This window comes from Cupressus sempervirens, chromosome 10, assembly GCF_028749045.1.
Source record: "Cupressus sempervirens isolate cs-2001-9-10 chromosome 10, ASM2874904v1, whole genome shotgun sequence".
Taxonomy (NCBI): Eukaryota; Viridiplantae; Streptophyta; class Pinopsida; order Cupressales; family Cupressaceae; genus Cupressus; species Cupressus sempervirens.
In genome coordinates, this window is record NC_143127.1 from 965596119 (window position 1) to 965668207 (window position 72089).

General features: G+C 35.8%; 1 protein-coding gene across 1 annotated transcript; it reads right to left on the reverse strand.

Moving 5' to 3' along the window:
- Positions 1 to 3399: 3399 nt before the first annotated feature.
- LOC149537182 (polypyrimidine tract-binding protein homolog 1-like) lies at positions 3400 to 45250 on the reverse strand. Its single transcript, XM_089807328.1, has 10 exons — positions 44904 to 45250; positions 19838 to 20047; positions 18160 to 18222; positions 17976 to 18049; positions 17723 to 17818; positions 8955 to 9006; positions 8766 to 8870; positions 8582 to 8663; positions 4354 to 4466; positions 3400 to 4170 (listed from the first exon to the last, which is right to left on the reverse strand). The coding sequence occupies exons 1-10, from the start codon at positions 45087 to 45089 to the stop codon at positions 3694 to 3696; spliced, it is 1458 nt and encodes a 485-aa protein (XP_089663454.1). The 5' UTR covers positions 45090 to 45250; the 3' UTR covers positions 3400 to 3693.
- Between the last annotated feature and the right edge of the window lie 26839 nt (positions 45251 to 72089).

A 72089-nucleotide genomic window follows, 5' to 3' on the forward strand; every position in this document is an offset into this window, starting at 1 on the left:
TGCCCCTTGTCAATCATATACCAATTTTCAATTCTTATCAATAATTTTTTAACATATTTATTAGTTTCTGCCAAGGCAAGAATACTTATGCATTCATGTCAATGCAAATATGACATTAACACTAAACAATAAAATCAAAGAATTTAAAAGATTATATGAAATTTCTAATGTTTATATCTTTTTCTAATTTTTCATTATTTTATAAATCACATTTTCCATCCATTCTATTGGTTAATACTATTTTTGGTGAAGGAGAAAATTAATTTTCTTTAACAAAAAATACAAATATTTTCTAACAACTTTATTTTGTATTAATGAATGTATTAATTACAACCTTATCTTTTCTACATTTGTGACAAGTTGATAAAAAAAAAAATTCAATCATTTTGTCTTCCACCTCACACATGTCTAATCAATATTAATTATCATGATCTATTAAATATTTTTAATTTTTAATTTTAAATATATTTATTATTAGTTTTACATTGATGTTTATTTTTGACTATTTGATATAACTTGTTCTTAAAACTTCATGTAATGCATAAGTTCAAATTTTATATGTGTGTGTGTGTGTGTGTGCGTGTGTTTTTCTTAATATAATTTCAATATGTTATATCTTTGTATTCAAATTTCTAATTTTTTTTTAAAAATTATTATTTTAATAAAAGTAGTTAAATTATTACTATTATTTTACTTTTATTAAAATAAATTAAACAATATTATTTTTTAATTATATTTTATTATAGTGTTTGCAATATGTATAATTGATAAATGTTACAATTTATAAATCATATCATTTATTATTATTAATATTTTTTATTTAAACAATTTATCATTTAGTTTAAATACATTTAAAACGTAAATATATATTTTAATATTAAATTAATAATTATATTTAATATCAAAAAACATACTAAAGAAATAACCACAAAAAAAAAAAAAAAAAAAAAAAATTCAATTCTAAAAATATATAAATTATTATTATGTTTTTATAAACTATGTATTAAAATTAAATAGTTATATTTTATTTCTTATTTATTACATAATATTTGTTCATCAACATCAAATTTATATATATTACATCAATTTATTATTTACAAATGTACATATTAAATTATATAGATATTATTTCATAATTAAAAATTACTTAATTTTATGAAAAGTTTGGAAATACAAAACATTAAATAGTAAACCTTCTCTAATTGTGTAAAATTAAACAATTAGTTTTACTTATAAAATATTTTTATATTTCAATACATTTCATTTTTTCTTATAGAAATGTGAGTTTTAATATAAAAATTAAAATTCTTAGTTTCATTAATTAAAATATAATATATTTTAATTTTTTATTATAACCATGATTTTATTTTGACTATCAACTTATGTTGTTATCACTCTATCTTACTATTTTATTTCTCTTCCTCTTCCTCCTCTATATTATCTATCCTTTTTTTCCCTCTACATATATGTTTATGTTGTTATTGTTGTATATTGGTATTTATCTCTATCTATATCTCTATCCTAATTTTTGTCTAATGCTAATGATTAAAAATAGTGTGAGTTCCATTTGATAATCAAGATAAGAATAATAAATAGTTGGGGGAGTTATTCCAACTACGTATGGTTCTCTAGTAGCATGCATGGTATGCTTAAACATATCATGTGATACTCCAAATGCTTTATCACTTCTTCAAGTTCTATAATTCAAATATTGGTATAGATATCTTTCCTCATTGCACATAATTTAAGTTGTCAATGTAGAAGGTGCAAATTTGTCTAAAACATATGTATTGATCATAGTATGATATTAAGTACCTAGTGCTATATTGGGGACTTTGGCCTCTTACTCTTGGGCTTAAATGCCCAAAGATATAATAATATAGCACGAGAACTTAACAACAAAATATGAGCTATCCTATCAAATCACAAGCGCATTTGTAGGACGAGAATTTAACAACAAAATATGAGCAATTCTATCAAATCACAAGTACATTTCTAAGCAAAAATTGATACATTCACAATGTTGATTTAGATTCTCACTCATCTACACCTTTACAACCATTATGCGTTAGGCAAGAACTATGACGCATTGTGTCTCTTGTTTAATAAGAGAATTGAATATGTTAAAATTTAAAAACAATCATAAGGCCCTTTACATCCATAAAGTATGGAGCTTAAATTTAACTTTTCAAGAATAACTCTCCTAGAAAATTCAAGGGACCTCCCACTTTATACTAATCCTTAAAAATCTCTGACATACCCGCTGAATTTTTATACAACGCCCTAAGAAGACCACACCCTAAGAAGCTTAATTTGGAATTACGTTCCACTCCATACGCAAAATTCGATCTTCCGTTTATTACCCGCCACTTTTACACACAACACGATTATGTCATTGTACAATTGCAATCCCCGATAAAATTGAATGTCTCTTTTGTACCCTTCACTTCTAATCACAACTATGAAGACGTTATAAAAGACATTACCTTGAGAGAAATGGCTATTCTTTATATAAAATTTTACAACTTCCAGAAACTATTACAACTTTTAAAAAGTAAACTAAAATTTTCTTTATATAAGATTTTGCAACTTTTGAAAAGTAAACTCTAAACTAAAATTTTCTTTATATAAGATTCTACAACTTTTGAAAAGTAAAGTAACTGTTCCCCACACAACACGATTATGTCATTGTACAATTGCAATCCCCGATAAAATTGAATGTCTCTTTTGTATCCTTCACTTCTAATCACAACTATGAAGACGTTATAAAAGACATTACCTTGAGAGAAATGGCTATTCTTTATATAAAATTTTACAACTTCCAGAAACTATTACAACTTTTAAAAAGTAAACTAAAATTTTCTTTATATAAGGATTTTGCAACTTTTGAAAAGTAAACTCTAAACTAAAATTTTCTTTATATAAGATTCTACAACTTTTGAAAAGTAAAGTAAGTGTTTCCCCTTGGTATGGGAACAGTATTCGTGGCTGCATACACGCTTCTTTGACAAGTTGAGTACTTTCATACACCCATTGTATTTAAACTAGCCACCTGAACGTTGAAGCGCTAAATGAATTGTTTCTTATAAATGAGCGCCAAGTTTCTCTCCTCTGTTTCGTATGCATAGATTTCTCTCCTCTATCAATTATTCTACCCAAATAAAATTCTGATTCACATTCGGTGTCAAAATTTTACTGATCTTGAACACACCGCTCACCACCCTTATGTTTAACAATTTTGAAACGTATAAACTGGAGCAGTGAACCAACATTTTTAGTACATTGTGCCATAAAATACTTCAAATTCTTGAAATTTTCTAGATCTTCTCTACATTGTACCATTCAAATCGAAGTTTTTTACGTTTTGTCGGCAATTTTTTTTGTGAATTTAAAACACAATGGTCACAAAAACACACAAAGCTTTTCTTGATTATTTTATCTTTTTTTAAGTATACAAGTACACCCACAAGTGCGGACTTCTTGTATAACAGTTGCTCCCAGAATGAAAACATATGATGAATGAAATTAAAATATAAGATCCAAAAGGCGCCATGCCTAACGGATCATAAAAATCAAACAAGAAGTTTGCAATATAACCACAGAAAGAATAAGGAACATAAGGCATGGTGAACTTGCATTAAAAGAACTGCAACATAGTTGCTGAGTTCGATGTATGGATTTTCCAACTCAAAGTTACATGTAATATCCGGGAGCACCACCATTTTGTGGAGGAGCCCCTCCAGACATTGGCATGTGCATTGGTTGACTGCTATATTGAGGCATCGAAGTAGGACCAGGGTGAGGACTGTGGCTAGATGGTTGAAAAGGACTTATCCCTATACTATTTCCTCCAATCCCTGGAGGAGTTGGCATAGCAGGGCTCCGAACAGGACCTTGTCCTGCGTAAGATGGAGATGATAAAGCATTAGGTCCTGGCATTTGAGAAGATACCTGTGGTTGATTGTACTCCCCCCATCCCTGCAAATGTTGAGGCCCGGCAATGCCTCCCTGCTGTCCACCACCAAATCCATTTGATGAGTAAATTGGAGCAGATGGAGGAACTTGCCATCCACCAACATTGGTTGGGCTGGGAGCTGCTAAAGGAGATGGTTGGCTTTGTAATATGCCAGGTGCTGGGGCAGTATAATCTCTGCTGCGATCATTATTGCCCTGCATAAGATGTGTATTTTGTAAGAAAAAGCCTTCCAAAATATTTTTGACCTTGAGAAAGCATATACATTTTACCAATGCAATTATAGAATAATCGAGTGTTAGAGAAATGTAACCTTCCCCACAAAAATTAGAAGTCCGGCAAAATACTTCCTTCTGAAACTAACCATAAAACATGACTACCTTTACGTTTAAGTCAGTGTGACGAGAATAAGACAGGTGGAGTTTGCAATAACCTCCATCATATATGCAATGTCCTTCTAGCGCTTCCTTAGCAACCACAGCAGTACCAACATCTGGAAGGGGAAGATCATATTAGACTACACAATAATATGTGCTGCAGCCAGACAGTAAAACTCATGAAAGCAAACTGCTTGAAAGAGAATGGGTATTATTATTACTGAAAGCCTAAAAGTGACTACCATCTCCTTAGAACATAAACCAGAACCAAATCCAATAATTTAGAGTCTAGACTGCAATCAATAAAGTTTTCAACAGTAGAACATTTACAACAAAGAAATTCTCCTCTGAACGAATGCGAAAAACAAACCTTAGACATGAGCATGATTGAATGTAACAGGCATTTGATGGTAGTGATTGTGCTTTATCTAACAAATATTATAGTATTAGTTGATTATCATTTTGTATTGTTCACTCTTAGTATTAGGTTATGCATACTGAAGATTTTCATTCATTTTGAGTATCAAGGTAAGTTCTTGGCCACAAACAGCATGGTGCTAAGTTGCTAACCTTCAAATCAGCTTCCTTTTCTTTAAGCTGCCCCTAAAGTGACCCAAATCAGTACATGAATGTCAGTCGAAAGTAGCTGACTATGACACTGCTCACATTTAATTAGTGAAGAATGACCAAGTTTTATCTTCTAACACTTCCTATCTCTTGAAATAATGAATCTCAATCAAGAACAAGGTATTATAAAGCAGAAAGGTAGATGGTTCTGAGATGGACCAGACCTTGGTGTAAAACAAAACTGAAGCAGATTCCTGCATAAACAAAGAAAAACAGAGTTTGGTTAGGACTGTGACAACAATGTCAGAGGCAGCAGGGTGGTCATTACAAAACTTCTGGCAGTTTTGCGGGTAAAAACGGGTAGAAAGGGTAAGATTATACCAGTATACAACAGCACTGTGCTCACATAAGGTTTGAACAGGTCCTCAAATATGCTCCCACATAACACTCTTTCATCACCAAACAACACATCCACATATCTTGGTTAAAGAAGACAATGCTTAAAGAGAATACTTAAAAGGCCATAGAAATGAATAATCACCCTACTAAACTTGATCACAAGGATGGTTGGAATTTGAGTCTCTCTTGGCAACCCATTTAACCAACCTCCAAAACCACTCATTCCCCCAACTTCATGCCCTCTCTTTGCCTTCTGTTCGAGTCTTCCTTTCTCCTTCTCTCCTTGTTTTCTACACATTTATACCCCTTATCCCCTCAACCCATATTCTCTCTTATTGACCATACATTGCTTCTCCTTACTGAGTCTCCCCTTCCTTTTCATTGTTTACCTTGCATTGCAGCCCCACAATTCAAATCCTTACGAGTCCTCTCATACCACCTCTTCTCTTCGCCAAGCTCTTCTTGTCCCCTTGTAACTTGATACCTCGTCGTTATTTCTTCCCATTCAATCTTGTGTATGTTTTGCATATTGTTTGTTTTGGCATGTACATTTCTAGGTATGTATGTATGTAGGCATGCACACGTGTGTTTGTATGTATATGTATAGTGTGTGTGTGTTTCTTGTTTTCTTTTATGCATAATACTCCTCGTATATAGATTTAAGTTGGTGTATATAGATTTATGTTTCTGCATTATTTCTTACTTGCATGTGCAGACAGGCATGGATATGCTACTATTTCCTAGTCGTGTTGTGTTCACCAACATGTATATACATGTGTGCATACACACACACACACACAGACAAACACGTGTGCATACATATCACACACACACACACACACACATCATATGTACATGGTGTGTTTGTTTGTTTATTTATCCTTTTTTTGTTTTTATGGACATTATCGTATGTATATTTAAGTTGATCATATATAGATTTATGTTTTTATGCTTTTTCTTATTCACATGTGCATATATGGTTATGTACCTGCCAACTATCTATCCATGTTGTGTGCATCAAAATGTATATACATGGGCATATATATATATATATATATATATATATATATATATATATGGTAATTTGTCCTTTTCCCATTCTTTCTTTGTATTCGACATATGTTTATACAAGTTATTGTATGTTTATGTAGGGGGTTGCTTGTATCCACAGGCCTCCTATTTTTAATTAATACTGTTTGTGTTAACTGCCTTACAACATTACCTTCTCCACCCATCTCATTAGAGACAGTATTTTTTTTTCACTTCCACCAGGGCAGCTCCATACCAAAAATCCTCGTGTCCCCGGGACAAAATATTTCTGAGTCTCGAGGGTTTACTTTCCTCACAATACTACCACCTCTGCCACATCTGCTGGGGATGCTGCTAGGTTGCTTGAATTATCGCATATGACAATACATATTGACTACAAACTTTGACTTCATGAAAACCAGTTTGTGTTTCATGGGGTGCTAAAGATATTAAGAGTTCCAATTTTCAAGCATCACTTTTCAGCTATACTTTAATTAGTTTTGGTTGATACTTGCTTTAATAAAAATTAAGATTGTTTTATTTAATATTCTTAGAATGCTGTATTTAGAATTCTCGCTGATTTTAGATGTTGACAATATTTGTTTAGTTCACCACTTATTGTTGAGCTTATTATTTTTTAAAGTCTATGTGACTAGTTTAGCATTTTTTTTGTTGTGCAATCTGCTATTGTAATTAGTTATATTTGGGGCGAAAAATCTATAATAACTGTCCTATCCACCATCTGTAATAATTCAATCAAGAAAGTCCAAAATGGTATATAAAAGTATTTACTTTTGATTTTCTGCTGGTAATTGATTTCATGCCGCAAGAAATAGCTAGGTGAATTGACTGAAAACTGTATGCATTTTTCTACTGCTGTGACCAAGTTGCTAATTGTGAATCAGAAATTCAAATAAATTTATTTGTAATTTTGTAGCAGAAAGGGGTGCAAATAAATAAACCAAGATGGTTGCATAAAATATTTTTTTTAAATACTGTTGGTGAATTAGTATCCAAATGTTTATATTTATTATGGATCATGAAGCCTAAATGTGTCTGCAATTTGATTAGCTAGCCATTATTCAAATATATGTAATAATTGTGGATCACAGAGCTTAAATCGATGTGCAATTTGATCAGCAATTCTCCTTGTGGCTGCAATTAAATAGGCATTAAGCTTATGCTCCTTCAAATTCAAGGCAAAGCAACATTCAAATGCCTTCCTGTGGAAGGACACAATTTGTTAAAGCTATTGGCCAATAGAGAAAATTTCTTGTTAAGTTAAACAAATTGTATCCAAAACATTTTCGTTGGGAAGATACCTATCATGAAAACAAAATATCCAATTACATCAACCATTTGTTTTCATGCCAAAAATTGGATCACAACTGTATCAAAACCTCACACTTACTAGAGCTCCTCTACCTTCTTCTGATCATTCCACCACAAAGTATCCATCTTCATGTGTTAATGTAGGGCAAATTTTAGTTTCCAAGTATTTTACCAACTTAACAGGTTAAGAGACCAACCTGGGACCACAAAAGAGAATGATCAAAATGTGATTGGAAGAGGATGAGTTCAGATCAAATCTTCCTTGGTGTCGGGAATATTAGATTTCACATTTCAAGGGGATCACTCAAAGATTTAGACTGCTTATATGGGCACATTATATATTGTCCCTTTGTAAGGGGTAGGCATTATGAATAGTATTGAACTCAAGTTTCCCAGGTCAGTGCCAAGGACTTGCCACCATAATTCACCTCTTTGATTCTATCATTAAACACATTTTGTGATATGAATTGAAAAACTAGGACTTAAACTTTCAGACAGTCCAGAGTCTAGAGTGGCCCAAAACATTTGGCAAGCCAATTTTCAAGCTTATCCAATGCCTATAACAATTATCTTTCACCTCATTTTGTACGTTAAAAGGAATGTACAAAAACTGTCAGTGATTTGGCTCTTGGTTGAGGGAGGTATGTTTTCGTTGTCTTCATAACCTTGAAAGAGTTCACTTCCAATTATCCTTAAAATCTCACACATTGAAGATGGGGCGGGTACATTAAAGCATCTAAGGCTTCAATTTTAAGCTTAGTCACAGAGTTGGCCAAACATTCTGTATGAAGTTCAAAATTTGATGATGTCTTGTAAAATCTTCCAAGCAAAAACATTTCAAAACAGACTATGAATTAATAAAACCTGAAAAAAAAGATAAAAGTATAAACTTTAAAGGCATTACCTGGATATTGAATTAAAGCTTGAAATCCTCCATTCTTCTCAAATATAGCAATCTTCTGAACAGTGCCAAATGACGAAAACACCTAGCAACTCAAAACAGGAATACAAATCATTCCCTGCAGTAGATCCTGAAACTTGATAGTTCAATCTCCAATTGCAACTGATTAAAATGAATAGCTGACTACCGTGTTTAAAACATCAACTGTCACTGCATATTGCATATTTTCGATGGACGCGAGAAGAACATTACTCTCAAGCTCCTTTCTCTTTCCATCAGGTCCTATGGTAAACTGGAATGTTGATAATCCTGTCAGTTAAAAGAACACAAACAGAAGTAATACCTAGAACATTCAAACAAATATGACTACACAGACCTGTCCATCTATTGCAGAAGGGTTCACAGGAAGGCTTGGATTAGTGTAGTCCCTGCAGTAAAACAAACGCCAGAAGCAGGGAATATTGAAGTTAGACATAGGATTAATAGTTACCTTTTGTAACAACTCTGAATATGTATCAATAGTCTAAAATAGGAATGAAATCCAAAAATCTTTGCAGAATTGAAAGCTCAGAAAAATCTATAAGATCGATTTGCAATAATGAACCGAAAATTCATATGTTACAATTTGCATCCTTACATTTCTCAAACTAAAATATATTTCATTTAATAACAAGAAAACCTGTTGATACAAAGGACAGGGTACTAATCCAAAAATGTATGATGTAGCTAGGAAAACACAAGTTTAGATATATAGTATCTATTAAATTAATAATCTTACATGGAAGCACAGGATTAAAAAAATTCCCTGATTTTCCTGGTAGCAGATGGGAATTAGAGTAGGCTCTTAGTATTTTTAATCCATTCAATGTTTCAGTACTGCTGATAGCAACACTTTTGTGTGTTTTGTAGCTATCTTCAAAAGAATCAGAAAGTGACTTCATTTCATCTGCTTCATTACTGCAGTCCTCTTTGTAAACTTGCCTTCTAAATGTGGTACCCAGCAATTCAAGACTGGCAACTGCTCTTCTAAGAAAATAGATTTAATGTTGACCTTGGAGAAAAGTTCAGACACTTCTCAATTTCTTCGCAATCTAATCTGTGCTCAGCACCAATCATCCACTGCAACTCGCTAATGGACAATTGTTTTTCATACACTCACAGATATAGGACCAAATTTTAATGGAAGTTCATTGAATAGTAGAACCTTGGGTTCACTATTGTTGGACCATATGGATTGATTTCTCTGAACATGCCATTCTCTGTATTGGTGAGGGGTCTTTTGTTTTTGTCAATCATTGTCAACCTACATGAGAAATCTTGGATTTATTTGAATGGTTCAAAGGTTTAGTCCATAGAGAATATTTTGACAGGAGTTGGAAGGTTGACTTCCTCAACGTTTAGAACCAGCCACCAGATATAAGCTGTCCGATATCTCCATAAAAATATAAAAATTAAGGGAATATGTTAAGATTTTGACCAGCCTGTAGACATCGATGAGATCCTTCTGGAAACTTCTAACCTGTTAACCATGGCCAACCAGGTAGGATTCAACGCACTCATATTAATCTGGTATTCAATACATGGATACATGTACATTTGTATCCACATGGGATGGAAGGTATAAGGAAAATCTGTATATATGCTCATCAAATTAGCATTTATGTAACAAATCTCTCCAGTTACGGTGGAAGACTTCTGATCTCTTCTCAAATAGCATTCATAGTGATTGCATGGTTCTGATATATTAAGTGCAATTATTAAATGCTTTCAAATAGATGCACAAAAAAGATGTGCAGGAGTAACTTAAATTGGGGTGATTAAACATCACATAGCAAGTTGAAAATTTTAACATAATTGATTAATAAAGTCTTCTTGAGAAGTCTTTCTCCAAATTCAAGTTTAAAGGTTCTATCTGTTCTTGGTTTTACAAGTACCCTCTATTACGAGGTAATTGGTAAATACTTGCTTGTTAATAACAGAGACCGAAAGGTCAATTTATACAAAAGAATGAGACGATGTTTCCTTAGGAAACGATCGTAAAGAATAGAAACATTCTATTCCAGAGAAAGCAAAAAACGAAAGCAAACTAAAGCTAAAGATATTTACAAGATAACCATTAACTAATAATAGACGTCTTATCTATTATTGTAATACCCTCCCTTAATGGTTAATCTATCTAACACACCAAGCTGTCCTCTAAATCTGACAAACTTATCAGGACCAAGAAGCTTGGTGAGAATGTCTGCAGTCTGATCTGTGGTAGGAACATACTGCAGATCTATAGTCTCGTCTTCAACCAGCTGTCGTATGTAATGACAATGAACATCCACATGCTTGGTTCGTTCATGGAAGATTGGATTCCGTGCTAACTTGATAATGCCTTCGTTATCAACAAACAGAGTAGTCGGTCCTACTGGTGACATCTGCATATATCCCCAAGCATCCGACGAAGCCAGACAGCTTCACATCCTGCCTTAACAGTCCCTCTGTATTCAGCCTCTGTAGAAGAGAGAGAAACTGCCTGCTACTTCTTGCTGGTCCATGTGACTGCACCGGATCCCAAACTGAACACATATCCAGATGTTGACTTTTTATCATCAACAGAGCCTGCCCAATCTGATTCTGTGAACCCACTGAGTTTAGGATTAGAACTCCGAGAATACAGAAGTCCATAATCAGAAGTGCCCTTCACATAACGAAGCACACGCTTTGCTGCCATCCAATGATCAGCCTTAGGAGCTGTCATAAAGCGTGAAATATAGCTGACTGCGAAGCTGATATCAGGCCTAGTAGCAGATAGGTAGATGAGGCTACCTACTAGTTGCCTATACGTAGTATCATCAACGGAAGGAGAATCAGACTTGGCTGATAACTTGAGACCTTTCTCCATAGGTGTAGATGCAGGTTTGCAATCCTGCATTCGGAATTTGTCTAACAAGGCCCTGGCATATTTGGACTGAGAGATGAATATACCAGAAGACTGTTGCCAAACTTCAACACCTAAACAATAATGCATGAGCCCAAGGTCAGTCATATCAAAAAACTGGCATAAGTTATGTTTGATTCCCTCAATCAAAGATGCCGAACTGCCAGTGATGATCAGATCATCCACATAGATAACTAGAAGGATGATGTCACTGTTAGTAGTCTTGATGTACAGATTTGAGTCTGAAGAACTCCTCTTGAAGCCTTGATCACTGAGGTACGTATCAATCTTGATGTACCATGCCCGAGGGGCCTGCTTCAAACCATAGAGAGCTTTTACCAATCTGAGAACCTGATGGTCTTTACCAGCAACCTTGAAACCAGGAGGTTGCGTCATGTAGACCTCTTCATGGAGATCACCATTCAGGAAAGCACTCTTTACATCCATCTGATGGACCTTCCAGCCAAACTGTGCTGTCATGGCTAGGACTAATCTGATGGTGCTCATCTTTGCAGTAGGAGCAAAGGTCTCCTCATAATCAATGCCCTAACGCTGAGAAAAGCCCTTTGCCACTAAACGAGCTTTGTACTTATCCAAAGTACCATCTGATTTGTATTTGATTTTGTAGACCCATTTGTAGCTAATGGGTTTCTTCCCTGGGGGAAGATCAGAAAGGACCCAAGTGTTGTTCTTCAGCAGGCTCTGGTGTTCAGATTGCATGGCCTGTTCCCACTCTGGAATTCCTTTAGCCTCGGAATATGTTTGAGGTTCAAACATGCAGTAGAAGCAAAGGTCTCCTCATAATCAATGCCCTGACGCTGAGAAAAGCCCTTTGCCACTAAACGAACTTTGTACTTATCCAAAGTACCATCTGACTTGTATTTGATTTTGTAGACCCATTTGTAGCTAATGGGTTTCTTCCCTGGGGGAAGATCAGAAAGGACCCAAGTGTTGTTCTTCAACAGGCTCTGGTGTTCAAATTGCATGGCCTGTTCCCACTCTGGAATTCCTTTAGCCTCGGAATATGTTTGAGGTTCAAACATACTATGAATGTTGGCCATAAGAGCAAAATTAACAGAATCTGTAGTTTTGCTCTTTTTCCGAGCAGTTCTCCCATCATTGAGCTCATCATCATGAAGATCAGCAAGTGTCTTAGCCCACCACTTAGGCCGGAGAGGAGAATGACCAACAGTAGTACTAGGAAATGCTTGATCAACAGGATCCTGATCAAAAGAATCTGGATCAAACTCAGGTGAAGCATCTTCAAAACGAGGTGATCCTGCAGGAGAAGCCGGAGGTGTCTGTACAAGTATCACTGGCAAGACTGGAGCTGGAGGAGCTACTGGAGCCCTCCCATCAGGTGGACCTAATGGAAGCTGAACTCCCAAATCATGAACCTGCATAGGCTGGTTTGCTGGATCAGGAACAGGAGAAACAGGCATGAATGGTCCTCGCTGCTCATCAAAGACTACATCGCAGTTGTATATGAGACGAGATGTCTCAACATCAATAAGGCGGTAGACTTTGTGAAGAGTGCTATATCCAGCAAGCATCAGTTTCTGACTTTTGGCATCCAACTTGGTGCGTGAAGCATCAGGGATCCAAACAAAAGCAAGAGAGCCAAAAACCTTCAGGTGACTGATTCTGGGCTTGCGACCTGACCAGGCCTCTTCCGGAGTTTTACCTTTGACTGCCACTGTGGGTGACCGGTTCAACAAATAAATTGCAGTGTTAATTGCTTCTGCCCAAAAACGCTTCGGAACATGTCTGTGTTCGAGCATGGAACGAGCCATCTCGGTGATTGTCCTGTTCCGACGTTCAACTACACTGTTCTGTTGTGGCGTGTGGGGTGTGGTGAACTGGCGTTGGATGCCATGTGTATCCAAGAAGCTGGAGAAAACATTTGAACAAAATTCCCCCCCATTGTCTGATCTAAGAGTAATAATAGATTTCCCAGACTCTTTTTCAACTAAGGGTTTAAACTTCTGAAATACAGTAAATGCATCGGATTTCTTTTTAAGGAAATACACCCACATTTTTCTACTGAAATCATCTACAAACAACAGAAAATACCTGTACCCAAGAATAGAAGGAGTGGCCATAGGGCCGTAGATATCAGCATGAACAAGCTGAAGGACTTGAGAAGCTCGCCAGGAATCGACACTGGGGAAAGGTGTGCGATGTTGCCTCCCAGCCTGACATGCGTCACAAACTCCAAGGTGTTGGGTTTGAATCTCTGGCAAACCAAGAACAAGCTCATCCCGAGCAAGTTGTGAGAGATAATGCATATTTAAGTGCCCATATCGCTAATGCCAAAGTGTGCTGATGGAAGATCGCCGAGCAGCCATAGCTAAGTCCTGAGAATCACCAGAATCAGTAAGTCTGAAAAGACCATGATCCTCAAGACCAACTGCAACAGTAGACTTAGTCGCTCGATCAGTGATGGTGCACTAATGTGAACTGAAGGTGACTGCCAAGTGTGGAGAATGTCGCAGCAACTGACTGACCGAGAGTAGATTTAGTTTCATCCCTGGAACGAAGTAAACATCAAGGAATATGAGCTTCCTCCCAACAGACTGAATTTGAATGTTGCCTTTACCAACAACCATGTACTCTTCTCCACCACCAAAGATAATAGAATCTAAATAAGGCTGGTAGTCAGTAAACCAGTCTCTACGGTGAGTGAAATGTCGAGAGGCACCCGAATCAATGTACCAAGCAGATGATTGCACATGATCTGCGGGTCTTTTAGCCATGAAGGCGTAAAAGGCGTAAAAGGCAAGTTCCGCCTACTCAGTGTGCTCTGCACTGTTCGCTTTGGGTTGCGAACCCGATTGCTTAGACTGGGCAGCTAAGCATTTCCGACATGCAACCTTCATGTGACCATACTTGTGGCAATAGTTGCATTGAATGTTCTTCTTTTTGGTACCATCGGATGCTGGAGCAGAAGACTTCTACTGAGATGGTTGCTGAAACTTGCCCTTATCCTTCTGAAAGGATTTCGCAGCAAAGGCTTTCTCAGTGGAGGTGGAACTGGAGCTGCTACCGAACTGTTGTTTCCACCAATCTTGCTGAAGTAGCAAGGTGCAGAGATCAGTGAACTTTAGATCAACACCAATAGATGTGATGTTGAGAGTCTCGATAAAATGCTCATAGGAATTTGGTAAACTCCGAAGAGTGATTACCACAATATCCTCTTCCTCCATCTTGTGACCGATGGCAAGTAACTGATCACGGATTTCCTGAATCCGATTCAGGTGTGCCTGGAGCGAGGTGCGCTCATCCATGACAATAGAAAACAGAGTGTTTTTCAGAAAGAAGGCTCTGCTCTTGTCGGAAGTCTCATGAAGACCTTTGAGATGTGTCCAGATTTCGGCCGCTGTCTTGCCGGATGGAATCTGAGAAAGCTAGTCATCAGCTACGGAGAGTTTGAGAAGCATTATTGCCTCTCGATTGTTCAGATCCCATGTATCTTGATCAGGACCCGAAGAAGTCGGACGCTGCTTAACACCCAGAACAAGTTGATCGGTGTTTCGATATTCGAAGATTACGATGATGCGTTGCTTCCAGGGTCCATAATTGCGACCATTGAATTTGGAATTATGCTCGAGCAGAATATTTGTCAGAGATGCCATGGCACGTTTTTCAATGAAAACTGTGAAAATCTGTGAAGGCACGTTCTTCGAGGCAAAAATACGAAAGACCCAAAAGAATCAGAGAATGACCCAGAAGAGAGCTCGAAAAACCCAGAAGGAATCTACTGTCGTTTTTTGAATCCGCTGGCTCAAAAATCGAGGCACCCAGAAAAAACGGACGACAACCCAATTGAGGTCTCGAAAAACCCACCAAGAATTTGCAAACAAAGTATTTTTTCGACCCCAAAAATTAGGGTTTCGAAAAAAAAGGCCCTAGCTGAAAAAAGCTTGAAAAAACTTCAAATTTCTTGATAAAAAATGGTCAAATCTGCTTCCCAGAGCACGATGATAGACTGAGACGGCTACGAGCATGAAGATTTGATACAGAAACATGCAGATTTTCACCCCAAAAACGCGAGTCTACTAGTCGCGCGGTTGTCAGAAATGATCTCAAAAAAAAAGGTCTTAGATAAAGATCTGAACCAAAACTGTCGATTCTGCATCTTTGGTAGGAAGTACAAACCCCTGCAACTACAACATGAGCCTCCAAATCGCGCGGGTGCAGGCTGAAGACACGAAAATGGAGTGTAAAAAAAAAATGCGATGTTAGGCAAAAGAAATCGCGATTTTCAGATACCAGCTGAGAATGGTACAAAACGACCACGATTTTCATGCAATTTGTAGACCCGAGTTCAGAATTTCTCTACACAGAAAAACCTAGGCGGGTTTTTGGAGAAAATAGCTGAAATAATTTTGGAAAAATTTAAACAAATAATTTCAAGAAGAAATTATAAATTTTAACAAAAAAATTTAAGCATTTAGCTCTGATACCATATTACGAGGTAATTGGTAAATACTTGCTTGTTAATAACAGAGACCGAAAGGTCAATTTCTACAAAAGAATGAGACGATGTTTCCTTAGGAAACGATCGTAAAGAATAGAAACATTCTATTCCAGAGAAAGCAAAAAACGAAAGCAAACTAAAGCTAAAGATATTTACAAAATAACCATTAACTAATAATAGACGTTTATCTATTATTGTAATACCCTCAGTACCTAACAAATTCTTGCCTTTTGTGGATCTTCTGCTATTAATATTGCAATTGTTTCTGATATATTTTAGTATTGGATGCTGTGGTTTATCTTGTACGCATATCCCCATGTAGATGTATCAAATATCAGAGCTTGGACCTATGTAAGATGGTTAATAAAATTATTATAGACTCGAATAAAGAACCTTTCACAAATATATTTGAAAATTATTTCCTGCCACCTTGTTGTACAAGATAAATTCCAATTCAAGGCTAGGATTTAACTCAAACTCAGGCATCATTATTACTGAGAAAATTGATAGGCTATATCCTACTGCAAGGTTGCACGGAGATGGGGGTACTTGGGTACTTAGGGTACAGTTACAGCTATTTTTCAAAATTGGGGGTGAGGTACTTGGGTACATCAATTTCTTTAATATAAGTTAATATTTAAAGGAAAAACTGAAAATATGAGTCATGACAATGGTTTTTCCAACAGTGATAAAGTTTACAGATGTAATGTATTGTTTTCAGTTGCAGATTTGGAATATGTTTGTAATAATAATATATGCTAAATGTTTAGATGCATAACAGAGAAGGCAGACTTTAAAAATGAACAAGAAGATCAGAAATCAAATAACAATTGCAAATTAGAAACTTCTTTCTTGAACGGAGATAAAGTTTACTGTAAATCAGTATTGTATCAAAGTTTCAAACTGATTACATATTGAATTAAGCTTAATAAACAACAAGCTTATACGTCACAGAAATCAGAAATCTTAATCAAGATCCTCAGCTATGATGCTCTCCACTGAGTAACCAGTGCTTGGGTACATGGGTACACATCCTAGGAGTGTGGGTACGTGTACCCATGCAACATAGTATCCTAAAGGTTGTTATAATTTTCCTAAGTGACATATAACACATCCAGGTATAGAAGGCATCTGCCTCTCTTATTATTTCTTTTACTTTCTATTATCCTCTATTAGCATAGTTCTGTATTTTCTTTTAGGACAATAATTTATGTAACTAAAATCATCTCGTGCAAAGCTTCCACTCCTCTAAATCCATATTATCTGGTTTCCAAAAGTGTACTTATGACAAAACAATTTTCTCAAATCTCATCATATCCCACAATATTTAAAGTAAAGACCATAAATAGCAAAGATTGGGATGAAATACAACTCACTTTCTGCTTGTGGAATGTTTGTACACATTCAACATATAACTTTCCTTTCTTCAGAGAAATATACATATGCCGTATTGGTATTGAGATGTTTACCTCACACATTGGCTCTAGAAGACTTACATATGCTTTTGAACTTTATACATAATTACTAAATAGATAAATTGTTTATTTCCAGCATTTGTACCTTGGGACGACATGATCTATTGATATTCAACCATATTTAGAACACGAATCAGATTATTTTCACAGGAATATACCCTTTACTAACAGAATCAAAACTTTGAAAAACAACTTACAAACTCCAAAATCATATAAGGGCAATTTCAAGTAAAATGCCAGCATGGAAAACAGAATAATCTTACCTGCTCCGATGACTCTGAAATTTGACATTCAAGTCGGTGTGTGCAGAAAATGATATTCGCAGGTGGCACGAAGTCACATGATCTGGGAGCAAATATCTAAGATCCAGAATAGAGCACATACAGTTGCAGTCAGTTAATACTGTAACTATATACTAGGTCTTTCAGGAATTGTTCTCAAATCCTATCATATTTCTATTGTGATATGTTTATATTGTTTTTTAAGTTTTAACATACACAAGAAATATAGAATCACCTTGGAATGCTTCTTCCATCTAACGCATTTCTTGCAGCAGTAGCAGTGTCTGGATCAGTAAACTGCACCAGTGCCTATCCAACAGAAACTCATCAAGATAAGTATTATACCATATATATTATATTGAATCTACAACACAAACACTGAAGTCCAGAAGATACTAACATATTATCCTATTCCCAACCTGAAATCCTGCACTCTTCTCAAACGTAGCAATCTTGTGCACAAAACCAAAGGCTGAAAAGACCTGTAGCCAAAAAAAGTTGCAAATTATGTTTGAGCTTTTCAACTCTAAAACTTACAATGATGGGAAATTTACAATTTATAGTTGTTGCTAAACATATAAACTTCAAAAGAAACACTAGTTTGTAATTTTCATCCAAATACTGGGATACAAGACTTCAAAAGAAACAATAGTTCGTAATGTTCATTGGAAAACTGGGATACGACAATTAACTTATTTCCACCAAATTCAAGGTCCTACCACCTATTGCATTAACAGAAATGGAAAAATCAGAAACAAGCTTTCAGGCATGCAGATAGTTCAAAGAAAAAAAATTACAGTGTCCAAATCAATTACATCAAAAAAATATTTTTTATCTATTGACATACCAGACTACAAAATGACATTAGCAACTAGGCTAAATTAGAGACTAAAATACTAACTAAGAAAACACGAACTAGCTAATTTCTGTTAAAGCAGACTCCAAATATGCAGTTACTCAATTTTTTAGAGGCAGAGCTCCTTCAGCTTTCATACACTGGGAAACATGGTTTCTAGAGGAGATACAAATGAATTCCTAAGAATCAGAAAATTTTACAAGGCTGTACCACCAGGAAACATATAGTCAAAACTGATGTAATGAGGTTGAACAGGTGGCTGAAAATAACTGCAGAAAATACCAGCATCCAGTTATGTCCTAGCCTTGAGATTTTAAAATCAAATGAGACAGATAAAACAGGTTCTAGAAATGTATATTGATACAATATTACGAAGGGCACAGACATTCAACGATATTAGTCCAGAAACTAGGATTCTACAACCAAGAAATTAGGTACGATTTATATTCACAGTCATATAACCTAGAGCATCAACTTAAAATACAAGACAAAATTTTCTCTAAAACAATGTCTAAAAATAAAGGCATAACCCCATTCCTTATCCAACAAAACCAGCAATAGTCTTTCGTGCATGCCATCAAAGAAAAATGAGTTTACAAGACAAGGGGATTCCAAAATAACTTAAAATATTCCACAACAATGTTCTGAAATAAAAAAATATATTCCTGCATGTATTGATATCATTGTAATGTGAAAAAACTAATGTTAGTAATTAGGATATACTAGAGAAAGCTAATGCGAATCAGGCAAACAACTGTAAAGGCAGACCTAAAGATAGAAGTTTCTCATCTTCAAAAGGGGATCATCCTCCAGGTTATAAGGACCATAAACTAGGTTTTTAGGACAGAGAAGAAGATGAATCAATAACATTTCGAAATATTGAGGGTTTAGGGTTAGGAGCAGTAGGGCAAGAGACAGGGTTAAGCAAAACACACGTGCGTTCTCTCCCAATGCAGTAGGCTGCCATCGAACATGTGTCCGTCACATGAACCTCCTGATAAATGTAGATTTATGTCAAACATAGGCCATAACATTAAGTATAACCCCTTGTATGTAACTGTAATACACAAGACAATCCACATCAAAAAGCTTACATATCTTCTACCCTGTTCCATTAAAGATGTCAGAAATATTAAAAAAGGTTCTATCTAAACTGAATAAAATTTATATTGGTTTGATGTAATACCAATTTTCCTGCAGCAAGTTGTAGAACCACCACAATAGGTGGTTCAGAAACTTACCAAATGCAAGACATCAATGCTGACATCCCCAGCCTCGACCCCCTCAATTGTCACCAATAAAACATTGCTGGCAACATCCCCAGTGCTTTTATTGTTTACAATTTCTTGCCTATTTGAATACTGCAGGTAAACGCTTTTGCCTCGTACCTGAGCTGGCTCTGATGATGAAGCATAATATGAAACCATTGCAATGGCTTGATTCAAATCTGCCTATAAGTACAAGAAACAGTAACTTGGAGTTAGCAACTTCAAATAAAAAATGTATGCTGTATATACAAAAGAAAGTAAATAACCAAGCTCACTCTTATAATGATGCATAAAAGAAACTATTGCAATAGCTTAATTAAAATCCCCATACAGACACCAAAAGTCATGACTAATTGCTAGCATAGCACAAATAAAAATTAGTCAAAAAAGAAGACCCAGGTCAAGCATCCTATTCTACCTTTACCTAATCCATTCATTAAAATAATTTTACCAACAATCATGACTTTAGATATACAAAATATAATTTAGGCACTGTGAATATGGAAATAACATATATTTAGTAACATATTGTACATTTAAAAATGAAGCGAATATGTTGTTTCTTAGATTTTCTTGAAACAGATAGCTTACTTGATCCATAAAGATCTGGAGAACATAATTCCTCTACAGCATGATGCTTTCCCACAGTACAAGCTATGAATAATACCCTAGAATCCAGCAGAGCAAACCCACTGGCTCCCTTGTAGCAATAGTTTTGAAACTACCAATACCCTTGTAATGGCGGCTTCAAAACTGCCGGATCAGCTTCACAAACATGTCTTCTGATAGGGGAAATTTCATTCCAATGACAGGAACAAGAATATGAAACAACCAGAACAATCATGTCCATTCGAATTCTCAGCAAGAAAAGTTTTTAAACACAGGACTAGGTTTTTCCAGTACCTATAAGAAGACGTGGAGATGACAATTAAAATCGTCAGAGGGTTGTGAGAGTGTTGAAATGATTGGATTGAGAAGATCCCAGCTCTGAGGACTGTCAACTTATCAGTGGGTGTAGAAATAAGGATTTGATTACATCTACTTTTTGTACTTATTTGTTACAGATCTAGTAAGATTTGGTAGACAAGCAATTGCTGCTACCATTAGGCTTTGCCCCACCCGGATTTGCCAGGCCTACGTTTAATGTTGTTGAATTCAACATTCACTTGTTTCAGTGTCAAAATTTCTGCTTACAAATTTCAATACCCAGATTATCATTAAAACAAGCAGAAGAGTAGTTTAATTGTATGGATAGCTAATTTCTACAACAAATTTGAGGAAATTAAAGATCATCAGGCTGCTTGGATTTCTATCACAGTGACAATCCCCTTCTCAACATTTTCTCTCCATCATTTCTTCCATTTCTGATGCATCTTTAATCATTTTTTCTGAGCTTCCTTAACAAGCTCAGAGCCAATTATTCAAAACAGGCTCTTCTACTATCAAAAAGGAGATGCCAAGTACTTCTGCCACTCTTTTCCACAGACCTTTACAACAATGTATTTCATATTTTCTTCTAGCAACATTTATTTACTTGCTTAAGAAAGTTTTTGTTTTAAAACAGAAACATTCCTAGGATTCCAGTTCTGATACACTTTTTAAGCCCACATAGGATGTAAGGATGCATTTACTGCCATTAAACATTCAATATATAATGATGGTAAATTTTTGCTTTAAAATATGTCAAAATAACAGATGTGAACTCTTCTCAGATTTCTATGAGTAGTTTTGCCAATAAAAGAAAAGCATTACAGTGGCAAGATGAAGTTCATTCCTGAGTTTTCTGCATGCACACAGAGAAACATTCCTGCAGCCTAATGTGCATGGTCCCTAAATTAGCTTCTCCTTACAATAGGTCTCATCCTTAAAAGGATAATTTAGATTTGCTATGCTTTCCATAACAGAAGGGGGCTCCTTTTTATGCACCCTGATAATCCTTCAAAGATTTGTTATGCTTTCCATAAAAGAAGGGGGCTCCTATTTATGCAACCTGATAATCCTTAAAAGAGAAGGCACCCATTTGCATACACCTGCGTAGCTATAGCTGATCTTTGGTCACTTTATGGCTTATCTCATGTAAATGATCTCTTAAGATGCCTCTGGACAGATTTTATTTAGATCTTCCATAAGTTGTAGCTCTTTATTACTGAATCCTTTAGACATCTTCTAATACAATATCTTAAAAAGAAATTTTTACTATAATTCATCTCTAAAGTGATGTGGAGTTTCTTGTTCAAATGAGATATAATGTTAAGTACTCTTCCTGGACTTCACCATACACTAATTTGCTTAGAAATTTTTAATATAATTCATCTCTAAAGTGATGTGGAGTTTCTTGTTCAAATGAGATATAATGTTAAGTACTCTTCCTGAACTTCACCATACGCTAATTTGCTTGCTTCAGAAAGATTTGTTTACAAACCAAAAGTATGTTACTGGATTCTCCTATTTAAGCCCTTATATTGCACAAACCCATATCTCACCACACACTAATTTGCTTGCTTCAGAAAGATATGTTTACAAACCAAGAGTATGTTACTGGATTCTCTTATTTAAGCGCCTATATTGCACAAACCCATATTTAAAAATACCAAAAATATTTTCAAGAAGACTGAAAACTTTGAGTTCAATGCCAGAACCTCGCATACAAAAATCTTTTACCATCTTGGATGCAAGTTGTAAATGCTATTAGAATAAGCAAATAGGTGTTTGTCATACAATCATGAGTGTGTTGAAATGCTTTCTCTGTTCCCTTCTGGCCCAACATCTTGCACCTGCTGACGGTCTACACTGATAGTAAGAATAAACTTGCTAAAAATGGAACCCTAGTGAACAATACTAAGTATTGACTGCTAAAATGCAGAATATCTCAATCATCAAAAAAGATTGACAAATAGAATTTTCTTTAATAGAGGGCTAGCTAATGAGCTTGCTAAAAATATATTTCAAGGAAGAAGTTTGAGTATTTTATTCTCGTTCACAAGTAGAAATCTGTATTGTGAAACTTGCCTTTGTCTTGGTCTTATGCTCTCCAGAACTATTAAGAGTTATACACTATAAGACAATAAGATTATACAATATAAGTAGTATAGATAACTGTCAATGGGGTTGTACTCAAATTGCATGACCATGATACTCATTTTGGAACCCATGTTCGAATCCCCAAAGAGAGATCTATGCGGCTTCTATGTTGACTTGAGTTGATTAAGTTAGTTTTGTGGCTTCTATTTTGAAATGTTGAATGTGGAAAAGGCCCTTCTTGTGACCTCCATTTTATGTAGAGAAAAAATAATATAGGTATCTTAGATGCATCTATATATAAAATGTCAAGAGAGATCAATATTAACTATAGTTACTAGGAAGAGTTATTTTATTCTACTTCAGAATTATTTACAACTTATTAGTTCCTGCCATGGGCAGAATACTATTGCATCCATTAGATGATATAGTAATTTTTAAATAACCAATCCAAGTAAAGAATTTTTTAAACATGTGTCTATAAACTGTAGTTTTAAATTTTCCATCTATTTAAATGATTAAAACAAATAATTTATATGTTCTCTGATTGGCTTAGGAAAATAATACTAAGGAGTAAAATTAATTTTCTTCATAAAAATTAAGATATTTTTTACACTCCACTTTTTATGCATTAATTATAGCTTATGCATTAATTATGGCTTATTTCCTCTATTCTAGAAATCTTCATTTTCCATGGAACATTTAATTCATTTTTAAAAACATTTAGTTCATTTTCCTGAAGTGCATCTTGCATATTTTTCTGCCCAGAAGAAGTGACAAAGCAAACGTCCATCTAACATCACCATCATCATGCAATTTAATCGAAGATGTAATAGGGTGGTGTCATTCTAAAGGCATTTGTTTATAATTAACAGCTAGAATGCTCTGTCAAGAGTAAACATGCAAGAGATCAAATCAAGTCCTCCAACTCATCAGTTGACTTAAGAATAGGTATTTTCTTAAAGACTTTGGTCTACAGCAAAGTTTCTCATCTTAGTACAAATTGCTTTAAAAATAAAGGTAATTTCCTTACATAGAAAATGACAAGCTCTAAACTGAAGGAAAAAAAAAAAAACATTTTTAAAAGGTATGTTTTTCGTAAAATATTTGCACAAAGGAAATGAAAATAAAAGGACTTGAAAGAACACACAATATAATACATTGTCAAAGTCTTTCAAAAGGCAAAAAAAGGGGCAACATTTTTCATAATTATGAGTCGATATTCTTTTGTTTTGCCTTCACAAGGCTAGTTGGTCACAGATCTCAAGGAATTCACTCGGGAGTCATCTCAAGTGTCCTCTCCTCCTTCGTTGGATGGTTGAAGTTCCTCCTACAACTCGTCATTTTCAAAAGTACCCAACCTCACTCGAAGATTGCTAACACGCAAAACTAGTCCAACGAGCCTTGTTCAATTGAACCATCCCCAAATAGCCACTTCAAGAATATTGAGGCACACCTAGCTCACTACTTGTGCTCTCAAATTGACACTGATCAAAAATTAGCTACGAAGGACCACTAAGGCACCACTGTATCCCATTCCAAGCGCACCTTTAAGTTTGTGGTCAATGGGAGCCCAATTCCTAACTGTCAGCCTTAAGACCTCATTTAGGTCCTCAATGTAGTTTTCCCCAAGCAAGCCCTTGGTCAAATGCTCAATCATGGTCTTGGACTCATCCAAATCCAACGAGGAACTTACAAATTGGGACGCAAATTCATTATTTACACAAATTATGTCCTCGGTATTCAGAAAATCTTCCCCTGAGATCCATTTTATAGTCAATAGGATAAATTTATCATCAAGGTTCAACAACCAAGTCAACCTAGTATTTGCTACCCAAACCAAATAGCAATTGTGGGCTTTTGTTGTGGTGAGTCTCACAAGAGTATCCATGGCTAAGCTAAAAAACCAACACTACAAAAGGCACACAATAACTAACACCCTACACAAAATACAAAAAAAAATCTTCTTGAGGGTAGTATGCCTTTTTTTATGGTCGTTCAAAGGCTATCCACACAAGATAACATCAATAACATTGGCAAGCTTTCTTGAGAAGCGATTGCTATCGTAGCACCATTACAAAGCCAACATTACTGAGCCAAAAACCACTTCGCATGCTTCAACTGCTCATCCACATGGACAACAAAGGCTTTGTATACTTCTCTACAAAAATAAACTAATGCATTTATTTCATCATTTATTGCATAAGATATTTATGGGACATTATTTCATATCCCAAGATAGTGGAGTAAATTGTGTATCAAGTTTTGTGTACTTCACTCTACATAGAGAATTTAATACATTTATTTCATCATTTATTGCGTAAGATATTGATGGGACATTAATTCATAACCCAATATAGTGGAGCGAATTACATCACTCATAAGGGACAAGTAGCATCATTATTCATTACATACTTCATTAACTACTTTTTTTGAGCTGGTATTTGGTGGAAAACTAGAGTTGTATTACGTGAAAAGTCTATTGGCACCTACTACCACTTTGGTTTCCAAGTTGGCAGCAATGTCATCATTGACACTCCACAAAGAAGGAAAAAAAGAAAAGTCAAAATGAGAATTATTACAATGACCTCAGAAATCAGGTGATGTTAGTATCTCTATTAGGGCTATGGAAACTGAACTAGCAGTAGAGATATGCTTACAGAAACCAAGGCGATAACCTTGTCAAGACTATAGATAAATGACTAATAGTAAGGCTCTCTCCATTTGGCTATGAGAATTCACCAAACCACGTAGCTTAATACAAAGACAAGTTCCTTCTCAGACTATATCAGCAAAAGGAAATTTTCAAGCACTTTTACAAAAAGTAAGCAATTTGTTGCCTAAATTTCTTGACGGACCCAATTTCTCAATCTCTTAGCAAAAGCTTTAATAGCTTGTGTCCCATCTAAATCTTATCCATTAAATCATGATCTTGTGCATTTCCTTTTTTGGGAGAAGCGTTTTCATCCCGTTTGTTGTTTCGGTTTGACATGAAACTATTGAGTTCTTTGGTTATCCATGGAGGGTTTTTGGCTTATGGTTACAAAATTTCCTTCCTATCAACCTTGACTTTCATCCTTGCGCTATGCCTTATTGTGAATGTCAATCCTATATAATGACAAGTTAGCTCCTCGTACCAAGATTTTCATTAGAAAATGGTTTATGTTGCAGCAACGAACTAATGCTCCCCCACCATTGAGCTCATGTTGAACTTTGATCCAAGACGATGAGATACAAGCAACCAGATAGATAAGGTACCAATCTGTAAAAACTAGAGATATGAGGTTCAACCATGCGAGCAAAGTTCCCCTATAAATCACCAAGTTGTAGACCATGTCACAAATGGTCAGCTTCCCTAACCCTTAATTCTCAACAATCAGTTTCCTTTGTACATATTGTCACAAAACCACATCAAACTATCTTAAGCGGTCTCTCCACACCCACATGTCAACACCATGCACCCTCATCATAACTCCACCAAAAATTTCCAAGAACACTAGCTAACATAACATTTGTCCAATTCAATCATGACACTTTAAAAAAATAAGCGGGGCCCACAAGTTCATGCACTCATTGCCACATGTCCATTTTAGAAAGTGGACACAAAACAATCCTTCTTGCATGCAAAAAATGTTGACATGCACAGGTAAAAGATCTGGGAAAAAAGCCACTCCCACCCCAAATTGGTAAATGCTAAAAGCGAAATAGTTGGCACTTAGCCACCAAGAACATCACCTAGGAAAAAAATCTTTGTGAAGGCTGCCTTTGTTGGATTGTGCCAAATTCGGGCAGTGTGTTTCATGTTTAACCTTTAGAGGAAGAGTATATATAAACCCTAGTAGTTTTTCCAATACACACACACACAAAAAGCAAGTTCATTAGTTGTATATTTTTGTATCAATGAGGAATCTTTCTTGGCCATTGTTGCAATGTTTAACACTCTCTAATGTACTCTATGTTGAACTATGTAGTTTCAGAAGGAATTTTGGGTTTATCTTCTTTTGTTGGTTTCTTACAATCTCAAGATGCCAAGTATGGCGTGTTTGTTGTACATTCACATTCAGCAATTGTGAGTGTATGTGTTTGTCCTTAAAATATGATGAAGGATATAGAATTTGATGCATTATGTGAGGAATGGAGACAGTTTGCAATCATAAGGTTTATAACTAAAAACAGTGCAGATAATTTGGTGATTGTTTTCTTCTAAGAAGAGGATTAAGATTTAGAGGGAGCTTGAGTAGCAAATGTAGAGTGCCAAGTGCTTTCCAAAGGATCAGCAAGCTCGTGTAGCTATATGACTACAAAAGATCCTCGTTTCGTCAAATATTGGAGCTAGCTATAATTTATTGTGATAATCAACACTATGAGAATATTGTACCTACTGAGAGTAAGTCTCAGCTTTCAAATGATCTTTTATGTGGTGTAATGACAACTCCTCTATGAGGGAGAAGTTCAAGGTTAATGAGTTTTCCTCTGGTAGAGAGAAATTCAAGGTGCAATCCCTTGTTAATGAGTTCTTTGTGAGGGAGGAGTTTGAGTTGCTAATGCATTCTTTTCTACAAGAAAAATTTGAGGTGAAAGCCTTTGTTCCACCCTCTAGGAGTAGCCCTGGTGCACGTCATGTGAGAGAATCCATGACCACATCACTTGTGTTTGATCACCCTCTAGGAGTAGCCACAGTTACAGTAGTCATGATGAGATGACAACATCACCTTGAGTGACTCCATGGTGGCCACTTGTATTTATATTCATTTAAACTCATGGGTGTAGCCATGGTGAACATCATGTTGAGTGACTCCATGATACTATCATGTTGAGAGACTCTATAATATTTTCTCACATATAGGTGTAGCCATTGCAAGTGTCATGTTGAGAAATTTTGTGACTCGAGTATCTAGAAAATTTCTTCTTTTCTAAGAGGGAGTGTTGAAGTATGTAGCTTGAGAAGGAATTTTGTGTTTAGCTTCTTTTGCCAATTTCTTACAATCTCAAGATGCCAAGTATGGCATGTCTATTGTACATTCCTATTCAGCAATTGTGAATGTTTGTGTTTGGCTTGAAGATGTAAGTTCACATGTTGATAAACAATCTCTCGGCAATTGGATAGACCCTGCGAGGAATTTGAGGAGTCGGACAATGATAAATCATAAAAATCTCTCACGTCTAGTATATAGTGTCATGCACGTGATATGCAAAGAGACACTATATAAGAAGACAAAGGGTCTTCAGCAGGAGTCTAATGCGGTGGACACTATCTTCAGATTTGTATATGTGTTCCAGCTTCGTGACTTTCTTTTGTTACTTTTCTTTGGTATTTTCTTCAGATTTTCCATACACCTTTAGAGGTGGTCATTATTCTGTGTTGAGGTCTGATCTTATATCTGTGGAGATCATTCTCAGAGTTGAATCTATAATAGATTCAAATTGTAATCATTCAGTTTTATACTTTTACAATAAAGATCATATTTCTTGTGTGGCTAAGTTTTTCCCTTGAGGAGGGTTTTCCCAAGATAAATTATGCTGTGCTTATTGTTCTTTATTTTGTCATGTTTTGCTGCATTTTTTTTTATCCCTGGCTAAAAACATTAACACTCTGCAACATATGTATTTTGCAGTTTGATTTCCAATATTTGCATGTTTACTCTTTATGAAGCACGGAGACTGTACCCTTGTCCCCTTTCTTCTTTTGTTAATTGGGTTGTACTAGTTGTCACAACCCTAAAATATCGATAATGTTTTTTTTATTTAAAAGAGATTATGACTAATAAATAAATATACCATAACAAAGCCTATATTTAAATATTGTTTTATCTAGATTAACAAAACATATTACAAATGTATTCTTTTACTTAAAAAACTGAAAAGACAAAAAATAAGTCAAAAGTTACTCTTTTAATAAGAGAACTTAGCTTTATATAAAGAAATTACCTCTTTCTTATTATTTTATAGGAGAAAAAACTAAATGTGTACTCTTCCGCGTAAGGGGCGAAGTAAAAATGGGAGACTTTTGCATGTAAGAAAAATTTTATATAAAGTTTCCTATACATAAAAGGGAAAGAATTTCTTTTAGACATGACCAAATACTTTTAACAAAGTAAAATAAACAAGAAAAAGAATCTCTTGGAGAATATACCATATAATGTAAGAATTAATAATTCTAAATAAAGAACTAGAGCCTAAATTTAATAACTAGGAGCTACTTTAAATAAATTTTAATTTTATAAAACATGCAAACAGGAAACAATTCCTTTAATGGAAGGCATAGTCCATAAAAAGATCAAGGAATCTCTAGAGTAAAGTTTGTGACTTTAACAATGCTATGGAATCATGCATTAGTAATTAAAGTAACAAAATTATTATTACGAGGTAATTGGTAAATACTTGCTTGTTATTAACAGAGATCGAGAGATCAATTTATACAAAAGAATGAGACGATGTTTCCTTAGGAAACAATCATAAAGAATAGAAACATTCTATTCCAGAGAAAGCAAAAAACGAAAGCAAACTAAAGCTAAAGATATTTACAAGATAACCATTAACTAATAATAGACGTCTTATCTATTATTGTAATACCCTCCCTTAATGGTTAATCTATCTAACACACCAAGCTGTCCTCTAAATTTGACAAACTTATCAGGACCAAGAGGCTTGGTGAGAATGTCTGCAGTCTGATCTGTGGTAGGAACATACTGCAGATCTATAGTCCCGTCTTCAACCAGCTGTCGTATGTAATGACAATGAACATCCACATGCTTGGTTCGTTCATGGAAGACTGGATTCCGCGCTAACTTGATAACGCCTTCGTTATCAACAAACAAAGTAGTCGGTCCTGCTGGTGACATCTGCATATATCCCCAAGCATCCGACAAAGCCAGACAGCTTCACATCCTGCCTTAATAGTCCCTCTGTATTCAACCTCTATAGAAGAGAGAGAAACTGCCTGCTACTTCTTGCTGGTCCATGTGACTGCACCGGATCCCAAACTGAACACATATCCAGATGTTGACTTTTTATCATCAACAGAGCCTGCCCAATCTGAATCTGTGAGCCCACTGAGTTTAGGATTAGAACTCCGAGAATACAGAAGTCCATAATCTGAAGTGCCCTTCACATAACGAAGCACATGCTTTGCTGCCATCCAATGATCAGCCTTAGGAGCTGTCATAAAGTGTGAAATATAGCTGACTACGAAGCTAATATAAGGCCTAGTAGCAGAGAGGTAGATGAGGCTACCTACTAGTTGCCTGTATGTAGTATCATCAATGGAAGGAGAATTAGACTTTGTTGATAACTTGAGACCTTTCTCCATAGGTGTAGATGCAGGTTTGCAATCTTGCATTCGGAATTTGTCTAACAGGGCCTTGGCATATTTGGACTGAGAGATGAATATACCTGAAGACTATTGCCAAACTTCAACACCTAAGCAATAATGCATGAGTCCAAGGTCAATCATATCAAAAGACTGGCATAAGTTCTATTTGATTCCCTCAATCAAAGATGTTGAACTGCTAGTAATGATCAGATCATCCACATAAATAACCAAAAGGATGATGTCATTGTCAATAGTCTTGATGTACATATTTGAGTCTAAAGAAGTCCTCTTGAAGCACTGATCACTGAGATACGTATCAATCTTGATGTACCATGCCCGAGGGGCCTGCTTCAAGCCATAGAGAGCTTTTACCATTCGGAGACCCTGATGGTCTTTACCAACAACCTTGAAACTAGGAGGCTGCATCATGTAGACCTCTTCATGGAGATCACCATTCAGGAAAGCACTCTTGACATCCATCTAATAGACCTTCCAGCCAAACTGTGCTGCCATGGCTAGGACTAATCTAATGGTGCTCATCCTTGCAGTAGGAGCAAAGGTCTCCTCATAATCAATGCCCTGAAGCTGAGAAAAGCCCTTCGCCACTAAACAAGCTTTGTACTTGTCCAAAGTACCATCTAATTTGTATTTGATTTTGTAGACCCATTTGTAGCCAATGGGTTTCTTCCCTGGGGGAAGATCAGAAAGGACCCAAGTATTCAACAGGCTCTGGTGTTCAGATGTCATGGCCTGTTCCCACTTTGGAATTCCTTTAGCCTCGGAATATGTTTGAGGTTCAAACACACTCTGAATGTTGACCATAAGAGCAAAGTTAACAAAACATGTAGTTTTGCTCTTTTTCCAAGCAATTCTCCCATCAATGAGCTCATCATCACAAAGATCAGTGTCTTAGCCCACCACTTAGGCTGGATAGGAGAATGACCAACAGTAGTACTAGGAGATGCTTGATCAGCAAGATCCTCATCAAAAGAAGCTGAATCAAACTCAGGTGAAGCATCTACAAAGCGAGGTGATCCTGCAGGAGAAGTCGAAGGAGTTTGTACAGGTGTCACTAGAATAATTGGAGCTGCAAAAGCTACCGGAGCCCTCCCATCAGGTGGCTAATGGAAGCCGAACTCCCAAATCATGAGCCATCATAGGCTGGTCTGCTAGATTAGGAACAGAAGAAACAGGCATGAATGGCGCTCACTGCTCATCAAAGACTACATCACAGTTGTAGATGAGACGAGATGTCTCAACATCAATCAGGCAGTAGGCTTTGTGAAGATTGCTCTATCCAGCAAACATGAGTTTCTGACTCTTGGCATCCAACTTGGTGCATGAAGCATCAGGGATCCAAACAAAAGCAAGAGAGCCAAAAACCTTCAGGTGACTGATTCTAGGCTTGCGACCTAACCAAGCCTCTTTTGGAGTTCTACCTTTGACCGCTACTGTGGGTGACTTGTTCAACAGATAAACTGCAGTGTTAACTACTTCTGCCCAAAACTGCTTCGAAACATGTTTGTGTTCGAACATGGAACGAGCCATCTCGGTGATTGTCCTGTTCCAACGTTCAACTACACTGTTCTGTTGTGGTGTGTGGGGTGTGGTGAACTGGCGTTAGATGCCATGTGTATCCAAAAAGCTGGAGAAAGCATTAGAACAAAATTCCCCCTCCCCATTGTTTGATCTAAGAGTGAATAGATTTCCCAGACTCTTTTTCAACTAAGGGTTTAAACTTCTGAAATACAGTAAATGCATCTGATTTCTTTTTAAGGAAATACACCCACATTTTTTTTACCGAAATCATCTACAAACAACAGAAAATACCTGGAACCAAGAACAAAAGAAGTGGCCATAAGGCCGCAGATATCGACATGAACAAGCTGAACTACCTAAGAAGCTCGCCAAGAATCACCACTGGTGAACGATGTGCGATGTTGCTTCCCAGCCTGGCATGTGTCACAAACTCCAAGGTGTTGAGTCTGAATCTCTAGCAAACCAAGAACAAGCTCATCCTGAGCAAGTTGTGAAAGATAATGCACATTTAAGTGCCCATATCGTTGATGCCAAAGGGTGTTGACAGAAGATTGCCGAGCAGCCATAGCTAAGTCCGGAGAATCACCAGAATCAGTAAGTCTAAAAAGACCATGATCCTCAAGACCTACTGCAACAGTAGACTTGGTTGCCCGATCAGTGTTGGTCAACTGAAGGTGACTACCAAGTGTGGAGAATGTCGCAACAACTAACTGATTGAGAGTAGATATAGTTCCATCCCGGGAATGTAGTACACATCAAGGAATATGAGATTCCTCCAAACAGACTGAATCTGAATGTTGCCTTTACCGACAACTGTGTACTCTTCTCCGCCACCAAATATAAAAGACTCTAAATAAGGCCAGTAGTCAGTAAACCAATCTCTGCAATGAGTGAAATGTCGAAAGGCACCTGAATCAAAGTACCAGGCAGACGACATCATATGATCTGCAGGTTTTTTAGCCATAAAAGTGTAAAAGGCAGATTTTGCCTACTCAGTGTGCTTTGCACTATTCGCTTTGGGTTGCGAACCTAATTGCTTAGACTGGGCTGCTAAGTGTTCCCGACATTCAACCTTCATGTGACCAAACTTGTGGCAATAGTTGCATTGAATGTTCTTCTTTTGGGTACCATCGAATGCTGGAGCAGAAGACTTCTGCTGAGATGGTTGCTGAAACTTGCCATTATCCTTCTAAAAGGATTTCGCAAGAAAGGCTTGCTCAATGGATGTGGAACTAGAGCTACTACCAAACTGTTGTTTCCACTGATCTTGCTGAAGCATCAATGTGTAAAGATCTGTGAACTTCAGATCAACACCAGTAGATGTGATATTGAGAGTCTCGATAAAATGCTCATAGGATTTTGGTAAACTCCGAAGAGTGATTACCACAATATCCTCTTTCTCCATCTTGCAACCAATGGCAAGTAGCTCATCACGGATTTCCTGAATCCGATTCAAGTGTGCCTGGAGTGTGGTGCGCTCATCCATGGCAATACAAAATAGTGTTTTTCAGAAAGAAGGCTCTGCTCTTGTCGGAAGTCTCATGAAGACCTTTGAGGTGTGTCCAAATTTCGGCAGCTATCTAGCCGGATGGAATCCGAGAAAGCTGATCATCAGCTACAGATAACTTGTGAAGCATCACTGCCTCTTGATTATTTGAATCCCATGTATCTTGATTAGGACTCCCATGTATCTTGATCAGGACCCAGAGAAGTCAAACACTGTGTAACACCCAAAACAAGTTGATTGGTGTTCTGATATTCAAAGATTGTGTGATGCACTGCTTCCAGGTTCCATAATTGCGGCCATTGAATTTGGAATTATGCTCGAACAAAATATTTGTCAGAGATGCCATGGCACATTTTTCAATGAAAAACTGTGATAATCTGTGAAGGCACGTTCTTCGAGGCAAAAATTAGAAAGACCCAGGAGAATCAGAGTGACCTAGAAGAAAGCTAGAAAAACCCAAAAGGAATATGCTGTCATTCTCTGGATCCGCTAGCTTGAAAATTGAGGCACAAAAAACGAGGCACCCAGAAAAAACGGATGACAACCCAATTGAGCTCTCAAAAAACCCACCATGAATCTACAAACAAAAAAATTTCTGACCCCAAAAATTAGGGTTTTGAGCAAAATATCAGTCGGCGGCCAAGGAGGTCAAAAACAGCAAAAAATGGTGTTTTGCAAGTCGGAAAATGCCCGTTTTTCTTCAGAACTGAGGCCTTTTTTTGCATGGACGGCAGAGAGATTGAAGATTGATGCCCGGAAGTCACAAGATCAAGAAAAAACGGCACGTTTTTTTTGTCACGCAAGCCACGATTTGCAGAAAAAACGAGTCTGTAACTCTTGTTTTTTTCCTAAAACAGACCCGTCTTGGAACTCAAGTTTCCACGCGACTTGCAAGAGAAAAATGAGTCTGCAACTCGCTGTTTTGGAGTAGAAGAAACACGCGGGCCGAGCGATTTTCCAAGATAAAAAATGGCAATAGCTGAAGACGCGATTTTTAAGTCAATGTGCAGATGAACACGCAATTTGCACAGAGGGTTCAAACCCTAGCTCGAGTATTTTAGGTTGATACGAATTTCTCAACAAAAACAAAAACCCTAGACGGGCTGTTTGAAAAAAACCTCAAAAAATAGTTCGAAAAATTTTGGCAAATAATTTCGAATGAAATTATAAATTTTTCAAAGAAATTCAAGTATTGGCTCTGATACCATATTACGAGGTAATTGGCAAATACTTGCTTTTATTAACAGAGACCAAGAGGTCAATTTATACAAAAGAATGAGACGATGTTTCCTTAGGAAACGATCGTAAAGAATAGAAACATTCTATTATAGAGAAAGCAAAAAACAAAAGCAAACTAAAGCTTAAGATATTTACAAGATAACCATTAACTAATAATAGACAACTTATCTATTATTGTAATAATTATTACTGCATGAATAAAATTACAGCAAGATGGGAGGAAAACTCTTATAAAAGTGAATATCCATTTCTGATATATATATGCCTTTGTGAAACTGGAAAGGAGGGAATTACAGACAGAAAATTTTATGGATACGCCAAAAAAAAAGTAGGACAAAAAGAGGAAAAATTACATGAGAAATATTTTTGTTTTGACAAAGATCAAGGGAGCGCTTCCAGTGGTGACTAAGACAGCCATTCCTGGTTCCTCTTAAGTCTCAAATTCAGATTTATTTATTTATTTGTCAGCAATTAAGTATTTCAAGTTAATTACTAAGATCAAGAAAATTTATTTTATTTTAAATCATGAAATCTCTATTCAAAATTAATATGATGTAAAAGGCTTACAAATAATGATATCAGCTTTTTGAATCCTAGGATTATTCAAACCAACCAGAAAATTAGAACTTCAACTCTAATTTCATATTTCCTTCTTATCGTTTCCTTTGTGTGTAGTGTTTCATTTTTTACAGCCACCTACAATGAATGTGGGTGTTTTACCCTGTCCGTTCATTCACAAGTACAGATCTATCTAAGCTGTTGCATGTTTGAACCTCCAAATATCTCTGCATCCATTTTAGTTATCTTGTAGGTGCACTTAGCTCCTAAGTTGGATGCGGGTGATTGTCTCACGAGGAGAGACTAGAATTTTTTTTAAATAATTGGTTAACAAATTTTACCTTCAAGTTATTAATTTCATATTAACCAAGCTGGGAAACGTTAAGTGGTCCTGTGGAAATAGTTTCATGCTAACCCAATAGTCTTGCTTTTCCCTTTTTTACCATGTGTTAGTCTTGTTGCTGTCCCTATTTTCAGGTTTCTGTCAATGTTACCCATTCCAAAGACTAGGTAAAATAAAATGTTTGGAAGTGAAAACTTTTGACTAAATAAATTTCAGTAAGACAATATTTGAGGATCACGTGAGCTTTGGTTGGAGAAGTTTTGTCTTAAGCTTCTAACTCTCTTTTAGGTGAGACTTGAGTAAAATAATAATAAATACTTAAAAGAAAGAGACTCTTAAATTCTTCAGTGGTGAGAATGTTTTAAATGCGAAATTTGGATAAATACAAAAAAAAGTATCAAAAGCTATAACCATCTAATATTTTTGAAAGGGCCTCTTGTCACTTTCTCCTCTTATTTTATCTTATTTTTATCTTCTACTGTCACAATTATAAAGAGAAACAAATTATCAATGTTTTATTTCCTTTATTTATTTTACTTTTCTTTAAATTATAAATAATAATTAAGCTTTTTTTAGATGTCATAATAAATAATGTCTTTACAAGCGTACTTGGATAAAATGACTAGATCTTAGAACTTTGATAGATATATGTATATTTTGCTTTCATTTCCAAATCATAGTTCTATGAGAAGTGTTTTGTTGTTTTGACCTATTTGTATGCGTTTGTGCAAGCTTTTATTTCCTCATGTGTATGATGAAAAGACACTATGATTAGATTTTCTTATGTAATTATAGTTAAACTAGTAATCATACATGGACTTATTCATCAAGAAAATATTGTGTAGCTAGATTTAACAATAAATCAATGTGTATCTTTGGAGGAAGAATGGCTAGACTAAAATTTCTTGTATGTCCTTTTATGCAATTGTAATCAAGTATGTTTCTATGTGCTCTTGTGCAAAATTATATGCTTATGTATGCATGGATGCAGTCTTGTGTTTTCTATATTATTGAGATAAATTCATGTTGCAATTCCCTTTTGGAATAATGTGAAATAAGGAAATAGAATCACGAAAAGATAGTCAAGCAAAGGATGTTGCTTTTGATGACCTGTTCTAATATGTGTCTTTTGTGCCTGCATGATTAGATCATATTAGTGTTTGGTAACATCCCCTTAACACGAATTTCATTATTTTTATCAGTTTCACATTGTTAGGCTTCCTTGTTGTCAGGTTGGGTATCTTTTGCATCATGAAGATTTTGAGGGGCGTAAATACTTCATGGTAGAGTGGAAAAGTAATCTGACAATGTCCTCGCCCCTTTTTGTCTTTCAGAGATGCAAGATATCAGAAGTACCTATTAGGATGATCGCCTTATGTTATAAACTTTTCATTGTTGATCATTATTAGCTAATAGGCTATTATAGGGAGGACTTTGATCAGAAAATAAGAAGTCTTACTCAGAAAAAAATTCCAGCCTTCAAAGGCTTGCCTGATTAAAAAAAATATGATATGCAGTTATAAAGTTGCGTCCTCGTGTGACTGCCAGCAATTACTCTTAATCCAATTCCAATTCTACCAGGTGTGATGTCTCAAAGTTTTCTGAGCTGTGAAAAGTTTTTTGGTTGGCTTACAAATGATGGTGGGCAAATTTCGATCCAATTCGTATGACAAGTGATATCTGTCAAAGGGACAAGCGTTAATAGCTGCAGAGATGTTTGAACAGGCTCCTCATGATGACCAGCTAAGTCCTTTTACTTACTTGTTGATTACGAAAATTAATGTTTAATTAACATTTAAAAACTAAAAAGCTATCATTATTGTTGTAAAACAATAAAATTGTAAAAATAATTATTTTGAAATATAACATAAACAGGGCATCTGCCTTTTACCAATCAAAAACAATTATTATTTTTTAAATATTAATTCAAAGGTATCCTTATTTTGTTAATAATTTTCCAAATCTAATAATTTTTAAAATATTATATAATATGATAAATCTATTTCAAACATTAGTTTTAATATTATATTTTCACTATTGATATTATAAGATTATTTTAAAACATATCTTTATTTTTATTTTTTTATTTTTGTTTATAGTATGATTTTAAAATTGTTATTATCAAATTATAAGCATTGAATAATTTCATTATTTCTACAAAAAGATAATATTTCAGAAAATATTACTAATAATAAATGATATAATATTGTAAAAATAATTAAAATATAATAATAATAAAAAATATATAATATTAATATATATATATATATATATGCACAGATATAAAACTGTTTAATATTAAATTGCTTTAATGTTTTAATTTAATTTTAATCAACAATTATTTTAAATATTATAATGTTGTTTAATATATTATTTGGTTTTACAAATTTTAAGAGTTATATGTAGTATTTAATAATATTATTAAATGTATATTTAATCTTAATAATAATAAATAACCTAGGCTTTGGCCGTTTACCTATCTAAACATTAAAATTAAAAAAATATTATTAAATGTATATATTTATTATAGTTTTTTTTTAAATGATGAAAACAATAAATGTTGATACATTGATAGTGTAATGGTTTAGAAACTTTGACATTCCCTAAATATGTGGTGAGCTAAAGGATGATAATAGTAAGAAATTGGCAAAAATTAAAATTGTAAATAATAGTTAAATATTTATAAATATATTTAGTATTAATAAAAATTATTTATGGATTTATAATACATACTTAAAATATGTATAAATATGTGTAAATAAATGAATACAAAGACTTGTAAATATATTCGTAAGAATGTGTACTAATAACCATTTATGAATGATTTAAATATACTTTCAATTACATATAAGCCTATACATATTAATAAGTGTAGATTAAAAAATAGAAACATAAATACACAAAATGTAACATCTTTACTTGTCACTGAACTAATAAATTCACTTGGACCTCTTTGTGCAGATAAAAACACAATATGGGTATTTGAGGAAAGCTTTTTAGTGTAACATACTTTATCTACAATTTGATTCAATAGTTGCATAACAGAAGTGCTAAACCCTTGTACAAACAAAAATCATGTTTGAAAAGTTTTAAGTTGTTGCAACAATGACAAATGGCTAACAATATGTTGTGTAGTGAAAAACACCCTAAATGTCTCGATTGCACCTTAGAGTCATGCAATGTCTAAGGAGAGCTTGAAGATTCATTCCCTTTGATCCTCCCTTCTAACTGCATCATAACCATTATGATGACTGTTATTTTTAAAAATATAGTCAAGTTAATTATGAAACTAAGACTTCTAAATAACAAAATAACATTAGAGACACAAGTTAATAGGTCTAAATGATATGCGAAAGGCATCAGTGATGGGTCCCCAATATCCGTTCACTTATTCATATATCAATAGTTGATTATATGTTTAAATTATTTTTATTCACTATTTACCCATTTGTACACCATCATGGAGAAATTTGTCCACAAGTATAAGTGGTCTTGGTTGGATAGTTATTGGACCATCTTTAGTCAAGTATCAAGAAATACTTCAAGATGGCCATTTTTTCACCTTTTCGTGAATAATGACTCCTACAACATGCATTGTTAATACCCAGAAACTTGAAGCTTAGCTTAAAGAAGTTACGTGGCATAAGGAGACAACAACAAAAAAAAAATTGTCAAAGTCTGATATACCATTTAGGATTTATTTGTTTCCAAAGTTAACTATAGCCACTATTGGTGCTTTTACCATATTTCTCATCTTCGGAATAATTTTTTGTTTTTCAAAATCACATAATTCTTCATATGAATTGATTTTTGACCCAAATTCTATTTTTCAATTATTTTGAAGTTGCATTTTTATATCTCAAAATCATTCTGTTATTTTGTATTTCCTAATGTAATATTAGAACTATATTTTACTTTTGGCCTAACCATTGCTCCTTTCTCCTTCTCTTTTTTTGCATGCATTCTAATGATGGATAATGTAGTGTGATCTAAAAAGTCGATGATAAAAATTGTTCACACAATCAAATCCAGAAAACAAATTAATAACATTGCACCTCTTTTAGGTGCAAGTGCTAGTATTTAAAATGTTATTTAATAGAATGTTGAGTTATAAATTTGAATATTAAGACTTCATATTTTATATATATATATATAGAAATCAAATATTTGAAATTTATAAAAAGAATGTATCTAAAAAGGGCTAAAATAGAAATTAATATCCAATATTATTGTAATAAAATATTATAAAACTTCATTTTTTTTTTTTAATGTTAAAAAATATGACAATTTATTTAATATTAAATATAAGTCACTTACATAACTATTCAATGATGATAATAGTGTATTAAAAGAAACAAATAGTGAAGAAGGTTGACCTTCAAGTGTGAAATGGGGAGAATTATTATTTTTGTGAATAAATTACTATTCTCAATGTAATCAAAATATTAAATTATATATCAAATCTATTCACTTTGGAGGGGAAAAAAGATAAATAAAGAAGATGGAGCAGCCCAAGAAGGTAAAGAAGAACAAATAGGAGTTGAAAACGCTTGGTGTTCGCTCCCTTCGACCCCTACTACATTAATGCAAGAGGGAAAAAGGAAAGAAGAAGAGGAGAAGAAAAAGAAGACAAAATTCGCTGGAGTTAATTCTAAAAACAAGTGTCGCGATTTACTCTTTCACTTGTCAATGATTATTAGTTTCTTTCTTGGAAGATCTTTGTCGACCTTACAATTCCTAAAATGCACTTGAAACCATGTGGGTGACATTCAAGAATAATAGAAGAGTGGGTGTTGCAACATATAACATAGATAAAATATTAAGTAAGGTTAGGGCTCAATTAGTATTAGAATAAGGGTTCATAGTACTGTTCAAGTTAATGTGTATTAAGCTTATAATTTGCTTAAGTTTTGAGTTCTATCTACAATCTTAAGCATGGCCATAATCATCATCATAGGAGACTTATGGGAATAATCTCAACTAAACCATTGCACCTCCTTCTGTTGCAAATGTTAGTGTATTACATGTCTTCTCCCATTTGAGGTAAATGTTTCCTTATGTTTTGCCTTGTTATCAATTATGCATACTTCATATTATTTTGCAATATAATTTCACACATTTAGCCTTGCATTATTTTGATCTGTGGAAGCATTAAAAACTTGTTCTTGCATATTTTGTAGAATTGTTTGAATTTTTTTATGTTGATTTATTTTATAACAAGTATAGTTTATATATGTTGGCCCTTTTGACTTCCACTTATCCTGAGAAATAACGGACATGCCTCTATTTAGCTCTTTCAACAGTGTTTGAAGTGAGTGTCAAATCGTCCCAACTACAATGTGCTCCCCTAACTGACAAACTAGACAAGTGTGGGTACTCGTATTTGCCCTCTATAAGGGGTATTTTTATTTGAGACATACAGGCATTTGAAAGTGTATCTTGTTTAGATTTCGTTAAAAATTAGTTTTCATGTATTGTGTTCATTTCTTGGACAAGCTTCACACCTACAAGGTCCCAACCACCTTTTTTACAACCATTGGCTCTTGTATCGTGTCCATTCTCGAAGGTGGTTCCCCTCGAAAGAATATTTCAAAAGTTTTGTTGAGGTTTTGCTATGAACCAGCAAAATGTTGTAAAAACTTGGGCACATCACCCATGCAACATATATTTCATTTTCAAAATTTTCCTCCCTTTTACCCATGCTAAAGAATGAAAAGCTAGTTTCAAAAAAAAACAAAGGTTATTTCACAAGGCACACCAAGTCCCACTTCTATGAAGCTTTCCAAACAACCTTATTTAGTCGTAAGCTTCTTGGGGATCAAAAAAATCAATATCTATAAATGTATCTAAGAAGATTGACAGCATGAATTCTGATGATTTGATGGGTCCAAGTAACGATGAGTCATGATTTGGTCACTGTTGATTAGATGATTGAAAAGTGACCATATAATGAATGCTAGTTTGATATATTAGTGGATGATGATTGAAAAATATGTGGACATGATAGAGTGATGATTGCTAAATTACATGCTTTCTTGATCCCAAGATAAAGTGATGATTGTTGTGGATTTGGTGAATGTTGTTTAATCTTGTTGATTGATTGCTTGTTTGATTTCTTGAGGGTTAATGAATAACGGATGTGTGATGATTGATAAGACCTCCAATGCTTGGAATGAAATCTCTTTTATACTTTATTAGTGAAAGGGTTACAATCTTTCATAAGAACTAACTCACTACTTTTCATTGTTGACTTCAAGAAAATATGTTGTTCCAAAAATTAATCTCCCATGGATGTCCTCCTCAAATGAAACCTTCTCCCCTTTGTATCCCCCAATGTGAGGGAGAGCCTAGTCTCTTCATCATCTCTGACCCTTTACTATGGTCATAGCCTTTCACATACAATACTTTTGAAAGAGTCGCAATCCTTCATCATTTCTACCCTTTCAAGAGAGAAACAACCTTTCATAATTACCACCTTAAGGAAGACTCACAACCCATCACCATTTCTGCCCTTCAAGAGGGTCATAACCTTTCACAATTATAACCCTTTTAAAGAGTAACAACCCTTCATCATTGCTGCCCTTAGCAAGAGTCACTTCCTTATTTTATTCCAATTCCTTTGTTCTTCCATTAATCCCTTTAATTCCTATGCTCTCCTCTTTCTCCCTTCCTCTATATCCCCTTCCAAATGAACTCTCCCCCCTCTATATCTTGAGGGAGTCACAACTCTTGACCTTTTATTAAACTTAATTAATTATATTAACCTTTATTAAACTTAATTAATTCTATTATATTTATTAATTTATTTTTATTATCATTTATTATTAAATATTATTTCAAAAAGGGGTCACTTCATCACATAACACTGATTTGATAATATTTTTGCACTTTCCTCTTACCATATTCTAAATTTATACGAGTCCAAAGGTAATGTCGGTATACTACTATAATAAATTTGGTTTATTACAAATTTAAGCATCCGCCAAGTTTGGACAACACGCAGCTCAGAGCTTCATGCATATTGTGGTGGCAAAGTCCACACCTTCAATTGTCACAAATTTCTTCTAGGTCATTCTAGCTGCAACTATAGTGACCTCCTATAAAAAGGAAACAACAAGGATGTAGGACTTATAATCCTCTCTAGCATATGCTGACAAGATATGTGTGTTGTGGTTTCACAAAAGGCCTATGTTAAAAAGTTCTTTACTATTGGATGCTACATTTTAATTGTTTCCAGCCGGACAAAGAAAGGAGAGGATTTAACTGAGCAAGTAACTTTGGACATTAACCACCATATGGTACATTCACAATTTTCTTTAGTGTTGGTGATGTTCAAATCTCAAATGCTACCTCGCATATACTAGCATCCTCAATATCGGGGTTCAGGTGCTGAAAATTTCTCCATGAAGGAGAGCAACATTGATTGTTAAACCCTGACAGATCCTATAGTGACCCAGGTATCATACCTGATTGCAATAAGAGCAGTCTCACCTCTGTATACTCAGCAAGTGGCTTTCCCTTACCCAATTGGGGACAACTCAAATGCAGCTTTGGGATTCAAACACCAGGATTTATGACCAGCCCAACTGCACCATCTTTACTTTCACTTGTATAGAAGAGCCAGCCAATATAAAGGCAATTCTACACGTGGGAAATTTGCCACAACCACAAAGATGGAACATTAGATCATTAACACAATATTCATTATTCTCTAATTTTGATCTTTTTCCAAGAATTTTGTTGGTTGTATCTTAATTATCAACTAGGCAAAATGGAATGGGAATATAAGCATTTTCTTACTCTATTTCCAAATGATTCAGCTTTTTCAGATTTTAGTTCACTGCATTCACAAAGTTGTCATGCCATTGTGATTTAATAACATGTTGAATATCTTTTTCAAGCCAAGACTACAAATTTGATTTCCACATTTGCAAGGGTGATCTTAAACGCTTAAAGTGCAACCATACGGCATCCATTTGTTCCAACCATGAAATTTACTAGTGCCTAAAGGCTGTGTGACTGCTACACAATTTAGAAGCCTCCTTAGAAAATCTTCTAATAACTCCATATTATCGCCTGAAAATTCTTTGTAACATCTCAAAAACCTCATTCCTTAAAAAAACTCCCAAGCTCCGCTCAACAGATTAGATGTGACATTTCACAAAACTCTTTATGATGATACGATGATCTACATGATAATTTATGTTTATTATCTTCCTCCGACTCCCAAAAACTGTTTCTAAGGGGTTTAACTCTAAACCATCTGAACATTTTCCTTCCCAGAAACTTCTAGGCAACCCAAAGAGTTTCCCACAACCCAAAGAGTTTCCCAAAATATTGCATACGTCTATACCAATTGCATATTATTTCACTGGTTTTCAGTCAAAAAACAGGATTTCAAAAGTTGATACCAGTTTCTAATGCTTTTCCAAAGTGTTTCCCAAAAATTTAGGCACCCTTTCCAATTGTTTTTAAAACTCTATGCCATTCCCAGTACTCTTTCCTGCTAATTCCTTTTTAACTGCCATTTCCTTCAGAAGTTGGTCTCTGAGTTTTCAATGCTGCCACACATAACCTTACCCACTTCCAATCTTATCATTTCCACGGTTTCCAAGTACCCATTTTTTATACTTGGCACAACAAAGGTACTTTACTCTTCTTACAAATAGCCATAAATTAAAGACTTGATCCAGACCATGAAACTCTTCGTGATAAAGTTAAACCAAGACTGCCATAGGGGGCATTATTCACCGATGAGTCTACGTAGAGTTTCATAATACTTGTCAGGTCTCCGTTCTAGCTGGGTTGTAATCTACCAAACGACATGTCACTGAAAAACAAAGATCCGTGCAGTCTTCAGCATAATTTGGTAACAGATCCACATAACCCACTGAAACCTATATATTTTGGATCATTCAAGTCACTGCACGCTACAGTTGAAGATGAACGGGCCACAATTCAATAGTGAAACCGTCTTGCAACCTACTAAACCCCACATACAGATACAATCCTTATCCAGCTTTTAGCATAACAGTTGCCACTCAGACCTTGGCATCCAAGCCGAAAGGCGGAGACTTGGCTTGAGGCAGGGAGAAAGTAGGTCGATTCGACAATACTTTACATCTAGCAGGTTATCTGAAAATATCTTAAAGCGCTTTAATGATTCGTGCACAGAACAGCGTTCAATTTCCTCACTACTAACGCATTGCTCTCCCAGTAACGTCATCTCCTATAGGTCACTAGTTCGAACGCCAAGTCGACTCCCCTACCATAAAAAAACTATTTCAATGTAAACTGAAGTTAGAATGTGTCTCCTCCTTGTAAAATTCAGCATAAAATGAGTGCTAGATCGGGTTTCACAGTGCGATCTAACTCTTTGTTTCTTATTTTATCACCGACAGAAAAAATAAATCAATTTGATGGGCAAAAAAAAGCCTGGCACGATCGAGAAACAATCTCATCTTCCAAAAAATAAAGAGGCAGCCGCATTTATGAGCTAAAAGCATGAGGTAAAAATACTTACAAATTCAACGAAGGCCTGGTTATGGTTTGCTCCCACGTTGCATTTAGTGTTGACAATTTTGCCGAAGGGTTTACAGAGCTCCACGAGCTCCTCCTCTGTGCATTCCCACGGCAAATTTCTGAGATGTAAAACCTTCGATGGAGGCTGCGTGTAACGAAACTGGGGCTGACCCGCTGAAGACGCCATTCAATTTATTCTAGAGAAGTTCACTTCTAATGCATAAACCTGTGCAGACAGTTTGCAGAAGGATTCGAACCCTAGGCGGTCATGGCCAAAATCAAACCCTTTTCTTCTGAAAACCTCTTTCAATGCGTGCTTCTGCTCAACAAATATATTTCCAACAGGACAAGAACACAAATACGAAGACGGCGAGTTAAATAAAAAAAATAAGCCGTAGATTTAGTGCCGTCTGTATTTGTAGCGAGGCTCTGGAAGCTGCGTCTGGAGGAGCAAGGAGAGGATTTGTTCGTGGGAGGGTCTGAATTTATTTTATTTTTTTATCTTCGTTCCCGTCATAGGGCAAATTATTTTGGGGATTTTGAAGTGCGTGGCGGGATGGGATCAGATTTTATTACTGCTGCTCCTCTCCAAGCATGGAAATAGCTGTCACCCCACCAATCTTCCTAGGTGATTTTTTTTGTATCATGCATGTTGAGGGGGAAAATCTCTAGATGTAAAGTTAAAAAATCTCTTTATTTTTTAATTCATTTTCAATCAATAATTCTTTTTATCCAATTGGCTGCTGTCAATTTTGCCAAGGGTAAAAATGAATTTTAGACACAAAAAATTGAGAAAAATAGTTCTAGAAACTTCTTCCAGATTCTTTTTACACATGCAATTGGGGGATCAATAAACAACTGAGAACAATGTTCAACAGCCCTACCTGGCTACTTACCCTGCCAATTGCAATCTCCAGCAGCACTGCTTACAAACCCCAGCAAAGAAATCAAAAATATGTGAAGAATAACAACAAACAATACACTTTGTCAGAAGAAGACCTTGATCCTGATCCTAGTTTGTTGTTTCTTCCTCTTCTCTTCCCAACTTCCTTCATATCACGTAATCAGCCCATGCTTATCTAGGTTGGAAAGAAAATCTATGCAAAAATAGTATGTGTAACCCTTGGAACCAAAAAAAATACTTGCACCCTAAGAACACAGTAATCCTTCTCGCATTTGAACAACACAATTTGTGGCACAAAATGAAAAAAATGTTACATGCCTTATTTGCCCTCTACGAAACCCTAGCTGGCCAACTCTTCTTATGCTGGCTCGGCAACAAAATGGTCCTAGCCCCACTGAACAGTGGCCAATTTGCCCCCTCCCAGGTTCTCCACCCTCACCATAGTAAAGTTTGAAACACATAAATCCTTGTAGAGTTGTCAAGATTCTAATCCACTCAAAAAACCCAATTGAAAGTTTAAATAAGTCGGAGTGGACTTGATTTTCTTTCCACAATTTATATAGGTTGGATTTATACTTGCATTTGAGCTCTTCATTGCCCATCGATGGGTTTGTTTTGTTGAAATTTGAACACTTCCTTTAAGGGAGTCTAGGAAATTAAGGTTACTTTAAAAAGCCACAAAACAAGTAGTCTGGCCATGGATGATGAGCGATTCTTCTAGAATCCTGTGTCATCTTCTTCTTAAAACACCAGCTACCTATTTTCGCAAGATATTGCTTTCCATGATGAAAGCCCCAATCCATATGCACATCCACTAAGGTTGAGGATGACGATGACTATGACTACATTGCCAGATCCAATTGGTTTTTAGAATCATCATTCTCATGGCTTTTCAACCTTTTCGCCTTTATCTCCTTCCAACAACAATTTTTATCTTGCAGCGTGCTCATCCAAAAGGCAAAGGAGAGAGGAATATGACGAGTCTAGAAACTTCAGAATCCTCCATTTAATAATAGAATTTGTATAATCTACAAACCTACATCAGGTGGCAAACCCTATTCAATTTGATCATTCATCTTCAAAGAAGAAATAGTGGATTGGGATGAAAGACATGAATTAAATGCATTGCATTTAGGACAAAAATGACACTAAACAAATGGCAAATCTAACACCAAGCAAATGTCTCCCATTATACGCTGAAAATTTGTGATTTGTGATGAGTAAAGTTCAATATTCACCTTCAAAAATGTAGAATTTGTTTGTTTGAACATTTAGATTAGAAAATAATATAATAATAATTTGATAAGTAATAATATGACTAGTAGTACAATTAAAATGAATATCTAATATATTATATTACTCATAAATTTAATTAGATATCTAAGTCTAGAATTAGAAAGATATTTTTTTATGTTTATAATTATAATTCAAAAATCATAAGTTGGTTATCTAGTTTTTAGTACAAAAATATAAAAAATAATTTAAATTAAATATAACCTAAAATATTAATGTTCAAAACACCTACAATGTTTTATCAATAAGATGAACATACATAATTCACATACAATTTGACTCCATTTTTATATTGTACAAATATAAAGTATTATACTTTTAAAATATTTATAATTTTATATTAATGATCAATGTTGTTAACGGTGGTATAATTCATCTTTAAAGATATTTTTATTTTCAATTATTGTAAAAATGATCAAATATAAATTCTTCATATAGTTAAATTTTGAAATATCATACCTCAATTTTACACACAGGTGATCCTAAAATATCAATATTTTCTTTACCTATTTTACTTCCTGACATTTTCATTTTTTATATTAACTTTCTCTTTTCTTCCTAGAAACAACAATTAGACTTTAGGTTTAGGCTTTATAAGAAATTACTTGTTTCATTTGTTGAGAAATAGACTTAGCAACTCACTGCCCATAGTTCTACTTAACAATATTTTAAAAATTCCTCATCCAATGTCATCGAAAGTCATAGTTGAATACTACACTTTATCCAAAAAAATAAAAATCAACCTTCTCCTCTTTGTAAAAGGCAAGGACTCCAGCTCTTTCAGAGCTCTTGTTCAATGTATGACTTTTTAGTTCCGCCTATTTATAGGCGGAGACTATAGTTTTCATACACTTCATGACAATTAATCAGCATTTTGATAATTGTGCACAATCCTATATTTTTTGTTTAACTTATGGTTCATTGAAAATTTGTTATTAAACAAAATAGCCTCTTTTTATTTCTGATTTTTTGATTGGTTGTATTGTATTTAGCAAATTTTTTTTTTTACCAAGAAAATATAGAGAATTTAACACAGTCTTGTTTGCTTCCACCTTTTGACATTGGGTGCATGTCATAAATAGATGGCATTGTCTTTTGTAAACAGTTGTCTGAAAAAGGATCAATTTTTATTATTATATACCACAATCTTCATCAAATGTGTTGCCAAGTATAAGTCGTGTTAAGTGAGTCATCAAGTATGTTAGCCTCTCTATGCCAGCCATCTCTAAACCATGTTCAACAATGGTGGCATATAGTTTATTTTGTTTGGCTTCAAGATTTTTGCCATTTAGGTTTTTGGAAAATGTGATGACCTTGTGAAACCCTAGCTTCAAATAGTTAAAATTTTTGGCTAAATATTACAATTTGTTTAGATTTATAGTCAATGTGTGAAAATATAGTAAACTAAGGCATCTTGCTGAAGATGATGTTGGTCATGGATGAATCTAACGTTGGTTGTGGGAAAAAGCTGGTTTCCGTAGGGATAAAAACATGGAGACCAATTACCAGGTAAATTGTCAATTGTTGGCTACATTTACTGGTTTTGCAACTTGTTATGAAAAGATTCAAGTTTCTGCATTTATTTTTCGTTTCAATCTCCAATGAATAAGGGTGTGCTAATTCATGATTTTTATCTCAACACATAGTTGGCTAGAAATAATAAGAAGCGGGTAAAGAAATAGATTAATCAATTTGAGAATAGTATTTCTAGTAAGAGTGTGTTTCAGAGAAGACTAGGAGAAGACTAATTGGAATCTAATAGCAATTATAAATAGTGAGTCAATTATAAAATATCGACCATGTCAATTTTTCATAAAAGTAGAAGTAGTCATAAAAAAGTCATTCTGACCTTTGTTCCAAAAATATTTATCAATAGGGGACAAATTTTTTTTGGAATACTAAATTCTACTTGAGTAGCATCAAACAAAGAACTCCATAGCCAAACATATGAGGCAAAATTGTATGCAATTATGGCCTTATCAGCACTAGCATCTGACGAGGACAAGATGCATCTCTCAGGGACCCAGTAATGGCAAAACAAGCTTATTAGTTGTAGGTTTCTTTAGAACTCCCATGCAACCAATCCACGAAACCCTTATTAAATGTCATTAGTTCTTGTCATAGCAAAGAACTATTGTCAAGGCTAATAATTAAAAAGTGATTAAATTGTTCTCCCACAACCAATAATATTGCTTGATTTTTCCATTGCTGCACTTTTCTATAATGTTTTTTGCTGGAGTTGATCGAACTTTAACAAGTATCTATACAATAAAGTTGACTACAGATTTTCATTGACCAAATTTAAGGTTTTTCATATTTCTATGCAAGAGAGGGCACGAGGAAAGGGGCAAAAATATGCCTCTTCCAAACAGCTAGCCACACCCTTTTTAACAGAGGGCATGCATATGCAATGAAAGCCACGTGAAAGGCCTGAAAGACAAGAAAATATTGGAAACTACCACCGGTGAAGATGGGAGGATGCACTTTTTATTGAGATACTCAACAATAAATTTATCTTCTCTAAAATAGAAAAAACTGGGCAATTCTAGATGACCCATCAAAACTTTTATGGCTGCACTACCTCTACTAAAGGAACTATCTCCAATTCCTCACAGGTAATGTACAAAACTCTCATTACATTGCAATCTCCCTTGTTGCCACAACATACCAGACACAGGTTTCCAAAAACGGTACACAATGGTTGCCCTATATAATGATTTAGGTTTTTCTAATTATAATTTCATTATTAATGTTATTTTTTATTAGATTGTGTATAAATTTTAATTTATGTTTTGGATTACTAGTCATGAAAATAGAAGAAAGCAATAAAATTACTTATCTAATATAATTTTAAGAGCTAGCTAAGTTCAATTCTAGTATGATTTTATGATTAGAAGAGTTGGTTTCAGATTAGATTGTGTAGTAGTTTTTTTTAATCAATATTTTGGATCTCTTTCCATGATACATCCTCTAATCCATAATTACAATGACTGAGTACAATAGAAATAAAAATTATCCATAATCCATCTTCTCCATTTATTATTCACTATTTTATTTTATTGGGCTTGAAATAAAATTGTTTACTTATTAAAACAATGTAAAAGAATACAAATTAAAAACAATAAAAAGTTGTCACAAAATATAGCACAATCTAATCTAATCATTTCAAAGTAGTTTTATTATAATGAAACATATGACAATTACATCTCTTTGTAAGACAATCACATATAGATTTTTTAAAGCTTAGATGTATTTTCCAATAAGTCTTACATTTTCCCACACTTTATTAATCATCAAAATATACATAAAAAAATTATACCAAGGTAAAATGATAAGTGTAACTAGAAGTACTAATAACTTTTTCTCTTTTTTTACCTAATAAAGGGTGTACACAATGCAAGAACACACAAATATAAGATAAAAGATAAGCATGCTAACAAAAACACACAAATATAAGATAAAAAATAAGCATGTTATCAAGAACACACAAATATAAGCTAAAAGATAAGCATGCTAATACGATGAAAAATATATAAGTACTAATAAGTTTTTCTCCTTTTTTACCAATTAAGGGTGCACACAATGCAAGAACACACAAATATAAGATAAAAGATAAGCATGCTAATATGATGAAAAATATAAGATAAAAGCCAAGCATGCTAACACAATAAAATTGTTGGTTGAAAAGTAAATATATACAACCTTAAGTATATTGAGTTACTTTAATGTGTGATATTTTTCTCCTATAAGAATTTTTCCATTGTAAATTGTCATGTTATGGTATATTTTTTCTGGTATATTTATTTTGTACTAAGTCTCCTTATAACTATAAAGTTTTAATTTGTTTGTGCGCTACAAAGAAAAAGACACCTAATTTAACAAAATTAATATGGAAAAATAACAAACTTTAATAGTGAAAAGAGGGTACATTTGAATTCAAATGATTTATTCTATCTTACATAATTCTTATTAGTTCCTGCCATGGCAGGAAACTATCGCATTCGTGAAAAGCGAATGAGTTTATTTATTTGTACAATCAAAGGCTTTAATTTATTTGCACAATTTTTCTACTATAGTCATTATTTGTGATGACATTTTTCTCCAATTTCATAGAAAGTATTTTTATGCATTTTATTGGTGGTTGGTTACTATAGTCATGAGTTTGGTTATTTTTGTTTTTTGTTTTGTTGTGTACAAAATGAATTCATTTAATTTATTTCTCCAAGTTGTATTGTACATGAAAAATTAAAAATATTATTTTCTCCTAAACTAAAGAGTCATAAAAAATATTTCCACAACAAGCACATAAAAAAAACAAAAACAAAAAAAGAAAGACATTATTGAGTGTAGGTGGTGACCTTGCTTGTCTTGTATGTTTGTTGTATTGCATGGAATCAGATTAAATGAGATATTATTTTTTTGTTTATAAAAGACATTTATTTTCACCCAAACTGTAGGGATATAAAAATATTTCCATAAAAATAGATAATAGATGTCTACAAGAATTCATAATTAATCCTTACATAGGACAAATGTTGACTTAAATTTGTGCCACAATTATATCAAAACAAGAAAAAAGAAAGAAAAAATAATGCAAATGACAAAGACAGGCAATTAAAGCAATATACTGACCATTTCACATTGTTAGAGTGCATGTGGGGACTTGGTGTGTCGTTACTATGTGTCTTATTGCATGAAATCTGTTTCAGTGAGATTTTTTTGATATAATTGTGGCACAAATTTAGGTCAACATTTGTCCTATGTAAGGATTAATTATGAATTCTTGTAGACATCTATTACTTATTTATTATTTATAGCATTGTGTGGCAGTTTTCTAATTGCATCTCTTGAGCGCTTTCATCTCTACCTTCAATACTAGAAGGTATGTTAATGTCGAATACTTTTATTTTTATCACATATTTTGTTGCATTGTTTTTGTAATCATAAGCTTCTTTTCAAATTTATATTCGAGAAATCTATTTAATTTTGAAAATATAATTGTGGGTTTGTTTCTTGTTTCAAAATTTGATAGGGTTTCATAATATTTCTATTATGTTTTTCAAATCTGTCAAATTTAAGATCTATGCATATATTTTAGATTAAAATAAGTTTGTGCATGAATAATTGGTTTGGAATTCAGATAGAGGGTCGAAATCTAGTTTATTCTTAAAATATAATTGGTTTTTTTCTTGTTCCAAAATTCGATAGGGTTTCATAGTATTGCTATTATGTTTTTCAAATTTGTCAACTATTTTATTCTTACAATATATATGTGTGTTTGTTTCTCGCTTCAAAATGTGATAGGGTTTTGTAGTATTTGTAGTATATTTTTAATATTTGTCAAATTTGAGATCGAGAAGAAAATTTTGTTTGTCCATTTTACTTAGAAGGTTGTCTGCTTCCTAAAAAAATTCTTCCTTGTTATGTAACCCAGCAGTAGCATTTCCTTGAAGAGGTGCCTCACCTCTCTTGTGTTTCCTTCCTTGCAAAGGTCATTTATAACTACGTCATAACTAAATTCATTTGGCACAAAGCCTCTATCTTTTGTCTCTGAAAGTAAATGTAAGGCCTATTGTATATTACCTTTCTTCCCATGCCCTACAATTAGGATATTGTATGTGGCAGAATATGGATCCAATCCATCTTTCATCATCTAAGTTTTCAAGCTCTTTGCCCACTTCAATACTTAACCTCAGTAGAGCCCTCGACTCTTCCTCATCTGGCTTGACACCCTTGCTCACCATATACTCGTCCACCTCATATCCTTTGTCAGTCTCTTTTCTCTTACAAAACACAAGCAAAGCAGGGCTATAAGACCTCAGCTTGGGAGAGAGATTCAAACTCACCATTTTCGTCACCATTCCAAAGGCCATGTTACCATCCTCTTTGGCAGTTGCCAGCCTAGAAATTGCAGTAAGTGTAGCTTCATTGGGAAAAATGTTGGAGCTGATCATATGTCAGTATATCTCAAATCCCTCATTGAAGGCAAATATTTTATCAGGTTCTTCTGGAGTCTCTTCGAGTCTGAGGAGTCCCATGGCCTCGAAAGAGTAGAGATATAGAAGTGCATTGCAGTGAATAAGATTAATCTTTATTCCTTGGGCCAATGCTTTTTCATAGAGTGAGATTGCTTGCAACATATCCTTGTGTTTTGAACATGTTTCTAGATCAAATCACAACTGCCCTTCTGGAGTTTGATTTTTTCTTTTTCTTTACACCCCTAGTGGTTTGATGTTCATTCTGCTTAGGAGGATCCATAAAATCCACTACAGTGAGCTTCACCAGAAATGTGAACAAGGCTCACTATTTTTTAAAAGATGAGTAGTTTGGTGCTTGATAAATGAAAATTTATCAAGTCTTCCACAAAAAGGTTTGGATGATTTAGTTTGTCAAATTTTTGTTTTGATGCCTAACACATCAGTTTTGTATATTACTTTTCTAGTTGACCAATTTAGTATTTCTGTTTAATTACTTACATGGACTAAAGAGATGCAACTATTGGTTGAAAGATTATATTTCAAATTGGAAAATATGCTTGGACTCTTGACATTAGTATTCTCTCCTCCATTTCTTTAGAGTTTCTAGTAAACTCTGCATTTTAAGAGAGCATAAAAACTCTGCCATGTAGGTGAAATTTAATTGTCCAATAAAATTAGCACTTACATAAGCAATGAAAGTGATATCAAATTAAGTTAATATGGTTGTGGTAATGATGCATTTGAAATAGAGGTTCCACATGAAAGAAATTTGAACACGAGGCAAGGAAAGCCCCAAATCATTTTAGCATAAGCTCGCATCCAATTCACAAAGCAATCGAGTTTTTACTATCAGAGCAAAGGTGATTTTGACTCCAGCAAGGAAGGCGCACTTCACTAATCACCAGTCACCTAGCCTAAGTGACAGGTGTGTATGTCTTGTGAAAACCATTTCTACAACCAAGCTTTGAACTATAGTAACTTCATAGGCTTGGATTAGCAATCAAGCCTAGAAATTTGACAACTCAAAATAGAACTAATAGTCGCAGTTCCCAATATAAAGGATTCCCCCCCCTTCCATCATGAGCTCAAACTAATGCCCAATATAAGTGTAGTTAGAAATGACTGACGTAATGAAATTATTTTATTCTTGTGTTTGAAACCCGTTGTTATGTCTTCTAAGTTAGGGGAGAAGACAAATCTCTCTAATTGTAATATAAACCATGTTGAACTTGAAGATAGCAACAACACATAATAATGCAATTTATATAACAAAAACAAAAAATCATGTAGACAAATATGGTTGAAGAACAACACAAAACCACATCCAAAGGTAGGCATTCTAAAATGTTTTTCATGGCCGAAAAATTAGTAATTTAAGACTCCAACCAAACTTGTTCCCTATGGTCTCAAAAGAATCTCTCAATAAATCAAACAAAATTTACACCCTTTTATGGGCCACAAGGAATTCAAGTCCTTTCAGTGGACATGTTGACCAATGAATGCAAACCTTTCTAAAGTGTCGAATGATTAATTGAGATTTTTTCTACTATTATATACTTATACGTGTGTAGCGTACGCATACACATTTTTGGACAGGGCATAATATTTGTTCTGTTAAATGATTCATAGGAATAATGATGACCCATCACAATTAGTGTAGTTAAATCAATTGAATACGATTGGTCAAGAATCAAGCTATGATAATATGAAATTAATAATAATATGTTGAATTGCGAATAGTTGGATTCGACATTCCACTACTTGGTACAACAAACGGGATCAAAACCAACCATTGTTAATACATAATGAATAGAAGAGTATTGTGCCTTAAGGTTGACCTGTCCCCTCTCCTCCCACCTGAGCCCCACCGCAACCAACTCAAATTGGGGAACTGACTCAACTCGAACCATAACAATTGGAAGGAATCTTCATGCATTTTGTTGAAGAAGTGTGATGAGACAATTCAAGAATCTTAGACTTTTTGTGGAAAAAGTGTCATAAAAGGCATTTGGAAAATATATTTGTAGAGATTTAAGTTGGTTTAGAAGAAAGTGTTAGTATGTTGATTTGAAAAGCTTAGACGTCCATTGCATTTTCTACAACTTTTGATGCATTTTATAATAGCACATTCTTGTAAAAGTTGGCCCAAGTTGAGAGGGCCATTAAATTAGGATGTCATGATATGTTGAAAAATGGGTTACTTTATGGAGTGGAATCATGAATAGCATGATGTGCTTAGAAGTGCACGAATTTTCATAGTAATCTCTTTGGAATGAGAGAGATATTTTCAACTATTCCTTGTCCTCTCACCCACTCCATATGTTGTTGAAGCTTTCCTTGTGTCTACTTGATCATTTTCTGGAATGTGACAATAAATACCATCACTAAGCACTTTGCTCTATTTTTCTACTAAGTGCAATATCCCCATCAAAATTGGAGATATTTTTATTTCATAATAATGAGGCACTTTCACTTCTAAAAGATAGGTTTACACAATTGAAAACTTTATGGTTTGATTTTATGACTTTACAGCCAAAACATAGAGGCCCTCATATGATGCATAATCAAACACTAATAATCATATGTATTGCTTCAGTTGAATCATCTAGTGTTATGATTCAAGAGAAAACTTTAGACAAGATACTAATTTCAATTTGTTGCTTATTCATTATGATACCTATTTAAGATGTCTTAAAATTGGTTTTCACTAAAAAGAAGAAAATTAAATTAAGTTTTCCTCTTCAGATATTATTTTTAGATTTTTATATCAAATTTTTTGAAATGTCATAATTAGTTTGTATGTTCCTAATTCACGTTTAGAAATGTTACACAAAGATCCAACAAAATTAACTCATTTTCTTCTTTTTAATTTTAATTTAAAAAAAAGTTACCAATCTATCAATAAAAGAACATTTCCCACTTAAGAACTTTCTTATTATATTTTCCATAATTAGAATATCTCATTGGTAAAAAAAATGATTTATTTATTAAAACAAACTTTCACTAAATTTCTTAAAAAATAATAATAATAATAATTTCAATGCTGACTATTGTTTTTTTGAAAGTAAACCTACAAGCCCATATTTTAATGTTAATGATAATATGTACTACATCTTGAATGTTAATTTATTGCTATATTAAATAAAACACAGCAAAAAAACACAAAACTAAAGAGTATTATTGTGCATCTTCTTGATTCATTTCAATCATGAAAACTTATGTTATAGACAACACTTGCGACGTGTTTTTCAAAATCTTGAGCAATTACTTCCTCTACTAAGAGTTATACTAGTGACTAATATAACTAGTTTTAGAAATTTCAAAGACTATAGAATCTGACAATTGGAAAGTTGATAACAGACTTTACAACTTGAAAATGGATAAGCATGTATTCCAAGGTTGCGATGGGACTGTCCCATTAAAGGACCAATTGAATCAACTACAATGCGACATGTCTTCATATGTGACTGTTCATGTGTCAAGCAATCTCTAAGGACATTGATAGGTAAAGAATTTCTGAAAAATGCTTCAGGAACAATCTTCTATGCTGATATTATTTCATGATTCTTGTTGAATTGTATGGACTAGGTACAAGAAGCAACAGTCGTTGAGAAACTAGCAAATTCTTATGTACGAGAGTACTTTGTGCCACCAATAGGATACCATGAAGCAATTTGTGCATATCGAGGAACTCAGCATGCATCTATTGTTGGTGGCCTCTTTTTCCATAAAGCACTTGAAGAGTGTGAGGTTGCATCATGTGTTTATAGTGTTGTGCATCTAGCTATTACCGATGAATGTGATCTTGTTCTAGTTCATGCATTAAATGCACATGCTACACACTTGGGTGAACATCTTGTGACAAGAGTGAAAAATATGTACAATGCATTCATGTCTTTGTACACAGATCTACCCAAGGGAACTAGTGTTCCATGTGAATAGAAGCATCCAAGTGAGAAACAACTCCCAACTAAAGTAGATCTGACTACTCCAACTATAGATTTGACTGGTCCAACTCCTTCAACTGCAAGCTCTCCATGAACTATTTGATTGTCTAGTAGTACTATAAATTGACTTTTGCTCTTAAATTGAAATTACTAATTTCCTAGTTCAATTATCACATCATCCTTTCCCTATGGTTACATGTATCTATGAAGTGTGAAAAATAACATAGAGACTATTGTCCTTTGCCTATTGTTACATGTATCTACAAAGTATGGAGAATACTGTGGATACTAGGTGCTCTATCTAGGCACTTTATGTAGGATTTGAGCAAATATGCAAATCAAATCCATGAAGCTCAAGAATAACTGCATGTAGAAAACCTGTCATGGAGAAGAAAAAGACAATAAGAGGCAAGGGTTTGATCTGAAAATACAAAAAATGTATATTCAGAAGAAGAATAGATTATTCAATAGATTAATTAATTACAAAGAGATCAATCCTTATAAAAGGAGATCGAAATTCGAAAAGGGTAACCTAAAGGCTAAAAAAGCCAGGTTGCACATTATAATTAATATAAAATATTAATTATATGCACCTAAGAGATAGCTTGAGAAAACTAGAGTAATATGCAACTTATTTAATTAAATCAAAGTGATTTAATTAATAAGTGTAAACAAATAATTACTCTAACACCCCACCTTAAGCAAAGCTCAAGAGGTAAGCTAACCTAGCACAACTATGAAAGTAGAAAAATGGGTCCCGACAACAAGGCTTGATGAGGTACCCAATCACAACAAAATCTCTATGAAACAGAGAAATAGGGAAAACCACATGGGAAAAACCCTACTCCAAAAAGAGATAGCAAAGAATCTTCCAAAAGATAAGAACAAAGAGTGATCATGAAGAGAACCATTGAAGCATGAAGAAGCCGCAAACTCTATCAAAAGGAAACTGTTGATCTGAAGAACCTCAAAGTAGGAATGAAAAGAAGAGTGTCTATATGGTAGATGATCCATCTCATCGGAATGCATAGGTATCCAACCACTGCAATCACCTAGTACATAGGATCAAATATTGAATGCATAGCTTACTCCAATGAACCATCAAACCAAGGAAGCATTAGAAAGAACAAAAGAACCCTCCCCTTGATGCAGACAGGGTGAGCTGATAGTCAACTGAGAAAGTGAGCCAAAGACACTCCTGCAACACTGGAAGAACTAGACACATTAAGAGTGAGGTACAAACACCTATAAAGAAACATGTCACCAACACATCATTGGGCTAATGTCATGGAAGGGACACTCACTTGACAAAGGAAGAGGGTACTAAATGGCAATCAACTATCCCCCCATGGCACTTTATAATATAGTGTGAGTACAATAAATCACAATAATGAAAAGGATCCCGAAAGGCATGGAGTGACACTTTATCTCTGTGTGTTTACATAAGAATGCTTACAAATGATATCAACAAATATCAGAAAGGAAAAAGAGCTTATACAACAAATAATACAGCCCAAAGGAAGAGATCTCATGCTATGAAAATGATCCTCGGACCTAAAACAGCCAAGATATCCACCATAAAGAAAAAAAGCTAAAAACATGATAGAAAGAGTATAGAGTAGAATTTTGAATAAATTAAAGTATTTCTAAAAAGTAGACAAAACCAATTTTCCAAAAATATAACATTTTCAGAAAACAAGGATGGGACGCTCAAGATATGCCCCCCGGAGTGAAAAATTGGCATCTAGCTTTGACTACCAAAATAGGCAACCAAACTACATCAAAACCAAAAAACACCTACACAAATGTCTCTATCTTGGAACTGTAGATGAGCAATGTTAGTATGCTAATAGAAACCAAATTTAAATAAAGCTTCTACAAACTAAACAAAATTCATAAACTTCAAGATAGACTAAGAAGAACTCTCAATTGAAAATATGAGCCATTAATGGACTGTCTCAATGAGAAGCTCTCTTGTTGAGTGGCTTTGTCTAAATAGATAGGATGTATGCTCAAACTTTATGCTTCAAAAAGGGCTTCAAATGGAGTTGAAATTTGGGTGTGAGTGTATGGTTTTGATGTAAAATGGCTTCTTAAAATGGCATTATGAATTTACTTCATGGATTGTGTTATTTTGCAAAGGGGAAGGATCCAATTTATAGGCAAGAGGCTTGAGGGATTGAGGGCTAAGATGCAAGGATGGGAAAAAGCTCATGGAGGGCTCAGATTGCATGAGAGGAGAGCATATGGATTGTGCTTCCTTACAACCAATTAGGGAGTGACACATGTCACAGGGTGAGAGGATGGAGGAAAGGGGAAGGATGAGTCAACAAAGGAGGCTCAAGGGATAAAATATTCATAAAGACCGTCATAATGGCTTGTAAGAGCAATAAAAGGGCTTTGGAAGAGTCATTTATGGCCTAGTGGGCTTCATAAAATTTTATGGTTGGGATATTTTCAGGGAGATGAGAGGAATTTTGACTTAGACTTGATTAGGAAGGTTTTAAGCTTGCTTAGGCTTGTGCAAATAATTAGAGGATGGATTAGGATGGTTTAGGATTAGCTTAGGGATAGGCAAGTGGATGGCATTTAATAAGGGTGGGTGAAGGAGGAGATATTTGTTAACTTTGGCTTGGGTTAGTAAGTCTTAACCCATGTTTAAAGAATGTGACAAGGTTAGGAGGGGATTAAGATTAGGTTTAAAGACATCTTCTAGAAGAGTCTAGACTTTGGATGAGGATAAAGACTTTCTAGAATAGTCTAGAATTTCCTAGGATGAGGATGAAGACTTTCTAGAAGAGTCTAGAACTTCTTAGGATGAGGATAAATTAGATTTTTAGGAAATAAATAAAGTTTTATTTATTTCAAGGGTTTGGGTTGAGGAGATATTTATTAAAACTTTTTTAATAAACATGAGGATTAATATTTAATCTTAATTAAATATTTTGAGTTGGGATTAGGGGTAGGAAATGATGGGATTAGCCTTTAATCAAAATTAAAGAAGGATTAGAAGATTTTGGAAGAGGTTAGTGGTCTTAAGAAAATTGGCCAAGTTTTGGGCAAAAAATAAATTTTTTATTTATTTTGGATTTTTTGGTCAATTTATTAATTAAATAATTAATAAATAAGGAAATAATGTTTAAATAAGATTTAAACATTTTTGGGAGGGATTCCTTAATTAAATATTTTTAATTAAGATAAAGGGATTTAATGGCATAAAAATAAATAAATAAATAAATTAATTAATTAATTAATAAATGATGATGTCATCAGGAATTTTTCAGAAAATAAAAATACTTTATTTTCTAAAGGTTTTTAGGTGTCTACATTTTGCCCCTCTTTGATGTGATGCCACAAGTGGCATGGCATCAAAGATAAGAAAATAAGATGCCCAAGGCTAGAGTAGAAGAGGAGAGAATGGACTGTGAGATGCCCCCTCAAGAAGGCGGCGAGGAGAGAAAGTGAGGCTCGATGGCTTCTTGAAAAGTACAAGAATCTCGGATGAGCAAGGAAACTCAGATTGGCAAAGAGAAGGGGTTGAATTAGCTCAAACTCTCACTATGGGAGAATGACAAAGGAGAATCAAATGCACAAGAGGAAGCAAGCTTAAGACTTTAGGGAAGGTGGAGGATGAAGGAGCGGAGCGCTATAAAAAGGAATCCAGGATAGGGAGATGGATGAGGGGATTATAAAACTGATGCAATAGGATTTCAAAGAGTCAGATTGGCGGAAGATGGGTTTCGGAGATCCCTAGGACTAGGATTGTGGATCTCGAAAGATGAGGCTTGGTGGATTGATTTGGATTGGTGGATCCCTAAGACTGGGATTGTGGATCCCTAAAGCTAAAGGTGAGGAGTGATTCAAAGAGATACCGATGCATAAGCTGGGGTAGGAGAGACGGATGTTGGATATGGATGGGGGATAATGGAGATGAAGGAAAACCATTGAAGCTTTTTGAGCGGGGGGATACTTCAAAGAGAAGTACCATCGTGTAGTTGAGCACTAGATTTGCTATAGGACTGTTGGTTAATTGCCAAGGTTACCAAGAACATCAAGGCCTTTTCACCAACTGTCCAAAGGACTGACGAACTGACTCAAAACAAACACGCAAGGATTGCCCCAGTATCACACATGAATCCCAGAGGAAGCAGTGTGGAAACGACACTGGGTAACCCACAAGCAGAAAAGAAAACAAGCAAAAGACATGATCAAGACCTTACGCTCTGATTGCACCATTCACAGTATACCATGATATGGAAGATCATGGCAACCTTGAGGAGGGAACAAGGAGATTGCTTGGAAAAGATATTTTAAGACCCAACAGGGAAGAGTCCAAATCAAAAGAAAGCGAAAATCCAAAAGAGAACCGTTTGCCAATGAGATGGGTAGAACGAGGTACTAACGGACCAAGATCAGACATGAGGAAAGCTATATCCTACAAGGACCTATCGGAGAGCACCTAAGCTGGTGGATTTGGATGAGTGATGCGTTTGGCAAGCTGAACTAAGAAAGATAACACTTTGGTGACAGGAAATCTAGCTAAAGGATGCATTGGAATAGCTAACCAAGATGTGCGATGGGTGCAAGATGTTGATCAAGGACGAATTGACACGAACACTGGATAGATACAATGGTACTAAGCTAAAGAGGATGTACAAGCTGATGGACCAAGATATGTTACAAATGTACAAGTTTGTTCATGTTTTGGTTTTTGTGAGATGGAAATGTTTGTGAAGGATGGGATGTCTATAATAGGTGATAGGTGGATAGGTAGATGGTTTGCGAAAAGATTAAGTGAAAATGGGGTTTTGTGTGTGCACGTGATAGTATACAAGCTAGGATACAAGATTATTTATAGGTTGGAATATGGTACAAACTTTGGACAAGATTTGGATATACAAGGTATGGTACAAGATTTACAAGGTATAATACAAGCTTTGGTACAAGATTTTACAAGCTGTACAGGAGGTATTTACAAGCTCCATTAGATTTTGGATATTTGGTTGGAACACCAAGGGAACAAGCAGGTGTTTTATGGGATGGTGGGTGAATGGATGAGGGATAGGATAGTGATAGATAATGGATTAGTCTTAGTACACAAGGCGCCTGAATTACCAGGTTTTCATCGAGGTACCTATCTAAGGCGCTTGAATTGCCAAGTTTTCACCATTGGATGCTTATTTCTCTTTACTATTTTTTTTGTATTTTTCAAAAGCTGGGTATACCAAGGATCTTCAAGCAATGAACTTCTTGAGATGAATGATGTTAGTAGGATCATTCAAGAGTTCTCCTTCCGGTGTAGATAGCCGATAGGCTCCGGAGCCAAAGGAAGCAGTGACAACATAAGGACCAAGCCATGTAGGTTCAAACTTGCCTTTCTTTTCTCGATCTGCTTGGACTTTCATGTTTTCTTTGAGGACCATGTCACCTGGCTAAAAGTGTCACGGAAGCACCTTCTTGTTGAAATTCCTTTTGAGATGAGTTTGATAGATTGTGAGATGATCATAAGCTTGTTGTCGCTTCTCGTCTAAGAGATCTAGCTGGGTGAGCCGAGCTACTCTGTATTCTTCATCTGATATTTGCCCTTGCAAAGATATGCGCAAGGAGGGAAGTTCAACCTCTATAGGTAGTACAACTTTGGCACCATAGACTAGGGAGTATGGAGTTGTGCCTGTGGATGTATGGAAGGAAGTTCGATAGGCCCATAGGGCTGGATTTATTTGTAGGTGCCAATCACGGTCGGAATCATTGACAACTTTCTTTAGGATTTTGAGGAGGGTTTTGTTAGTTGCCTCTGCCTAGCCGTTACCTTGTGGGAAATATGGGCTAGAAAAGTGGTGATGGATGCAGAGGGAAGTGCATAATTCTTCCATGTTGAGATTTTCAAAGTTACCTCCGTGGTTAGTGAAGATGGTGGATGGGATGCCGAAGCGGCAAACAATGTGGTACAAGATGAACTCAGAGACCTGAACTCCTGTAGCTGAGACTAGGGGGATTGCTTCCACCCATTTAGTGAAATAGTCTATAGCTGTTATTATCCATTTATGTCCATCAGATGAGAGGGGTGTGATAGTTCCAACTAGATCAAGGCCCTAACAAGCGAAAGGCCAAGGTGGTGCAATAGGCTGTAGATCCTATGCTGGAGCATGCACAAGATTTGCATGCTGCTGACATGGGAGACACTTTCTGACAAAGTCACAGGAGTCTTCTTCAATGGTAGGCCAATAGTAGCCCGCTCTAAGGATTTGTCGCGCTAGGACAATACCACTCGTGTGGGCACCGCAAAGTCCAGAGTGTACTTCCTTTAACACCATCGCGACCTCGTTTTGGTCTAAACATCGAGAGAGAGTATCATGATAACCCCAACGATATAGGGTATTGGCTATGATAACATAGCGGGATGATTTTTGGATGAGGTTCTGGCATTGGATACGTGTGAGGTGAGGGGATATGATACCATCGTTAAGGTAAGCATGAATCTCATGGTACCAAGGGGATTGGGGACCAACCAAGATACAAACATGGTTTGAATCCTCATTCGCATAGGCGGGTGTGAGGAGCTGCTCCACTAAAAACTCATACTGTGTAGCTGCCTGGGGAATTTCCAAGAGCGAGCCTATAGTAGCCATAGCATCTGCTGCTTTGTTTTGTATTCGAGGCACTTGTGTAAACTGAAGCCTTGTAAAATGCTGGGTTAGCTGATCAGCTAGCTCTTTGTAGAGTAATAGCTTTTCATCTTTGGTTTGATATTTATTTAGGGCTTGCTTGATGATGAGATGAGAATCGCCAAAGATTTGTAGCTCAGCAATGTTCCATTCTGCAGCTATCTTTAATCCTGCTATGAGGGCCTCATATTCAGCTATATTGTTGGTGCTAGGGAATTGTAGCTTGAAGGCTTTTGGAATGTAATCTCCTTGAGGTGTGACCAACAATATTCATGCCCCTGATCCATGAGATGTGTATGAGCCATCAAAATAAAATTTCCATGGGGGTTGTTCTTCAATTAGATAGATATGCTCATCTAGAAATTCTGTGATCAACAGATAAGCATCTATTAGAGGTGCATCAGCTAGGTGATCTACTATAGCTTGCCCTTTGATTGCCTTTTTATCCACATACTAGATGTCAAATTCGCTAAGGAGCATAACCCATTTGGCCAAACGGCCTGTAAGTGTTGTTTTGGAGAGCATATACTTGAGAGGGTCAATCTTGGAGACTAGTTGGATGGTATGGCTTAGCATGTAATGGCGAGGCTTTTGAGTTGAGAAAAAACCTCCCAAACAAGCTTTTTCCATAGGAGTATAATTGAGTTCATAACCAACTAGGGTTCTACTGATGTAGTAGATGGCTCTTTCTCTGCCGTAGTCATCGAGCTGTGCTAGAAGTGCCCCTAGAGCAGTAGGCATTGCTGATATGTACAATATTAGGGGACGACCAGGAACTGGTGGAACCAAGATAGGGGGATTGGTGAGATACTGCTTGAGCTGATCGAAGCTGCACTGACATAAAGGATCCCACTTGAAGTTCTCATCCTTCTTTAGTAAATGTGAAAATGGTGTACACTTATTTGCAAGCTGGGAGATGAAGCGCCGGATGGATTGAAGCTTTCCCTGAAGAGAGTGAAGTTGTCGTAGTGTCTGGGGAGGAGGCATGTCTACGATAGCCTTGACCTTCTTGGGGTTGATCTCTATACCTCATTTAGACACTATAAAGCCTAAAAGCTTGCTAGATGTGACCCCAAAGACACACTTCTTGGGATTCAGCATGAGATGATATTTGGCTAACCTATCAAAGACTTTTTCCAGGTCAGCAAGATGATCCATGAAGGTATGAGATTTGACCAAGATATCATCCACATAATCCTCCAAAATGCTATGGATGAGATCATGAAAGATGGTTGTCATAGCTCTTTGATAGGTAGCCCTAGCATTCTTTAGGCCAAAAGGCATCATGTTGTAGCAAAAGGTTCCCCAAGGGGTAGTGAATGCTATCTTATGCTGATCCTCTTTTGCAATCTTGATTTGATTATACCCAGAAAATCCATCCATGAGGGACAAAATTTCATGTCTAGTTGTAAGATCTACAATCATATCTATGTTGGGCAAGGGAAAATCATCTTTTGGACAAGCTTTGTTAAGATCTTTGAAATCAGTGCAGATTCTGATGTCACCAGAAGGCTTAGTGATGAGGACCATGTTGGAGATCCACTCTGAATAGTCGATAGGTCGGATAACCTTAGTAGCTAACATTCTTTCTAACTCAGCTTTGACCAGTAATGCCACCTTGGGGTGCATTTTTCTAAGCTTTTGTCTGACGGGCTTGATCTGTGGATTGACTGCAAGATGATGAACTACAAGCTTTGGATCAAGCCCTGGCATGTCCTGATATAACCATGCAAATCGGCCAATGTTCTCTCTTAAGACCTCAAAGAGGAGATCAGCTTGGTCTTGTGATAGGGATGCAGCAATGTGAACAAGCCTAGGGATCTCTGAAGAACTGATGTTGACTTCCCTAGTATCCTCAATTAGAATAGAAGATATCTCTGGTCGATTATCTTGAGGAGGTAATGCTAAATCCTCATGTTCTGCTTGTGGCTCTAGATGTTCTTGCTGAGGGGTTCTCTTCGCTGCCTTAGCTAGTCTCAGATTCACCTTAGTTCCAGTTTTGGGTGTATCGGAACTAGGTTGGGGATTTTCTCCAAAATACCCCTTGGGATCTAGCTTGTAGATATAGGCAAAATCTGGCTTTGTTTTCTTGTGAGGTATTTCAGCTCCCATGAATCTCAGAAGCGCTTCCTCTGATGTGAACTCATCAATGTGTATGACGCTTGGTTGGTCCCAATCTATGAGTTGTGGATGGGCGAGTGGTAGGTCAATGAGGTGGATGGATAGTTCTTGGAGAACAAAGTCTCTGAGGGAGATTTGGTTTAGGATATCGTCGTAGGCTCTCTTTTCAACTTCCTCAGGAATGTCTTCGATTTCGACAAGGTTGCGGTGAATGTTCAAAAAAGTGTGACCGTCCATATTAGTGCTCTCAGTTGTGGGTATGCCAAAGCCAAGACCTGACTTCGATTCCCACCTGTGTGCGTCGATGGGGCACTGCATGCCTCTTTCTTCTAGTCCTAGACCACCACCTTGATAGTTCCATTTGTCAGTGATGAGCTTATGTTCTTGGGGATACTTTTGGCTAAAGTGATCAAGGCGTGCCTGATTCCTTTGAGGTGCATCCTTATGTAACCAATTGTTGATATCTGGAGTGAGCTCCTCATGAAGAGGGATTTTCGAGGATACAAAGGTTGTTGGGCCAAACTATTTGTATCAAGGAGGTGGAATCTCCTTAGCTTTGTGATAGGTCGGTCGTCCATGGGCATGTGGATCAAGTGGGAGTGCCCCAACAACAAATGCATCCGACAGACTATACTCTCCACAGCCCTTGTTATTGATCTTCACGGTAGACAGGGTAGAGCCGAGGATGGTTTCTCGGTCATTACAAGTGTGGGATGAGTTGGCGATGGATGTGCCGATATCAATTCCAAGGCAATGGTTTGTATATGAAGCTTCAACCGCATTGCAGTAAGCAAAGGGTTCTGAATCGACATGGATGGTTACCTCAGTGCCTTGATGCAAAAATTTGATGCACTGATGGTAAGTGGATGGAACAGCTTTCATGGCATGAATCCATGGGCGATCGAGGAGGATGTTGAATGGTAGGTTTAGATCAATAACATGGCAGAGTCTTTCTTGGATGACTGGCCCAACCTTGATTGCTAGAAAAATAGTTCCTTCTGTGGTTCTTTCCAAGTTGTCATAAGCTTTGATGGTGATAACCTCACTGATGATATCTGCCTCAGTATACCTAGCTTGTTTTATGAATTTTAGGGTGCAAATATTCAAGGCTGATCCATTATCTATCATTACTCTTTTCACGGCAAAATTGGATACCATGATGGTTATGCGAAGCGGAAGGGTGTGATCTAGCTCGACCACGGGTATGTCGGTGGGTTTGAACGATAGGGCACATGAGGATGAAAGGTGTCCAACAAGATTACAAAAATCAGTAGCATTGATATCAGAAGGGACATGAGATTCTATGAGAGCACTGTCAAGGATGTTCTTGTACACAAGACTAGTGCGAAGAAGGTCTAAAATGGAGATTTGGGTTGGCATGTTCCCAAGATGTTCCAAGATATTGTACTGGCTTTTTGATGGAGCTAATGGTGCTGGTGAAACGGGTGGGCCTGCGATGTTAAATCGGGCTCTTCGAGTGGTGACTGCACACTCATTCTTTGGTCCTTGGATATTGATAACATTGACAGAAGGCTCTTTCTCAGATATAAAACCTATAAGGCTACCATAGTCTATATAGGATGAAGTGTGGTCATTGTTCTTCCCATGCTGTTGGTTTGGCTGACGGTTGTTGGTGTTGTTGTTGTTGGTTTGGATAGGTGCTTTTCCAGGATTTTGATTGTTGTGAGGAGGAAAAGCATTTTGATAGATCTGTAAGCCTGCATTGGGAGATGTTTGGGCACCAACAGTGATTTCGTTCCGATCAATGAGGTCCTGCACATAGTCTTTCAGTTTCATGCATCTGAAGGTAGTGTGACCTTTTACCCTATGAAATTTGCAGTACTCATTGTCTTTGTACCATGCAGCTTTGGATTGGTTTGGGTCAATTTGCTAGGTAGGAGGAAATTTGATGAGGTTTTCCTTGACTAATTTCTCAAAAATGACATCCAATGGCTCACCAAGGGGTGTATAATTTCTAGGTGTAGGTTGGAATCTGGGCTTTTTTCCTGCAGCTACACTGATGGCATTAGCTTGATTGCTAGACCCTTGAAAGTTTGGTCTTGGATTGTGGTTTTGATAGCTGTGGTTATTCTACTATTGATAGTTGATAGCTTGCTGATTGTTTGGTTGATAGGGTGGGTTGGACTGGTTGTGAGAAGGACCAACAATATTCACATGTCTAGTGTCAGTGATGCCATCTGTTGCAACATGCTTGTTTTTGTTCCAATACCTAGACTTGTCATTGGAATGTGATTGATTTTGGTTGGCTTCCTTGTAAATCTTGACCACACCATCTTTAATGAGTCCTTGCTCAAGGATCATTCCTTTCTCTTTGATATCTTTGTAGGTCTGCAAACAGTTCATGGTCATGTGGTGAGCCAAGCTAGGATGGGCATTATCAATAAACATTTTCACCAAATGGCGCTCTGGCAAGGTGCAAGATATGCGGGTGGTAAGGGTTTGCCATCTTTGCAGATATTCGGGAAGGCTTTCTCCACCTTTTTGCTTGGTGTGGACAAGATCAACTATTGATAGCTCTGTTTCAACAAGATGGGCATATTGGGCTACAAATGCCTCAGATAATTCAGCAAAATTTTTAATTGTGCCATAGGGGATTCTATAAAACCATTCAAGAGCTGGTCCGGCCAAGCTTTTGGGAAAGAGATGCAAGAGGAAGACGTCATCGTATGCCACTTCTTGGTAGTGCATGTAAAATTCTTTGATATGTGTGATAGGGTCTCCTTTTCCTCTAAATTTGTCAAATTTGGGTGTCTCAAAATGCTTGGGGAATGGTGTCATGGTAATGGCTCTGTCAAATGGGTAAGGGCACACATTCTCAAACTTGAAATTTTTTGGATCATTTCCCTCTTGGATGTTCTTCAAAGCTATTTTCATGGCTTCCCATTCTGAATTAATGGGTGATGGCTGGGGTGCCCCCAATGTAGGAGTGCCTTGAGGTAGGTATGCACTAGATGGGGCCACTGAATATGGATGACTGTAAGGGATTTGCTAATAGGGATTGTACATTGTTTGGGCAGCTGCATGGTGGATGACGGTTTGCTGAGGGGGAGGTGGCGCATAGTTCTGCATGTGCTGCGAGGCTTGCTATTGATATGGGATTTGAGGTTGGGATTGAGGAACATAAGCTGGCTGTGGGATAAATGAATTGCTTTGTGGAGGTAAGGTATAAGATGGTTGTGAAGCTTGGGGAAAGGATCGGGGGGCTTGTGGGGTTTGACCAAGGTATGTGGGCTGCGCCCCCATTTGGGATGGTACCTGCAAATAATTGGTGGTTGGCTAGATTGGTGGGTTACCTCCTAGAAGTGGCATTGAAAAGTAGTTGGTAATAGGAGGTAATGGATTAGTTGGTGGTGGAGGTGGTGGGAATTGAAAGCTAGGAAATGGAATTGATGGGGTTTGATAGCTTGGTGGCTAGATTTGGAAGCTTGGTAGAGTGGTGGTGGGAGCTTGGGTCACTTGAGAGCTGGGCAAACCATTGGTAGTAGCTTGTGGGGTTTGATAGCTTTGTGGAGTGAGGGTAGTAGCTTGTGGATTTGTGGCTGATGGCACTAAGCTCCCAAGACCTAATGGAAATGATGGGATTGTGCTTTGGGCTGTGGTGAACAAGCTGGGGGTGATGAAAGGTTGATTACTTGGCCCCATGGGCAGCATCCCTATTTTATATTGCTGAGGTTGGCCAAAGATGCTAGCATTGATTTGGGAGATGGGTGGATTTGGAAGGCTGGTTTGGGGAGCAGCAACAGCAATAGTGAAGGGCGTGAACGGTGAGGAGTTTTGGGTAAAGGGGGTTTGGAGCAGAGAGGTATGAACCAAGGATGGAGTGGTGGTGGCTGGGTTGGCTTGCGGCATGGATATTTCAACTTGGGTGGATGATGGTATGTTTGGGTTTGTTGGATCATATGGATTGGCTAGAGGCTCTTCTTTTGGCATATATTGAGGATAATTTGGATCATAAGAGCCTATGGGTGGTCATAGCTGCCCAAACAACGGGTGAGATGGATCTGATAATGGAGGGGGTCTTCCAAAGTCAAAGGTTCCTACGTTGTCCCTTTGAAAATTAGCCATGATTGTCTCTTTGTTCTTGTCTATAATGGCATTTACCAATACTGCATTTCCTGGTTGGTTCATGAAAGCTTCAATGTCAGTAGATGATGGCATAGCTTTCTCTGGGCTGAAGGATGACTGAGTGCTCAAGGGGGGTGAGGCTGTTCGATCCAAATGATAGGGCTCCATTGTTTCTTTCTTCTTGGCTAAGCGAGTGACGGGTGGCATTAAAAATGCTCCTAGGGATGAGATGCAACAAATGCTGGTGGATGCAAAAGGGAGGAAGGCTTTTCTATGCAAATGATTTCCTAGGTTGAGGCAGAGCTATATGACAAAACCTAAGGAGGATTGGGTTGGGGATTCTAACTTCAAAGATATGTTGCCAAAGCACAAAAGGTCTGCTTTCCTATGTGCAAGCTTGGTGGTGATTGTGTCAACTTAAGGATAGACTGATGATCCTTTAGGAAGAACACGAGATTGACCACTTGTGGATCCCAACCTTTAGCTCAAGGTGATGAGGGATAATAAGTGGCAAAGCTAGATTACCCTAGACAAAGCTTTGTCAAAGGGATAACCTTGGTGAGATTGGTGGTTTTGAAAGATTTTAGGAATGGCAAACTTTTAGCAAGGTGACAACAATTTTTGAAGGCTTGGATGTGAAGATTTTGGATTGCTGGCTAGATGGTTTGGTCCTAAATGAGATGGATGAGCTAATAATGCTTAAGGGGATAACCTAAGATGGCTGACTTTTCTACAAAGATGACTCTAAGGTGAAGCTTATCCAAGAAGGTGTGGAGAAACAAGGGTGTCTAATCATAGAAATCATGCCTAGTTGGTAAGGCATAAGCAGGATTAATTCCTGGATGTTGGCTAAATTTGATGGTGCGCTCTAACCAGGCCTCTTGAAGTGCTTCGTTGGTAGCTTTATCCTCTGCTTTGTGGAGTTTGGCAATTTGAGGACTTGGTGTTAGTTCCTTTATCTTGGCTGAAATTTCTTGGTATGCCTGAGATGGTTTGAGTTTAACTTTGTGGAACTTCTGTTTGGGTTTGGGTTGCTCTGACATCAATTCTTGAATCTACTTAGCTTTGAGAGACCTCGGTTATTTTGCTTCAACTTGTTCAACTTCTAGAATAGGCAGTGACTACGCTAAGTGTACCCTAAGCTAGGATTGACCAAGTTTGGCAAACATTCATTCAACAAATAAAAAAGCAAGCAATAGATAGGAACAACCAGATAGAAGTTTTTGATTCTCAGAATGTGATACTTGCGCTGAGGAGTGTGTATGTTTTACAAATGTTTCGATCAGTCACTTCAAACACATTAACACTCTAGATGGTTGTCTACAAGGTTGACAGTTGGTTTAGCTAGGGAGTCCTCGATATACCCAAAGGTACGTGAGGCCCAAATCCATAGATGAAACCAATAAGATGTCACACAGCCAAGAGGAGCGGTAACCCACTTCTCCTCTTTCACTTCTCAAGGGTATAAAGTTTCTTGAGGCTTAGCCCGAGTGACAAAAATCTTGATTCCAAGAGAGGTGTCTTTTGATTCACTTCCCGATTCTTATACTCTGCTAGAACGTTGGAGTTGAGGTCGTCCAAGGGGTGATGAAATCCCCAAGCAAGCCTCCTAAAAAGAAACAAGGTTTTGGATCCTAATCTTATGCACCCAAGATGGCCTCGAAAGACGACAAGGGGAGAGAAGACTTGGATGACCTTGGGCTAAAAATTAAAAAAAAACACGCTTGTTCTTTTACCAACTGACTCTTATGTGTACTAATCTAGACTTTGCAAGCACTCATGTTTAAGAGACAATGTTCAATTCCAACTTGAAGCGCCAACAAAAGTAAATTGATTGAAGAATGCAAACAAGAAGAAGAGTTAGGGTCAACAAAAGAAAACTCGCGCACCCGGAGGCCCTCCACGTCAAGTATCGATTAATTTCTTTTAAAGCATTCAAGAGTTGGTGTGATTTTGTTTTAAGCCCAAAGCAAAGATGTGTGAGACTTGATTTGTCAAGCGCGCGCCCGAAGGCCCTCCACGTCAATAGTTGTTCAATTTTAGTGCCCAAACTTGAAGTGTGATCGATTTAATCTAGAGTTTTGGTCATTTAAAATTTTTGATAAAGTTAAAGCAAACGTTCAAAGACCAAGTGAGTGAGTTAGATTGTGGAACATTTAACACCTTTTTCAAGTAGACCCATCCCCATAAATG

Bases quoted from the DNA above. Each gene is read 5' to 3' on its own strand.
- LOC149537182 (XM_089807328.1), bottom strand. From the start codon at position 45,089: ATGGCGTCTTCAGCGGGTCAGCCCCAGTTTCGTTACACGCAGCCTCCA. The intron at 18,223-19,837 runs GTAAGTTTCTGA...TTTTGGCTACAG, and splicing joins GCATTGATGTCTTGCATTTG to GTCTTTTCAGCCTTTGGTTT. The intron at 9,007-17,722 runs GTAAGATTATTC...GTTTTACTGCAG, and splicing joins TTTCAGAGTCATCGGAGCAG to GGACTACACTAATCCAAGCC.